This window comes from Osmerus eperlanus, chromosome 7 (genome assembly GCF_963692335.1).
Source record: "Osmerus eperlanus chromosome 7, fOsmEpe2.1, whole genome shotgun sequence".
NCBI lineage: Eukaryota > Metazoa > Chordata > Actinopteri > Osmeriformes > Osmeridae > Osmerus > Osmerus eperlanus.
In genome coordinates, this window is record NC_085024.1 from 3277815 (window position 1) to 3349348 (window position 71534).

Consider the following 71534-nt stretch of genomic DNA (forward strand, 5'->3'; position numbering starts at 1 on the left):
ACCACTGTAGTATGTGTTTCCCGGGCAACACAGGCTAATGTCATGATGCTAATACTTCAGTGAAATAGTAGACTACTGTTTCCGAAAGTAGATGTACTTCCTTAATAATATCAGCTTATACTGTACATTACACATCACAATTGTGTGTCATATCACAAAGTAAAATGAGTAAATAGTTATCACCCTGGCCTCTTTGCTTGTGGCGTTTCTGCAGCTGCCTTGCAGTAAAGCTATAGTTAGCCTAGCTATCCCCCAAGTTAACAGATGCAAAACGAATGTTCTGCCAAAGGTAGTCACGCGTGTTTTCGTGACGTTAGTGACGTAGTGATGTTAGTAACGTCAGTGACTGTGGCTAGCAAATTATCCACCGTTAGCTTCACTTTTCGCCACAAAAACTTAACTTAAGCCCAAACCATGCAACGGAACGTAAATTCCAATACAAGCAACTCAATCGCTACCAAGACAAAACTTTTGACACCTACGTTGTCTATGTAGGCCAAATATTGACTGAGTTTTAGGGGGGCAAAAAAAAAAATAAAAAAAAAATATAATATATATGTGAGAGAACAAAGGTTGTGCTCTCGCCGAAGGCTTGAGCACACCCAAATATAATCATCGGACGCAACCGCCATCACATATGTTGACGTGAAAGAAAGGTTCTGCGAGGTGAAATCCTTTGGTGTGATTAATAGCGCAGCCCGGATCAGAAGAGAACACCCTCACCTCACACACACATTCTGGAACACCCTCACCTCACACACATTCTGGAACACTCTCACCTCACACACACATTCTGGAACACCCTCACCGCACACACATTCTGGAACACCCTCACCTCACACACATTCTGGAACACCCTCACCTCACACACACATTCTGGAACACCCTCACCTCACACACACATTCTGGAACACCCTCACCTCACACACACATTCTGGAACACCCTCACCTCACACACATTCTGGAACACCCTCACCTCACACACATTCTGGAACACACATTCTGGAACACCCTCACCTCACACACATTCTGGAACACCCTCACCTCACACACATTCTGGAACACCATCACCTCACACACACATTCTCTAGGTTGGAGAGGGCTGGCCTGTTGTTACTAAAACTGTGAATGATGAAGAAAACTGGCTGGCTGGGTGACAGGCATTGGAAGTCAAAAAACTGAAACGCTGAAATATTTTAGGAAAAGAGAATTGTTTTTATAGAGACTGATTCAGTTAAATTACTTTAATTATATTATAGTGACTCACCAGCTACACCGATAGCGAGTGGCGGACTCAGGATACCTGAGGGGCAGGGGCTTAACCTTTGTGCTGCCTTCGGGTCACATGACCCAAAGGTTCATAACGAACCACCGTTGTGTTTACCCAATTTTACCCAATACAAAAACAAATAAAAATAATTTTATTTTAACCTTCGCAATGTGGGGGGTCTGAGACAGCCCAACGGTTAAAAGAAAATGCTTCACTTTGTTTTTGTATGCGGTAAAGTTGTCGCAATATGACGGTGGGTCACAATGACTGATGGGTCAGAATGACCCGAAGATAACACAAGGGATAAAATAAAAAGGGCACCAGCTGCATATGGGGGGGCACAGGGGCATTGCACCATCTGCATATGGGGGGGCACAGGGGCGTTGCACCAGCTGCATATGGGGGGGGCACAGGGGCGTTGCACCAGCTGCATATGGGGGGGCACAGGGGCATTGCACCATCTGCATATGGGGGGGCACAGGGGCGTTGCACCATCTGCATATGGGGGGGGCACAGGGGCGTTGCACCAGCTGCATATGGGGGGGCACAGGGGCGTTGTTTGACATGAAGCTCTACTGGGGCACAGGCCCCTCATTAGAGCTACTCATCACCTTTCTTTGTCTTCCAAGCTTGCTGCGTACAAGAAGTGTGCAACACAAGGCATTATACAAACTTCCCTTTCTTAACCCAATATACAGTATGTAAAGTTCAAGGAAGTGGGTTTGATATCAATTTAGGCAGGGACATCAATAGTAAATGCGAGATCAACATTTTCGCTATAATTTGCACACAAAAAAAATCTTAATAAGTAATAGAATACGTTGGACTCATGTTATTATGTTTGAGTCCAAATAAGAAGCATGTTTTCTCCGCTGATCGGGCCTGTGGAGAGAACACTCTAGAAGGGACTGTGGAGAGAACACTCTAGAAGGGACTGTGGAGAGAACACTCTAAAAGGGACTGTGTGGAGAGAACACTCTAGAAGGGACTGTGTAGAGAGAACACTCTAGAAGGGACTGTGGAGAGAACACTCTAGAAGGGACTGTGGAGAGAACACTCTAGAAGGGACTGTGTAGAGAGAACACTAGAAGGGACTGTGGAGAGAACACTCTAGAAGGGACTGTGTGGAGAGAACAATCTAGAAGGGACTGTGGAGAGAACAATCTAGAAGGGACTGTGGAGAGAACACTCTAGAAGGGACTGTGTCACGTTGTCTTGCAAACTGGGACTGTAAAGGACCTTTTATCTGCCCTTTATGTTTAATCTACCATAGGGGCATCCAAGAGGGCACTTTGGCTAGCGTGTCCACCCTAGCCCAGTTTTAGGTCACAAGCAAGCCTGACCTTTGATAATAAAGATGTTGAATGATGACTTCATTCATTGTGATTCTAGCAACATTGAACAGCGAAGAATGCACGCACGCTCCACTGTAAATCGTGTTCGCTCTCATCTCAGGGGCTGTTGCTAAGGGACTGGTATCTGTGGGGCGCTAATCTCGTTATAAAAAACATTATAAATGATTATCCTTGACCTTGGGTGTTGTAAGTGCTGTAAAACAATGGTACAATAATTCAGTAATAGGTTCCGTGCAAATTATAGCTTTTTCAAACGTCTTTCACAACTGACTTAACCCTTTGATACACAAGCTATGCTTACCCCCTTTAATGCACAACATGGGTCTAAAATGACCCGCATTCATTTCCTATGACATTTCATGTATGGCTGAGTGTTTCTTTGCTATATCTTTTAAAATCAATTCATTTCATTATTTAATAATCCAATTATTCCTTTATCTTGTTTTTGAGTACCACAAATTGTATAGACATGGGTCTAAAATGACCCATATGGATTCACTATGGAATTTGATAGAAACTTTGGATATTTGCAATTTGGAAAATATTTACTGTGAATAACTATTCACCTGCCACACATTGGAGAAGCATCAAACAGGAATTCATGGCCTCTATCAGTTTGACCCTCCTTGCAGGGGAGGACAAGAGCCTAGATGTGGCCTTGCGAGAGAGTTTTTGGATCCAATTGCAAAATCCAATGTATAAAGCCACCATGGGGCTAAAGATATTTGAGGATATCCTCAGCTTCATAAAGTTTGATGATAAGAGCTCTTTTTGTGGCTGGGTGGTAGTTGCATTTAGTTTTTACTCCACATCTTTCCATCACCTCTTTAATATACTTTTGGAGCTGTGACTTGGCCTTCATGCGCCTCTTATGTGGCATGACAAGGTCCTTGTCTAGCTCCTTGATGAACTGCTGCTTGGTCACACCACCCATGTAATCATGGTGTTGTTGTAGAAGTTAGTGTAGGCATTGAGGGTGGCAACATCCAGCACATTGTGCCAGACAACTCTGTGTTCTCCACTTACATGAGTAGGTGCAAACTATCTGATCCATTGTGTCCACTCCTGCTTTTATTTTGTTACAGTACTGGATCACAACATGGTTGTCATCCACTGCTTTGCCATCATGCATGGTGCTCAGAAGGACAACAGCCTTTCCCTTCTTCAGCACATAGCTCACCATAGTCATGTTGCCATTGAATCCAAAATAACCCTTGTGCTGCCTTCGGGTCACATGACCCAAAGGTTCATCACCTGTCAGCACCTGCCTGGTCGTCGGTCGGCCAACGCTGGACCTGGTCGCGAGTCTCCCGGTCCTGTCCTACATCTATAAAGTTGAACAATGGATTTTGGTGTTTCAAAACCCATTGACACTGTATGACTATGTTTAGCCTGTGTTCTGCTCCTCTCTCTCACCAACCGTCTCTGGAGGAGGGGATCCCTCTCTGAATTGCTCCTCCCAAGGTTTCTTCAATTTTTTCTCCTGTTGGGAGTTTTTCTGGGAGTTTTTCCTTGTCTTCCTTGAGGGTTTAGGTTGGTTGAGGGGCAGTTCTATGGGCGTATGTGAAGCCCTCTGTGACATGCTTGCGTGTAAAAAGGGCTATACAAATACATTTGATTTGATTCATAACAAACCATCGTTGTGTTTACCCAATTTTACCCAATACAAAATCAAATAAAAATCATTTTATTTTAACCTTTGCAATGTGGGGGGTCTGTGACAGCCCAACGGTTAAAAGAAAATGCTTCACTTTGTTTTTGTATGCGGTAAAGTTGTCGCAATACAACGGTGGGTCACAATGACTGATGGGTCTGAATGACCCGAAGATAACACAAGGGTTAAATGGCAACATGACCATGAAAAAATTTGGAACTTGGCATCTCCCTTCATTTGGATGTCTTTGTGACTCGTATGTTCGGCTTGTTCCCACAATGTTCAGGTCTACCACATATGGGACCCTCCCATCGCACATCCAGAATATTTTAATTCCACATTTTGCAGGCTTGCTGGCCGGGCATGTATGGCACACACTGCTCATCTCTGGTGACAAAGTTACTGGGAATGAACTGTCTTCTGCAATTAGCCAGGAGACAGTCACACACATACCTGAATGCTGCTATGAGATGTTTTTCTTGTTACAAAGCCCTGTTCCTCTTGTCATCAAAAGTCAAGCTGGTGATATCATATCTCTTTAGCCCCATGGTGGCTTTATACATTGAATTTTGCAATTGGATCCAAAAAAGCCACATCTAGGCTCTTGTCCTCCCCTGCAAGGAGGGTCAAACTGATAGAGGCCATGAGTTCCTGTTTGATACTTCTCCACTCTTTCCCTTTTGCTGTTGCAGCTCTTCATCTCAAAGTTGTTGCATTTCAGGACCTCATCAATGATGTCACTTGTGAACATCTCCCAGCCTAAAAGCAGCTGTGTTGAGTTGTGAAATGTGTGACAGGTGAATAGTTATCCACAGTAAATATGTTCCAAGTTGCAAAAATTAACTAATATCAAAAATTCCTATAAAACTCCATAGGAATACATATGGGTCATTTTTGACCCATGTCTGTAAACTGAAGGTAGTAACACAAAAACAATGGTTGTTTATAAATTAAGAAAAGAAAGAAGAAAAATAAGTATTTGTGGCAATAAAATACTAGATATTTAATGTATACTTGGAATATTAAATTATGAAATTAGATTATTTCTAAAGACATGGCAAAGACACACTCAGCCATACATGAAATATCATAGGAAATGAATGCGGGTCATTTTAGACCCATGTTGTGCATTAGAGGGGTAGTGTTACAAACAATATTTTTATTCCAAAAGTAAGAAAGAAAAAATTAAAATAAGGACTTGTGATGACCAAAAAGAAGTTAATTGAGGAATACCTGGAATACTGAATGATTAAAACATTTCACTGTAACTTTACAGTAAATTACTGGCTACTAGTTGCATTACTTTCACAGTAATTTTACAGTAATGTATTATAAATATTTCACAGTAATGTACTGCACATGTTTCACAATAATTAACTGTAAACATTTCACAGTAAAATGCAAGACAACTACAGCAGTATATTGTAACTTCACAGTTGTCCTGTCATTGAATTACTGTGATATAGCAGTATGTAGCTGTTTTTTACTGCCAGTAATTTACTGTAAATTTATAATTTTTAATTATACATTTAAATATTGTTTATTTACACTTTTACTGTAAAAGTAATGCAACTAGTAGCCAGTAATTTACTGTACATTTACAATTTTATTAACACTGCAAAATACTGCAAATTTGACTTGTTAACTGTGATTTTACCACACTAACGTGCTTTGGATTTGCTAAATTAAAAGTCAAAGCAAGAACTAAGACAACAAAGACGATACTCATTTTAACTTTTTAATAATGAAAAAAGTATTAAATTCACTATTCAATTATACAATTTACTATACGGCTGTCCCCTTAACATACATTTTCATTAAATTCACTTTTCAATTATACAAGTTACTATAGGGCTGTCCCTTAACTTAAATTTTCATAAAATTCACTATTCAATTATACAATTTACTATAGGGCTGTCCCTTAACATACATTTTCATTAAATTCACTATTCAATGATACAATTTACTATAGGGCTGTCCCTTGACAACTATTTCATATTTACAAAGACCACTCAAAGTCAACAAGCTTTCTTTGGAGTGTGCTCACATTTCGGCTTATGCCTCCACGCCTCTTGGATTTTGAGCCTTGCTCTGGGTTAATGCCCAAGAAGCACCTGTAAAAGATAAGCAAAGACAACTTTCAGTTTTACAGATTTAATATTGCATTGTTTATCCAAGGCACATGCAGTGGTGCCCCTTCCCCTTTAACCAAATCGTACATGAAATAATTTAGTATCTTGTGGACATTTCCTAAAACTCATCATTCATTCATCATTCATCAAAATCAGTCTAGGTAATAAAGCATTGGAGGCAGGAAAAAATGCCAAATTAACAACCATAAATGCTATCCAAGCAAAATAAAAAGCAATACAGTCCAGTGTTATTTTAAGTGTTACAATACCTTTGGATAAACTCCAAAGTGCAGGAGCCATCCTCAGGATATTGCAGGTTCAAATTGTAGTAGCTTGCAAAAACCGCAGGTATCCCGTTGATAAAGCGATCATGTGGTCCCATCACCACCTGTCCTTCAATGGATAACATCCAGGTGCTAGGCTTCATCAGGTCGCCTGAAGGGAACAGAGATACCCATCTATCACTACTGTAAAGAAGTGGAATGCTGCACAAGAGAGGAATGCTCTCTTGAATTTCATTCATTTAAAATGTTCAACATTGAATGCTTTTGAAAACTGTGGCCCACTCACTGACCATTGTTATTGGTCTAATTGACTGTCTCTTGCACACCTGACACCAGAGAACATTAAGCCTATTTAAAATAACCACATACAGCTCAAAATATCAATATCAAATCCAGATGTCAACAATACCTTGGACAATCAAGCAGGGGGTGCTTGGTAACGTCACTGTCCTCTGCACATCAGCAGCTGTAGCACACAGCTGTAAAATAAGAAACAACACACATCAATAGTTGCATATGTTCAACATGGTGCATAAGAGAATGAAATGAAATCACGATCACTTTTTTAAAAATAAATCTTTTAAACAACTTACATCATTCTCAAGCATGATGGAATTCTTGGGCTCTTTGAAATATGCCATCAGGAGCATAAGGACACATGCAGCCTTGTCTGAAGTCTCTGGCTCGTAAGTGTTCAGGACATCCTCGATCCCAGGACGACGGCTGTGTTCCTGGAAGAAACGAATGGCTGTACTGCCTTTTCCGTTCATGGCCTCTTGCAACTTATTGAGGATGGAGACATCTGTCAGCAGACCAAAGTGGGAGTAAAGGCCTCTTTGCGAGAATAGAAAAGGCCATTCCTCCTTTATTTCTGCAATGGCTGGTGCAGGCACACTGTTCAGGTACCGGCGCTGAATGATGTAGGTCTTCTCCATCAGAGGGCCAGCTCTCTCTGCCCCGCCCATCCCTTCCTCTGAGTAGATGTTGCACAGTTGCCTTTTCATTTCATCCAAGGTTGCCTCGGTCTCTCCAGCAGGAAGTTTTTCAGGACACCACCTCACACATCCGTACTGATCCACAGGGCCTCTTGCCATTTATCTGGCCCCCTCTGCCACTCCAATGTGGGGCCTTCTCTCTCTGCGTCGCCGTGCAAGAGTGTTTTTTCTATTTTTATATTCTACTCTCGTTTTAATTTGCTGAAGAAGAGAGTGACAGCCATCTCCAATAATGTCTCCTTTTCCCCCAACATCGGCAAAAGTATTCGGATAGTCCCTTACAATGCTCCGGGCAATGCTTTGACACATTCCTCTGGTGGGGTTGGGATCATTTTCCAACATTTGGTCCACCACTACCTTCACCATATCTCTTCTGTCCCCTGGTGATGCTCTTGTTTGATCTGCCACTGCTTTTTGAACTGCTGCTGGCGTCTGGTACCATCTGACCCGGAAGTTTGTATACCATTGCTGGCCAGGAATTGTGGGTGACGACAAAGATGATGAGGGAACTTGAGTACTTGGTGAGGTACATAGTGAGGTACATGGAGTATTTGAGCGGAAAGAAGAGCATGTGCTTTCAGAACTTGATGATGAGGGACATGAAGATACTTGAGCCAAGTGGAGAGGCAATACCAAAGTCTATGTCAAGCACTGGAAATCCTAGAAGTGACAGAATAAGAAAAGATTATTAGATATACAGAAGGAAAAAGTTTGATCGAGTATTCTTGCTGAAAAAAGTTTCTGTTTGTACAAGTAAACTTAAATGGTGCAATTTGTACCATTCGGCTGTTAAAGACCAAATGTTCATCAGCACCCCTAATGCTCAGAAGAAGATAAAAATTATACTAAAACTTTGTGTTTATTTGAAGTTGATGTCACGTGTTTGTCCAATGTTCACATTACACTGTCAAAATATGGATTTACCTTCATTCTGAATGCCACTCAGCAGTTTTCGACACTGGATTGGTCTGAGGTATTTCTCCAGATCCTTTTCTTGTACCAAAGCAAGGTCTGCCCTGGTCTCCACTCCAAGCTCTTCAAACCCTTCCACCAAGGAAGTCAGGGTTTCAACAGGAAGGCCTGGTAGAAAAGATAAGACTGCTTCCTTGATCTCTAGATGATTCATTATCTGAAAGATCAGAATGTGTTAAACATGAATTAGTTTCCATTGTGCACAAATGGTCTGTTTGTGATTAATTTAATAGTTGATTAGTCATCGATTGATTCGTGATGAACGCACTCTTTCGGCTACTAAACAAAATTATAGATTACGAGTGTAAGAAATAAACCCAACCGTCATTCTCTATGTTTCTAACTGATTCTTAACTAATACATTTACTAAGACGGTTTCTTATTGGCTGATACCCGCCAGCCTTTCTTACAGTCCCGTTTCTTTTCTCACCTGGCTGCTTAAACTGAAAAAGAATGGTGAAGGGCATGTAGCACAGTCCACAGACAAAGCACGGTACCATCACACCTTCTCCTACCCCCGACAAGGAAAGGGTCTTCCCCCTTTGTCCTTCTCCCAGAGGAGAAGCTTCAAAGCTTCTGGCCCAGCATGGGGTCAGATACAGAGGCCACACGGCCCACAGTATCAGACAAAGGATTTACAAGGAAGAACTTTCTTATGTGGATTTACAAACATATTCTCAAGGACTACATGGCTCATGGACACTATTTCAATGACAGTAGTTGATGTGTTATAATGTGTGTTTTTCCCATTTACTTAGAACGTTGTTTAATTGAGGTTTGATTATAACTTCCCTTCAAGTATAGTTAAGTCAGCCAATCTTGATATCAAAATGATTGTACCATACTAACAAAACCATTTACGAATGTTGTATTGTTATATTCTGAAGTTTGAGCATTCCATGGACAGTTGAAATAACGGAACTCAAAAGGTACAGCTACTTCACACCTAGGCAGATCTCAGGACGACGCCCAGGTGGGGGGAAACTGACCAATGAAAGAGGTCACCTTCACGGGGACCCCCCCTTGTTCTTTGGAGTATAAAACCCCCAAACGTACAATCACCCTCGCTTGTTAGTAGGAATTAAACTGAAGTGAACGCGTCATTTCTAAACTATTCCTCTCAACCTGCAAATTCACTGAGCGCCCGGAACTTTGGCCAAAGATTCCGTTGTTCTATTTTCGTTGGACGATAACGAAACCATTGACTCTACCCTTCTTCAAACCGACAAAAGTAACTACGATTTGCAATATTTCTTACCTGTGACATATTGGCATGTTGTGATTAAATTGTTGATGTTTGATTGTAATTTACAAATGAGTTAGCTTAACCCTTGCTAAGTCAGTTGCCCTTGCTCGTCCATTGTTACCACAAAGGCCTACCTGTCCCTCTCTACCCCTCTCTCTCCCTTCCCCCTTTACACGCGCTCTACACAGCCATTGTGTTGCTCGCCCTCATTTGCATCCAGCCACTGTACTACTCTGACTAACCCATAACTTATCTGGTATTTGTTCATTATAATTACATTCTCCTAAATAAATCATTGTGTATAACATTCGCGTATCACTCACGTTATCTGATCTGCTCTACTTTCATAGAATTCACGACTTAAGATTAGACTGATTATTACGAAGGCTATTATTTAAATATTATTCAATAAGGTTTCCTCTATCCCTTTAACAATAAGAGGTGGTGCCCCCCCCCCCCCAAGAACTACATACTTTATTATAAATTAAGTATTGCTAATCTTAAACGAGCAAACCCCGCTACAGGCAATTAGTGACAGGTCATGCACTTTGTAAGCTGGAAGAGGATGGTAGTCAAGCAAATCCTTGTGCTTGATGCAAACATAATCCTCTTGGGCTGCTCCTAATTCACAGTAGATGCCCATGTCTATCAGCTTTAAAAAAGTATGTTTCTCTGTCACAAAGTGCACAGAATCTTGGTGAACAATGACCAGGTTAATTTTCCCAACATAAAGTTCTTCATCTTTGTTCTCAAGCAAAACAAACATCCCTTTTTTGTACACAGTGCCCTTCACTGTTACACTATTACAAGCCACTGCAGATTGTGACTCAAACTCATAACTAGCTACAGATGCTCTGATCCTGTCATTGTAATCGTTCACATAAAACTCTGTACCCTTTTCTACTTGTATAGGTGGAGGGAACAGGTTTCCTGCACTCAAGTAGGCTTGCAGTAGTTGGTGTCTCTCTGCCAGAGTTTTGCAAAGACTTTTGAAGTTGTGTAATTTTCTGGCACACTGTTTGAAAAACGTGTGTTTGCTTTCAAATCTTAGCGTCCACAGGCGGATTAGTGGCCCAAAATGTATGATCAGCTCTGGATAATGGCCCAAATAATGATGCTTTGGCTTTAGGGGATGGTCAGGGAACAGCTTTTTCCTGTAGTATATGTACTCTTCAATGATGACTTTTAGATACGCTACCTGGCCTGCTGTAATGGCTGGTGCACAGACATGTTCCACTATTTCTCTTAGCTGCAAAATGAGCTGCCATACCTCATTGTCACAAGGATTCTTTATCCTGTCACCTACCAAGAGAGGTAGCAATCTAAGAAAGCACCAGTTTTGAACTGCATGCCCACTTAATCTCTCACAGCCAGGAGAGAGATCTGCCGGTTTGTCGTTGCCATCATTTCCTTGGTATTTGAATTGGTTCTTACACCGATTTAATTGAAGGTAAGTAAAATGCTTCTCCTTGACTAAAGTGTCAATAAACAGAGAAAGGTCATAAGAGACGATACCCTCAAACAAGTCATGGCCAAGGCCTGGTGAAAGGCCAGGCTGGCAAACATGGAAATGAGCAAGCTGATTAAAAGGAGAGTCAGACTTAATGCCGCATATGGAGTTGGTGTCACTAGTTTTTAGATCATCCAAGTGACTTTTGTACAGTTCTGCTGTTCTAACGGTACCACACTCGTTCACAAATATGCCCCTATCTATCTCACAGTACCGACAGAAATAATCAGCCCGACTGAAATTTTCCAAAAAGCCACCAATACAGTGGGAGCCCAAGTTATCTCCCGAAATGGCAACCAAAGTACCTTTAACTGCACTGCCATCATGCATCACAAAACCTCTCTCCTCCAAGACTTTGAGGTCCTTGATCAGAGTTTCAAACACTTTGTTCGTACCAAAGTACTTAAAATCACGCTCCTTACAGAGGAGGACAAGTTGCATTTGATTGATGGTCGACCTATAGTGTTGGAAAATGTCTGTCAGGGTTGAGTAAACTGCTAACACTTTATGTTTTTTTTTCCCTGAACCAAGTGGGTTGACCACCTCAAATGCATCTTGGTATAGTATTATACCAATTGAGGAAGGCTCAGATTTCAGTAAAAGATTGTTTTGAAATCCCTCTCCATCCCTAACATCCTGATAGACATCAGGAGCAGAGGGTTCCAACCGGGTGGCGGCATACTGGTCTTGAACAGACTGACTTTTAAATAGTGCAGTCAATGTCTCCAGCACAGGTATGTATTGTGCAAAGCACTCTTTGCCGTTTTCATCAGTTCCTAAGAACTGTGGCACAGGATCAACTTAGTTGAAACTCTTTTTAAATGCACCCTTCCTCTTTATGTTTATGTGCTCAGAACTCCTCTATTATAGAGCTTGAGTAGATCCCCTGCATTCAATTCATCAATAATGTTGCTTATAGTGGCTTCAGGAATTCCAAGTACCTTCAACTTCTCACTCAAAATGCTAAAGAAATGTGACAGGCCAAGCTCATGGGCATTTTGAAAGTCCCCAATGATCGTTTGTATGGTACTTGCCGGTAACAATAGCTTAGCTTGTAATTTTAAGTAGAGAAGTGTAAGGTTTCATCCACAGCAAATGGCATTTCTGATTCATGTTGTTCATCAGAAATATCAAAACATGACTGACTAGACTCAGGCTGATTCAAAGGCTCTGTGGGAACAGACTTATCTAGAACCAACTCATCCAGATCCTCTACACGTCTACTTGCGTGTTTCCTGGAAACATGTGATGCAAAACTGGATGCAACTATAAAGCTGTGGTTGCAACCTCTGAATGGGCATTTAGTTTCCAATCCGTCTTTTGCGTGTGACTTCAAATGCTTTACAAGCAAGGTCACAGTGTCACATTTAAAAGCACAAGACAGAGCCACACACTTTAAGGGTGTATCAAGTGGCTTGCAATGCTGCAAAGATCCTGGTCCTTTGTGGTCTCTATACATATGAGTCTTCAGAACAGTGGCTTTCCGGTACATCCGAGGACAGTCAGGTACACCACATTGATATTGATAATAGGGAGTGTTACTGTGCAGCTTTGTATGCTGAGTAAATTGAACAACAGTCTCAGACACATGCTCACACGGGTTAAATTTACAGTGGAACATTGTTTACCAAAAGGCTGACAAAATCAAGAAAATGAACTGGCTAGCATGGGCATGAAATAGGCATGATATTACCTTGTCAACCATGGATCAGCAATACGTTAATTGAGGAAGGCAATGGAATGGGCAGAGATCTCGAAGTGGGCTGAAATGAAAGAAAAAATTATGAAAATTAATGAAACATATATTTGCATCCAATTATTGTCAGCTAAATTATTTAGAAACTATACCTTTATTGATGCACTGCATGCTGACAATAATAATACTGAGAACAAAAGAACAAAATGTTTGCTCAACTCCTATAACTTTCAGACTTCCCATGTATTGTTTTATATTTTTTACCATCAACCTGTAATTGGCTTAACAACGACATGTGGAGACCATTAACTTTAAATGGAAACACACAATTTGAGTTTTCAATGTAGTGGGAAGATCAAGATTTTAACAATGTAGTACTGTCTTTGTATATCTGGTGAAGGGGTGTAGCATGGGCCAACATAATTCTGACCATAATTCGTCATTAGGCTTCTTAAAAACTTTTAAAGGAGTGAGTTCTATTACCGACGCTTCCACCAGAGTGAGTTACTTTTCTAAAACGGAAGCTAGCTAGCTTTAGTTAGCTTCCGTTACCTAGCAACCTAGCATAATACTTGTAACAATGCTACTACCTGCTAGTGTTACTTGTTAGCCTCCTAATTGTAAATTTTGAAGCCATACTATAGCGTTTGTCATCTAGTTTTGTCTATCGGAAAATAGTCGTTGGAATGTTCAGAATCACTCATGTGTGACGGTACTCTGTGGGGCACGCTTTCGAATGATCACGTATGCGTGACGCTACTCCTGGTGGTCGTTAAAACCGCGGGTTTTAACGACCACTGCAAAGGAGCTGCAATTCCTGTGCAGACAGGAGAACCTAGCAGAACAACCATCTCTCCAGCTTTCCATCACAGCCAAAGCCCACCTGAGAGGCCACGACAGCTAGCCAGACTCGTTAGATCAGAGAGGTATATTAACATCGCATCGTTTGAGTATCGTAAAAGTCGAGACTTCAGGGCCCCGGGTTCTGGACTGGATGGAGTGCTACAGAGATGGCGTTCTGCTAGGTTCTCCTGTCTGCACAGGAACTGCAGCTCGTTTGCAGTGATTGTCTCCCATGTATGCACAGGAACACTGAAGCTATGTAAGTGTGTCTCTTTGGTACAGCTTTACTGTGCAACACTAGTTCACTCCAATGTGAATACTTAGCTATAAAAATAGCATTGGCGCTGACCCACAGCAGTTAGCTAGCGTTAATCGTTCATCCTAAATTTGGAGCCGGAAAAAACCTACACATTTGTAGGGTTATGTATAGTTTGAACAGTACTTGCAACAATCACGATCCAAGCAGGCAGCTCAGGTGAAATGGTCGAAAAGACAAACGGTTGGGAAAGCGCGAAATCTGACGTCATTTCCACCTCAAAACGATTTCACTTCCTGAAAATTGCATGTAAACCCATAGATATATATATGTGTAAACCAATCTCATACGTTTTAAATAATTGAATCTTGCTTGTTTCACAGCTAGCCATATTTAAAACATTATAGTATATTTTAATTGATAATGTTTAATATATTTAGGAATTAATAGACTTATGCTCATTCTAAGGATTTTAATTAATACATTTTGAGAAAATAATAAAATCAAATAGATGTAAATACTTAATTATAAAATATGCCATGATTCATTTCTGTGAGTGTACCCTCGAACTCTTCTATCGTGCTGTATCCACCGTGGATCCACCTGTCTCTTCTTGATCCCACAATGCAGTGCAGTTCAAGTGCAATTCAAGTTTTACAGTAATGTATTGGGTTATCTCAAAGGATGATTTGAATTGAGTATTTTACTGTGAAATAACCCAACAAAATGCTGTGAAATCCCGGTATCGATTTGTTCACAGTAACTTACTGTGTATACATTGATTTCACAGTAAATTCTACATTACAACATGATATCGTTATTATTACAGTTAAAGCCTGTAAAGTTATAATACAATGATTTATTGTGAAATATTGCAGTTAAATATTGTAAAATCCTGGTAACATTTTACAGTGAAGATATGGAAAATGTTAACTCTCCCGGGTCACTTTAGACCCATGTTGTGTATCAAAGGGTTAATAGCCATGCATCACAATTCTAAACCCTTTCATCTTGTTCTACTCTATCATTGTCCACGGGCCAAAGCTTGACACTTTCAAGGGGATTTTAATGAACATGGGTTTACGTTTCCTTCAAAGAGGCCATTCCTATTTCAATTCCAAACAAAATAGTTAATTTGTTAATTCACTGAGCTGTCTGTAGTTAAAATACGGTCGCCTATCCTTAGAACAGGGGGATGTATTTCCTTTCAGGAAATAGGAGGATCAATAATAAAATAAATGGATAATTATAAAAATGAATAAAACCAATTGAAACTGTTTTAGGCCTATTTAACATTTGCAATGAAAGTCATTACATTTCAACCCTGCTGTCAAAAAGGTGGGCAGCATACAGAGTCGGGATCGATATGTAGGCTATCCCAATCACAACATACCCATGTCTCTTGAAAGCACTGACAAATGTCCGTGTTTTTGTTTGATCGATTGTTTGCAGAAGGACGATGCATCTAAGGTTCGGTGTCAATGACCGCGCGCGCGTTTGTGTGCATATTTACATTTATTCATTTAGCAGACTCATATGAGAGAGAGAGAGAGAGAGAGAGAGAGAGAGAGAGAGAGAGAGAGAGAGAGAGAGAGAGAGAGAGAGAGAGAGAGAGAGACACAGATAGAGAGAGAGAGAGACACAGATAGAGAGAGAGAGAGACACAGATAGAGAGAGAGAGAGACACAGATAGAGAGAGAGAGAGACACAGAGGGGGAGAGAGACAGATAGAGAGGCAAACTATTTTCCTTCGTGCCTTCGCCCTCATCTCACTTGCGCATTTCGCTGGCTACCTGCAAACCGAATGCAGATAGAAACACTGTTGTGTATTAACACTCAACTTTATTTACTGTTAAGTTTATTTTTAAAACAATCAATTAGGCCTAAGCTAAATCATGCAACCCAGGAAATCGTTCGATCAACCTAGAAAGACTTTACTTGCGGTTAATAATTTCTTCGACTTGGGGATTTCATCGACTTGTTTCGCACAAAATGCTACTAACTGAAATTAAATAAAAGATCTTAGTGTAAGTTAAGCAAGACCCGTTTTAGTACGTCATCTTCAGAAAGCGTTTTTCTTTTCCTTGTCAGCATTTCTGTGGACGTTTTGAGATGTCCGGATTTCATTCAAATACCTCTGTAGCACCGGACCCGGTGTACGAATGGAGATATGAATATTACGACGACGAAGAACCGGTGTCTTTCGAGGGACTCAAAGCGCACAGGTGTAAGTATCAAAATAACGAAACTTGTGTCCGCACTGTTGATTTATAGGATAGCTGAATCTTCTGAAATTAGAAAATGTATTACTGAACAAACTGATACAGCGCACAAGCAATGCTGTTCTGCTAGAAAAGGGGAACAGAATGAACGAGGGAGCGAGAGAAAGAGAGATAACAAGAAGGACCGAGGAAGAAAAAGCGAGATTGAAAGGAGAAAGCGAGACGTTTGCCCAGATTATTTCACAGTCATGTTGAGGTTATTTCTCATAGATTTGTTTGTATTCTCTCGGCTCCAGACCCTAACAGATGAACTTTTATTTCTTATGTTCTATATATTCTTATGTTTCTTATATACTAAATGACTTCAATCCAACCTATGTTCTTCCGTAGACTCCATAGTGATCGGATTCTGGGTGGGCCTGGCCGTGTTCGTGATCTTCATGTTTTTCGTGTTGACGCTGTTGACCAAGACCGGAGCTCCGCATCCAGAGTGAGTGTTCCGCACACCGTCCAGCCGTCGCGCCCCTCCGTACACGCACGCAGTTTCCACACGGGTTCTGATCAGTACTTACATAATATCATACGAGATAGCTTTAGGAAGACGTTACCAATTGGAGATGGTGTTCAGTCAGTCAGCAGGCATGCTGTCAGTTTACTATCACCCCTACTACTACCCTCCTACCCATGCGGGTACTACCATGTAGCACTGCTTAAGTCATTTTGGGAATAGGGTGCATGCATGCGTTTTACTTGACTAGAACACTGGTTTGAGTGGTGGTATTCGATCTGGTTCAGGACCATGGACAGCACAGATGTAACTTTGAGTTCACATCTGCCTGTAAAATACTGGTGGGATATGTTTTCTCTATCCCTCCCTCTCTCTATCCCTCCCTCTCTCTATCCCTCCCTCCCTCCCTCAATCCCTCCTGCCATTCCAACTTCTCACTTGTTCTCTCTCCCTCCCTATACCGTTTGTTTTCCCCTCCCCCCTGCATCTCCCTCTCTCTCTCCTTGCATGTTTCTGAATGAAGTTTCTCTAGGAACACTCTCTCCATTTGGCACGTTTCTCTCATCTCAGATGTCACACACAGTCTCTCTGAGGCCCCCCCCACCCTTTCTTGAGGAGATGTGTCAGTAGCCGTCTGAGCATAGCCTGCTTTTCCGGCTTAGAGTGTGTGTGTGTGTTAGAGTGTGTGTGGATTACTAACTGCCAGCAAGCTCCTTAGCTCTGGGAGTCTTCCAGTCTTCTGATGTAAACAAACTAACAGCTGTGGGGGAATAGTGCAGCATTAGCATACTGCGCTAATAAGATAGTCCCATTGTTTATCCTTTCTCCTCAGCAAGTACTCTTATCTACTCTGGTGGTTTATTGATGAGTTTAACTACTTGAAATGCATGAACACCTTGTGTGTGTGTGTGTGTGTGGGCGCATGCCGTTGTTTAACAAATAAATATTTGAAGAAGCAATTCTATGTCTTTCCTAGCCATTGTATGTTTGTGTGGTGTGTGTGTGTATGCTATGTGTGTGTTTGCTGTAAATGCATGTGGTATATGTTGTGAAGGTGTGTATGATGCATGTATGTGTGTGTGTTGTGTGAACGTGTGTAAGATGTATGTGTGTGTTGTGTGAAGGTGTGTAAAATGTATGTGTGTGTGTGTTTATGATGTATTAGTAAATAAGACTAGTGCTGCTTCAGGGTGAATAGCTATCTGTTCTGTCCAGGGAAGTGTTCCAGTACTGATCACTGGCAGAATCAGAATCAGAATTCGGTTTATTCGCCATGTATGTTATACAAACACAGAATTTACTGTGGCAGGGAGGTGCAAAACACATTTACTGTGGCAGGCAGGCTGGCTGGCAGGCAGACAGGCAGGCAGGCAGGCAGGCAGACAGGCAGGCAGGCAGGCAGGCAGGCTGGCAGGCAGGCAGGCAGGCTGGCAGGCAGGCAGGCAGGCAGACAGACAGGCAGGCAGGCAGGCAGACAGGCTGGCAGGCAGGCAGGCAGGCAGGCAGGCAGGCAGGCAGGCTGGCAGACAGACAGGCAGGCAGGCAGACAGGCTGGCAGGCAGACAGGCAGGCAGGCAGACAGGCAGACAGGCAGGCAGGCAGGCAGACAGGCAGGCAGGCAGGCAGACAGGCTGGCTGGCTGGCTGGCTGGCCCACAGCCACAGGCCTCTGTTGTGGATACTGCAGAGATCCAGCCAGTGCTGTATAACCATGACTCATCTGATTGTTGAGCTTGGCTATGCTCCTTCTGGCGACACATCAGTCACCAGATACCTGCTGGGAGGGGATGTGGTGGGGAGCCAATATCTAGTCAATATATTCAGGCTGTGAAAACACACACACACACACACACACACACACACACACACACACACACACACACACACACACACACACACACACACACACACACACACACACACACACACACACAGTCCTTCACACACCCCATGTGGTCATTCACACATCTACATAACATGCATGCAGGCTTTCACAGCTTGATTGCACACAAACACACACACAACACTTTGAATCACACAAACATTCTCAATAACACACTTACACACTTAAAAACTGTAAGGGGGAAATAAGTCCATAGCGACAGAAAGCGAGGCCTTAGTAACCAAAAGTCTCGATTGAAAAGTTAACTTCTCGCTACAGTAGCCATGACCGAACTTGTCTAACTTAATCGACTTACTGGACAACATTTTCAAGGGCTTAGGTTTGATTTAAGCTTTGGTATGGATATCAACAGTTGATGCTAGTGCGGCAGGAACATTTATTTTTGCTTCATTTGAGTGCAATAAGTTTCACAGTTTTTGGTCGGGACATTTCATGTTTCCGTGGCTTTGGTGGGAACTTGTCTCCAGCGCTACTACTAAATGTCTACGCCCTTGAACATTAAAGTTGGCAGTCCAAAATACATTTCAGATTATTTACATTTTTAGGCATGCTTTCACTTACCATTTTACGTCTTATCATACGGCCAAATGAGCAGTGTTGAGTTATAATGCTGACACAGTACTTGAATCAGCTCGTTTCAAAGGGTTTTCTGTATGGAGGCAAGACAATACAAAGTGGGTACTTTAGTTTCCGTAGAGATGCCGTTAATTTTATCTACACTTTCATGAGTTAACGTGCTTCCATTCAGTCTCTTGACTGACATGACAAATGACGCTGTCCAGGGTGTCACAACAGCGCCGTGTTTCAGAACTAGTATGTTTGAATGCTGTTTCAAAGCTAGTATGTTTGAATGCTGTTTCAGAACTAGTTTGAATGCCGTTTCAAAGCTAGTAGCCTATGTTTTAAAGCTGTTTCAGAACTAGTATGTTTGAATGCCGTTTCAGAGCTAGTATGTTTCAATGCCATTTCAGAACGTTTTAATACGGTTTCATTGCTGTTTCAGAACTAGTATGTTTTCATTATTGTGCAGTGGGTTAAGAGCTGGGGCGTCGTGACCCAGTATACATCTGCTCTGCTGTGTAAAATCAAAAGTTTGTCAGTGCATTCATTTAGCCTAGATTCATAATCCCAGAAAATATAAACGCAGTATCCCAATCAACGCTTGTAAAATCAAAGCAGTTTAACCGAAAACACAAACCGATGCTGTCGTGGAAGTTTTTGAGAGAATCAATTTTGAAACTGCAATTCCTTCGCTCGCACATACCCGCCACCGTCGCTGCTGATTCTGTCTGTAAACTGTGACAAATGCCGTTGCCATTCTTCCTGTCTTTCAGGACACTCACGAAACCACAGCCTTGATCTTTCCGATCCAAGCGCTGTCTTTCTGGCAATTTTTGCAGACATTATTAAACAGACGGCGGACTAGCACATTCGGAAGAAAAAATTATGTGTATTTTTATGGATTAGTTCTTTTCTTATCTTATACTCCTCGTTGTTTCAAACAAACATTTAACACAAAAGACAAACTTTTACAATTTCCTCACTTTTTCTTTAACTTCTCTTTCCTCACATAAAAGAGAAGTCAGGATTCAAATTCTACATGGAAAACACCACATCAGATTTGCCGTTTACACATCCATCCAAATCCTGGTCGGCAATCTGCAACTCGCCCATTTGGTTAGGATTTATTAACAAATGTTTGCCATGCATTTGTCTACCACCAGACTTAGAATTAATCATAACACACACATCTCAGTAGCAATAAACTCATGCAGAACTCGTAACCCCTAATGGGACTCAAGATCCTTTGTACGACTTCAACGCAACAGGCCTCGAACCCTTTAACATGTATTAGTATACTTAGTAATTACATGACTTCAATAGATAGCTCATACAATTCCAAAATATCGCAATAACATGTATTTGTGAGAAAGAAAAAAAATCGGTAACTAGATATGACAATTTCAACCAATCCATTTACAGATCAGGATCCACTGTGAGTTTCGAGAACATTCCACATTACCCATACACTCATCCACACACCCATGGATGGACAACCATATGCACTATGCATATGACAACTGGCGCAGCAACAAATAAACTGGCCATCTGCATCTTTGAACTACACAAAGACTAAACACAGACCACAACTGCATCTTTGAACTACTCAAAGACTAAACACAGAGGATTTACAGTAGGAATGTAGCAATATCACAGATAGAATTGCACATCTATTTATCGGACTAAAATTGTACCATTCAAACAAAACCCCATCAAATTCAACAATAACTTTAACCTCACCATAACTTCGCTCAAAGTAATCGATCTCAGTAACTCACCACTTTCCCCTGTTCAAAATGCTGCATCGAATCACCTGACCCTGAGGAAGAATCCCGTTCTTGCCACTCACGAGTCCAGGTCGGATCTCAATGAACATCCTAGTGCCCCCTCCAAAACTGTCGTGGAAGTTTTTGAGAGAATCAATCGTTTAAGCTGAAGTCGGGTGAAGTACAGAGTTAATGTTTATTTGACGTAGATTTGAACATAATAACGTTATCAACATAACATCATCGACACACAAACATAAGACAATAACACAAAGACAATTCTATACAGCTCCATCTAGCATTCTAGAATGGAACCGGGAGAATCCAGCCCACCAGCACTACCCAGCTGATGGCCCTGAACCCCCCAGAACATTCTTCAACAGACCATTTTATAGATACGACAGTTCTCAAAAGCCATTGGTCCATCCTACAGACATGCAGCTATACCAAATCTCTTCTGTCATTGGTTAAATCCTTAGAACAATACAGTTGAATCCACATTGTCTTCAGACCAACTGTCTCTTCCCCCCAGGTGACAAGAACTCTCTCAGGTCACCCAGACTTCCCGTCTCTTAGACTTCACGTCTCCTAGTTAGGTGTCATAAAACTGCAAATGGCATCTCTACCAAATGGAGTTGAATCAACATTCATTGTATCAAGCTACTTAACCAACTGTAAACTTATCCTAAAACACATTCATTGTACATAGGCCCAAAATTTCTTTCACAATGCCCGCAGAATTCCATGTCAGCGCGCCCTTCTGAGCTTGCCAAATAGCCACTGCAGCACGCACACAGGTGTCACCTGTGTGCGTCCAGGTGTCACTTGGACTCAGAGGGTGACTCAGCACACAAGTCAGAATAGAGTATAGGCTAAGAAAATTACAAAACTAATGAAAGTTTCTAAATGATAGACGTACCGATCATCTTATTTTGACTAAAACATAAAAACAATATTACATGAAGCTCAAAAAACAGATTTTGCCCTAAAATGAATGCGAAAAAAAATGTGCGCACTCGCATTAACTATTGATGTCCCTGCCAAAGCTGATATCAAACTTGCGTCCCTGAACTGTTGTATAGTGGGTAAAGCAAGGGGAGTTTCTATAGCCGAGTAGTGTTTTGTGCTCAGCAAGCTTGGAAGAAAAAGGGGATATGAATAGGGGCCTGTGCCCCACTTAAGGTCGAACAACGCCCCTGGTTAAGAGACTGGATCAGGTAGCTTACCAGCTTCGACTATGTTATGAGGGAATATGATATGTTTAGCTATAGGTATAGCTACGTAAAACTTACAGTTTTTTTTATTCGCTTTGGTACTATTCTCACAAGTATGTGGTAAACCTCACAACTGTTAGTACAAAACTCAAAGCAGATCATCAAAAAGTCTGTTTTTTCAAACATGTAATCACATGTTCAATTGACAAAGTACAATGCACAAAATTACACAATCACTTTTTCACCACACCTAATCAGTGTGTCATCAAAGAAATATCTTTCATATGAAGAAATTGTCTTTCACAATGCAATGCTCACAATACTGTTGATATGCTTCTCATCTAATTTGCGTAAATACATTTGACCAACACTTAATCCAACTGATCTTAATGGTTAATCACTGAACCGTTTGGTAAACCTATATATTTTCATTTCAGCAATAAACAGTATATTGACTTTGAGAACTACAGAAATAAAATGTGTTTTTGTACGAACATATAAATTAACCACACATGATGAATACTCGTTATTGCTACTTGATTTCAGATTGGGATAACCACAATTGGTCATTAGATATACGTAAAAGTGGGGGCGTAAACACTGGCAATTTCTTTCAACATAGCAGGATAGACAGCAAGGAATAGGAAGAGCTCGTGGACAAGGGATCCGTCAGAGAGGTGGGCATGAGAGAGGTCAACAGAGAGGTCAGAGGGGTGGGCATGAGAGAGGTCAACAGAGAGGTCAGAGGGGTGGGCATGGGCACCAACAGAGAGGTCAGAGAGGTGGGCATGGGCACCAACAGAGAGGTCAAAGAGGTGGGCATGGGCACCAACAGAGAGGTCAGAGAGGTGGGCATGGGCACCAACATAGAGGTCAAAGAGGTGGGCATGGGCACCAACAGAGAGGTCAGAGAGGTGGGCATGGGGCCTCTAAATGTTATGTTTTGTTCTCATTTTGTTACATACAGTAATAGAAAGTATACCTATGTTACAATTATATCTGAAAATAGTAAAAAGTACGTAATTTGCCCAAATGATTGTAGACGATGTCTTCATTGATCCTTCAGTTGATTACACATAGGATGGATATTTTGGAAATTATTATTTATTATGTAAATGTGAGTAATGTAAGTGTATTGCCTACTGTGAAACTATGTAATCTGTCTTTTACATAGTACTGGAACATATTAATTTCAGCACTTCTAAGGCCGATTTGAAACATGTATCTTGCATTGTTTGCTGTTGGATGAACTGATTGTTAAAAGTACTAAACTGAAAGAAGATCATACTGTTGTGTTTCGGTGATTAAACCAAATGTTCCCATTACATATTACAATAATCTTGTGTTTGAAACAATGATTATGTGGACTGGAAACATGTGCAACTGACAAAGCATTCAATCAGGTTTTGAAAGAATGACTAGCTGCGTTACAAGTGTGATCAGTTTGGATTTTTGTACTAAGAGTTTTGAAAATGTACACCTTACTTGTGAAAATAGTACCAAAGCGAATAAAAAAAACTGTAAACTGGGGGGTAGAACATAAAACTGAGGGGGAAAAGTGCCACTGAGTGGGCACACACTCAATCACACACACACACCCATGCACAGCACACTCTCAAAACACTCACACACACGTACACACAAACACTCTCAATCACACACTCACAGAACCCCCAGTCTCACGTGTTTGTGTGTCCCCTGTCCTGCAGAGGAGCTGACAGCTGTGAGAAGCGTGTCGGTGCCACCAGCTGCATGGAGGAGCTGGCTCCTCCGGCCTCCAACACCGACCACAGGGCCTGCTTCTCTCGCCCTCTGCTGGACACCTCCCGCTCCTTCCTCCACTGCTACATCAACGAGGAGCAGCAGGGCCCAGGCCAGAGGCCCGGGCCTGGAGTTGGTGGAGCGCCCCAGGCAGGGCATGCCCCTGGCAGGCTCGGCAGCCCAGAGGAGGCGGGGGGTCTGGGGCTGGAGGGGGTGGCGGTGATGGGGAACCGTGCTGAGAGAGAGTCCGAACTCCTGGCCCACTTCAACATCCCCAACTTCGTGAACAGCTCCAGTCTGGGGGAGGATTACCTGCTGCTGGGGGGCCCGCCAATCATCCTGGAGGGGGACTGTTCGCCCAATAGGAACCGTGATGTGGTTGACTGAGGTCCCGCCCCCCTCACACCCCCTCCCTCCTGTGAGGACGTGGTTGGTGCACGCTGCTGACCTCCTGCATATCCCGGCTTCTTCACCAGTCATTCCAGTATGGTGAGGTGTGTGAGGACATGACACCCTCTGGCCACCCAGAACATACCAGGATACAGGAAACAGGACAGGAAACAGGAAATAGGACTCATCAGTAGCAACTCTTGTTAGAAGTATGTTCCCCAATGTACAGTGTACAGTTCTAAGGTAATATGTATTCATTTAATAATATTGTATTTATTTAACAGACACTTATCCTAAACGATGTCCAGGGGGATTTGAACCTGCCGCTTCTTGGTCTGCAGTCACCGAGCTCTTCACAATCCAACCCACAACCGCTGTTCATCTGGGTTCCCACCGTCGTCATGGCGACATTCTAGCTTTTCTGACATGGTTGAGGGTGAGCTAGGTCGCTAACGAGCCACCTCGTTAGAGCTCCACGGACCCACCAAGGCCAGCTGTTACAGCTGGACCTGGAAGAGGAGAGCCCAGTCTCCGGAAGCGAGACGGGCACCGGAGCTGGAGCATTTGTCTGGAACTAAACAACCGTCAGAAAGAGGTCAAATGCGTTCTGACATCGTTAAGGAGAGTGTTGTGATCTGCCACCAGTGATTTGTCTATGGGTATAGTGTGGCATTAAATGCAAATATATGCTAATGTGATGTTGTGAGATGCTAATGAGATGCTAATGAGATGCTAAGGAGCCGGGTGAGAGACAGAGGAAGATGTGAAGACAGTGATTGGCCGTGTTTAAGAGGTTTGGGGGAAAGTAAAAGAATAAATAAAAAAGTATTGAAACGTTATTTATTTTGACCACATATGGAATACATTACATACATAACCACAAATAAAACAGGGCTCTCTCTATACACACAAAACAATCTACAAAAATAAAGCCTTTACGTATTGCTTCAGCGAGCAGACTCATGGCATGAATAATTATGAGCTACGGTAGCGGACCCTTTGTACAACAAAGAGGTGTGTGTAACGTGTGAGAGAGACAGGTGTGTAATGTGTGTGAGAGAGAGACAGGTGTGTAATGTGTGTGTGAGAGAGACAGGTGTGTAATGTGTGTGTGTGAGAGACAGGTATGTAATGTGTGTGTGTGAGAGACAGGTATGTAATGTGTGTGTGAGAGAGAGACAGGTGTGTAATGTGTGTGTGTGAGAGACAGGTGTGTAATGTGTGTGTGTGTGAGAGACAGGTGTGTAATGTGTGTGTGTGAGAGACAGGTGTGTAATGTGTGTGTGTGAGAGACAGGTGTGTAATGTGTGTGTGTGAGAGACAGGTGTGTAATGTGTGTGTGTGAGAGACAGGTGTGTAATGTGTGTGTGTGAGAGACAGGTGTGTAATGTGTGTGTGTGAGAGACAGGTGTGTAATGTGTGTGTGTGAGAGAACGAGAAGAGTGTGTTTGTGTCCATGTGGGAAAAAGACCATGAAAGAGATGAGCACAGATTGTGTGTTTGTGGGAAGGTGTGTGTGAGAACATGTGAGCACAGGTGTGTGAGTGCGTGTGCGAGAGCGAGCACCTGAGGATGCACGCAGGCTTGTGTGTGTGAGCGAGCGTGTGTGTGTGTGAGTGTGGGTGTCAGGTGGTCCAGGCTCCGCCCAGGTGGGCGGGGCTAGGGATGACCACTCCCTGCTGCTGCAGCGCTCTCAGGATGTCCAGGATGGAGTCCAGCTCCAGGCGGAACACCTCCAGCTCCCGGCTCCTCTCCTGGGCCAGCCTCCGCCAGGCCTGCGCCTCCCCTGCCTCTCCCTGCTGCTGCCCCGGCAGACTCCGGCCCACCACCTGGGGCAGGGGAGGGGGGGGAGGAGAGGAGGGGGAGGTAGGTGGAGGAGGGGTAATGGGTTGTTGGTTACCTGGGCCGTATTTGACATGAGACGGGCATACTAAACAAATGTTTGTCATTTCTGTTGTGTGCTCCTTTTGTGTGTATGTGTGTGTGTGTATGTATCAGTAATCACCTGCTGGAGCAGGTCTCCTCCCTCCAGGGCTGTGTGTGTGTGTATGTGTTCAGTCGGAGCGAGTGTGTTCAGTCTGAGTGTGTGTGTTCAGTCTGAACGTGTGTGCGTGTGTGTGTGTTCAGTCTGAAAGTGTGTGTGTTCGTGTGTGTGTGTTCAGTCTGAGTGTGTGTGTTCGTGTGTGTGTGTTCAGTCTGAGCGTGTGTGTTCGTGTGTGTGTTCAGTCTGAGCGTGTGTGTTCGTGTGTGTGTTCAGTCTGAGCGTGTGTGTTCGTGTGTGTGTTCAGTCTGAGTGTGTGTGTGTTCAGTCTGAGTGTGTGTGTGTGTGTGTTCAGTCTGAGTGTGTGTGTGTGTGTTCAGTCTGAGCGTGTGTGTGTGTGTTCAGTCTGAGCGTGTGTGTGTGTGTTCAGTCTGAGCGTGTGTGTGTTCAGTCTGAGCGTGTGTGTGTGTGTTCAGTCTGAGCGTGTGTGTGTTCAGTCTGAGTGTGTGTGTGTTCAGTCTGAGTGTGTGTGTGTGTTCAGTCTGAGTGTGTGTGTGTATTCAGTCTGAGTGTGTGTGTGTGTGTTCAGTCTGAGTGTGTGTGTGTGTGTTCAGTCTGAGTGTGTGTGTGTGTTCAGTCTGAGTGTGTGTGTGTGTGTTCAGTCTGAGTGTGTGTGTGTGTTCAGTCTGTGTGTGTTCAGTCTGAGTGTGTGTGTGTGTGTTCAGTCTGAGTGTGTGTGTGTGTGTTCAGTCTGAGTGTGTGTGTGTGTGTGTTCAGTCTGAGTGTGTGTGTGTGTGTTCAGTCTGAGTGTGTGTGTGTGTTCAGTCTGAGTGTGTGTGTGTGTGTGTGTTCAGTCTGTGTGTGTGTGTGTGTGTTCAGTCTGAGTGTGTGTGTGTGTGTGTTCAGTCTGAGTGTGTGTGTGTGTTCAGTCTGAGTGTGTGTGTGTGTTCAGTCTGTGTGTGTGTGTGTTCAGTCTGAGTGTGTGTGTGTGTTCAGTCTGAGTGTGTGTGTGTGTTCAGTCTGAGTGTGTGTGTGTTCAGTCTGAGTGTGTGTGTGTGTGTTCAGTCTGAGTGTGTGTGTGTGTTCAGTCTGAGTGTGTGTGTGTGTTCAGTCTGAGTGTGTGTGTGTTCAGTCTGAGTGTGTGTGTGTGTTCAGTCTGAGTGTGTGTGTGTGTGTTCAGTCTGAGTGTGTGTGTGTGTTCAGTCTGTGTGTGTGTGTGTGTTCAGTCTGAGTGTGTGTGTGTGTTCAGTCTGAGTGTGTGTGTGTGTGTGTTCAGTCTGAGTGTGTGTGTGTGTGTGTTCAGTCTGAGTGTGTGTGTGTGTTCAGTCTGAGTGTGTGTGTGTGTTCAGTCTGAGTGTGTGTGTGTGTGTGTTCAGTCTGAGTGTGTGTGTGTGTGTGTTCAGTCTGAGTGTGTGTGTGTGTTCAGTCTGTGTGTGTGTGTGTGTTCAGTCTGAGTGTGTGTGTGTGTTCAGTCTGAGTGTGTGTGTGTGTGTGTTCAGTCTGAGTGTGTGTGTGTGTTCAGTCTGTGTGTGTGTGTGTGTGTTCAGTCTGAGTGTGTGTGTGTGTTCAGTCTGAGTGTGTGTGTGTGTGTGTTCAGTCTGAGTGTGTGTGTGTGTTCAGTCTGAGTGTGTGTGTGTGTGTGTTCAGTCTGAGTGTGTGTGTGTGTTCAGTCTGAGTGTGTGTGTGTGTGTGTTCAGTCTGAGTGTGTGTGTGTGTTCAGTCTGAGTGTGTGTGTGTGTGCTGACCTGCTGCAGCTCCCTCTCCCTCTGAGCATGTCTGACCTCCATGCTGTGGATCTTCCTGTCCAGGCTGAGGAAGTGTCTCAGCTGGGGGCTGTGAGCCTCCGTCGCCTGCTTTAGGTCCTCCAACAGCCTGGCCAGCTACAAACACACACCACGGTCAGCTACACACACACACCACGGTCAGCTACACACACACACCACGGTTAGCTACACACACACACCACGGTCAGCTACAAACACACCACGGTCAGCTACACACACACACCACGGTCAGCTACACACACACACCACGGTCAGCTACAAACACACACCACGGTCAGCTACACAAACACACACCACGGTCAGCTACACACACACACACCACGGTCAGCTACACAAACACACACCACGGTCAGCTACACAAACACACACCACGGTCAGCTACAAACACACACCACGGTCAGCTACACAAACACACACCACGGTCAGCTACACACACACACACCACGGTCAGCTAAAAACACACACCACGGTCAGCTACACACACACACACCACAGTCAGCTACACACACACACACCACGGTCAGCTACAAACACACACCACGGTCAGCTACACAAACACACACCACGGTCAGCTACAAACACACACCACGGTCAGCTACACAAACACACACCACGGTCAGCTACAAACACACACAACGGTCAGCTACACACGCACATCACGGTCAGCTACACACACACACACCACGGTCAGCTACACAAACACACACCACGGTCAGCTACACAAACACACCACGGTCAGCTACACAAACACACCACGGTCAGCTACACAAACACACACCACGGTCAGCTACACAAACACACACCACGGTCAGCTACACAAACACACCACGGTCAGCTACACAAACACACACCACGGTCAGCTACACAAACGCACACCACGGTCAGCTACACAAACACACACCACGGTCAGCTACAAACACACACCACGGTCAGCTACACACGCACACACCACGGTCAGCTACACATGCACACCACGGTCAGCTACACAAACACACACCACGGTCAGCTACACAAACACACACCACGGTCAGCTACACAAACACACCACGGTCAGCTACACAAACACACACCACGGTCAGGTACACACGCACACCACGTCAGCTACACAAACACACACCACGGTCAGCTACACAAACACACACCACTGTCAGCTACAAACACACACCACGGTCAGCTACACAAACACACACCACGGTCAGCTACAAACACACACAACGGTCAGCTACACATGCACACACCACGGTCAGCTACACACGCACATCACGGTCAGCTACACACACACACACCACGGTCAGCTACACAAACACACACCACGGTCAGCTACACAAACACACCACGGTCAGCTACACAAACACACCACGGTCAGCTACACAAACACACACCACGGTCAGCTACACAAACACACCACGGTCAGCTACACAAACACACACCACGGTCAGCTACACAAACGCACACCACGGTCAGCTACACAAACACACACCACGGTCAGCTACAAACACACACCACGGTCAGCTACACACGCACACACCACGGTCAGCTACACATGCACACCACGGTCAGCTACACAAACACACACCACGGTCAGCTACACAAACACACACCACGGTCAGCTACACAAACACACCACGGTCAGCTACACAAACACACACCACGGTCAGGTACACACGCACACCACGTCAGCTACACAAACACACACCACGGTCAGCTACACAAACACACACCACGGTCAGCTACACAAACACACACCACGGTCAGCTACACAAACACACACCACGGTCAGCCTTCCCTCCCTCCCTCCCCCCCTCCAACCATCCCTCTCTTCTCATTTCCCAGTGTGGCCCTTTGTGAAATTGACTTTGACACCCCTGAATTACATCCATATATCACTCTATCTTTCCATCCATCACTTCTGAAGAAGATAAATAAGGACATGAATGTGCTTTGCTGTACTGAATTAATGATGGATAGACAAGTATTAAAGGAGTAAACCTAGCATGTAGAGAACAGTGGTCCAGCCACGTGGAGGAGGGGGAGGATGAAAGGAGGGAGAGAGGTTTTACAAGACAGAGAGAAGGAGAATGGCAAGGCAAGGCCAGAGACAACAGCATGCTGAGAGAGGGAGTGTGGGAGTGCGTTCAGGATTAGAAAGGCTGACAGCAACGTTGTTTGTGGTTGTGAACGTTGCCTGGAATGAACAGCGTCCTGATAGCACTGTAGAAACGCATTAAGAAACAGTTTGGGTGTGTTCAACATTAGTCACCCAGTCGAACCTCGAGGACCCTTGATATAGACATGTTTATAAGCAGTTCCTCTCTCCATCCATCCCTTCTGGTTCTGGGGTCTCATTTATAAACGTTGCGTATGCACAAAACGGGGCTGAAAATGTGCGTACGCCACTTCCCACGCAATGGTTGTGATTTCTAAAAAACTAACTTGAGGGGAGAATGTGCGGTCCTCCACGCAAACTGTGACCCACCCGTAGGCCTACGCACATTTTGGAGACATTGGGAATTGGCGACGCAGATGACCGTACTGTAGTCAGACTGCAGAGAGTAACTGTGGGAAGAACGATTACTCGTAATATTTATATATTTTGTTTTCCTCATACTTTTTTCACTCGATTTCATCATTATCATGAAGATTAGATTAAATCCAGCAGTGTTATTTGCGCTTGTACTGAGTGATAATTGTTTCACAAACACCTTGTACAATCCAACTCAAATTTTAAATCAAAATTCAGCGCTGTCTCACCATCAGATTGTCCACTACGGGAGTGCAGGAAGGGGAGATGCCCTGACTGCATGGAATACAGGATAACATCACATATCCAACCTTTACATAACTGCAGAACACAGTGTATAACTAAATATATTTCTTTAATACTGTGCATATATCATCATGAGTCAAAAACTGGAAACACAGCCGTTAAGCTCCCGTGCGATTGCTACACCACGTCCTCGTTATCAGTCCAAACTGTAACACTGTTCATAACAAACCCGACATGAAGAAACGTGTGTTTACGGATACGCTTTTGTTTTCAAATTGTTACCTCGCATTGCTTTTTTATTTATTGATGATCCCGCTGCTGTCAGATTCACGTAGGCACACTTGTGGGTAGTCTGTGATTTATAAAGGGAACATTGCGTACAGGTGTGCGTACGCACGGTTTTATAAATCAGATTTTTTGGGGGGCGTACGACATTTTAGGCTTTTGGGCGTACGTACACTTTAAGTAAGAATCCTACGCACAGTTTAATAAATGAGCCCCCTGGAGAGTCAGTCTGGTTGTGGTTGTGGTTGTGGTTGCACCCACCTGGTCCTGGAGAGCGTCCTCTCTGAGCTTGGACACGGCCAGGGCGTCCTTGGTGCTCTGCAGATCCTTCACCTGCTCACGCAGGTGCTGCACCACGACCTGGACACACACACACACACACACACACACAAACACACCCGAACACACGCAAACACACGCACACACACACAATTCAGTTCCATAAAAAAAATCGCATTTTCCCCTAACCCCTAACCTTAACCCCGATTCGAACTTCAACCTTCCCCCTGACGTGAGCCCGAGCCCTTACCTCCTGCGTGGCGATGTGATTGGTCAGTTGGGCCAGCTTGGAGGAGGAGTGTTCCAGGGCGTGGCGTGCCAGCAGGCGCTCCAGCTCCCCCTGGTGGACGACCTGAACACACGACAGCTGCTCCGCCGAGCTCTCCTGGAGCCTGGGCACACACACACACACACACACACACACACACATACACACACGAATATGAGCATACACACACATACACAGGAACCACACACACACACATATACACACACACGAATACGAGCATACACACACATACACAGGAACCACACACACACACACACACACACACACACACACATGCACATACACACAAAAAAACACGGACATACACAAACACCCACACGGAAAGAGACACATCCAAACAGGCACACACACACACATCAAACACCAGCACAGGCACACATGTGCTCCTGTTCCTCCCCTCCTGTACTGTACAGCACTGTGCCAACTAGGTCTCCTGCTGGGCTGCTCCAGGTATGGATTATACATGCATAGCTGATGTGATTATTCCTCTGGCAGTAATTAGAGGTAGCTGGCTGCTAGTGGCAATGACAGCGTGGGGGCGGCAGATTGTCAGCTCGTCAAGATACAAAGCACCTGGAAGTATGTGTGTTAGCCGGTGTGTACTGTATGCAGAATGAGTGTTTATGCGCACACACACACACCCCACACACATATACATGTATGTGTGTACATCTCTGTGTGTGTGAGTCTATATCTGTGTGTGTGTGTGTATATATATAACTGTGTGTGTGAGTCTATATCTGTGTGTGTATATATATAACTGTGTCCGAGTCTATATCTGGGTGTGTAGGTGTGTGTGTGTGTGTGTGTGTACGCATATATCTGTGTGTGTGTGTGTGTGTTAAACAGTGGCGGCTGCTGGTCTTTCAAAGAGGGGAAGCTCATTTTCAGCCTACATCATAAAAACTGTGCATTTATTTGGCTAGTTCACTGGCTAGTTCACCCCTACGACACTAGCCTAGCCCACTGTATGAATGAATGAATGAACAAACAAACAATCTAACGAAACAATATTAAACTCGAAGGGGGAAATGTGGGAATTAGGTTAAACTGAAACAAGCAACGTGGTGTATAATTGTATTAAATGTATGATGCAAATTGGCTAGCAATTTCGGCAAGCAAATTCCAAGAAATAGGTTGCAGCAGTTTGTCTTTCAACTACACTTGCAAACTCTGCGATGGGACTGAGCTCGAATAGCTTCCGCGACTTTTTATAACACAAAATCGCTGTCAATCAAAAGGAGATGCAGTCTTTCGACAGACCCTCCAATCATCACGCAGAAGCTCAGCGTCCAGGCCAGCCCACTTCTCCATTCACCCCCAGAGACGCTGAGCGTCTGTGGGCGGGACATAATCGCAGCATTTATCCAATGACAGTATAGTTTCGAAGCAATTAACAAAACTGTTCAAAGCAGCCCCATTGAAGTCCATGGAAGCTGAGCTTCAACAGGGACATGCACTGTACACTGTGTGCGCGTGTTCTAACGCATTTCAAATGTTAACACAATCGTAAATATTTGACCATACATTTTTGGACATTTTAGGGGAAGCTGAGCTTCCCTTGCAGGAACAACCACTGGTGTTAAAGCCCACCTGCATAGCTCCTCCCGGGCCAGCGCTGCGTCCTCCAGCCTCTCCAGCCTCTCCTGTCCCCTCTCCACCTCCAGCCTCTCCAGCCTCTCCCGCAGCGCTTCCTTCTCCTGCAGCACCTCGGAGATGTGGCTCCCCGCGAACGCCGTGGGCTGGTAGGCCTTCTCGTCCAGGGTGGGGGGGAACGCCGCCTCCCCTCGCTCCCCCGGGTCGGCCGGGGGAGCGGGGGGAGGCGCCGGCCTCCGGGGGTCCCCGGCGCGGGCCTCGGGCCTGGGGCCGGGGGCCGGGCCGCCCAGCATGGTCCTCCTCTCTCTCTGGAGCCGGTCCACGGTGCGGGTCAGCTCCTGCACGCTGCGGGTTTTGGCTGCGAGCTCCTGGGTGAGACGCTCGATTCGGGCGCCCTGCGCGGCTTCTGTCTGGCGCTGGTGGCGAGAGGGGCTTCGCAGGCCTCGACCTGAGCCTGGTTCTGGTCCTGGTTCTAGGCTTGGTCTTGTTCCTGGCCCTGGTTCTGGTCCTGTTCCTGGTTCTAGGCTTGGTGTTGTTCCTGGGCCTGGTCGTGTTCCTGGGCCTGGTCCAGCCTGGGCCCGCTGGGAGAGCTGGCCCTGGAGGAGGTGGACCTGGTCCTGGAGGGCTTGCTCCCGGGCCTGCTGGGTCTCCTGCAGCCGGCCCAGCTCCTCCTGCAGGAGTCGAACCCGGGTCTCCCAGGACTCGGACGGGCCGGTCCCAGCAGCCACCTGGCGCTCCAGCTCTGAGATCTGCTGCTCATACTGGAGCTGACACACACACACACACAGACACAGTCAGACACACACACACAGACAGACAGACAGACACACCGACAATATGAACAATATCCTTCCCATCCACAGTCCAAGCTTTCACTCAAGCCTGTAATCCAGACTGCTCTACAGTGTAGCAACACTCAGTAGAATCTCAGTTTCCTGTCCGTGAGTCCTTCTGCACTGACACTGTTCATAACTCTCCTGGCTCTCCTCCTACACCTCCAGCATTTGAACAAACCATGAACTGAGGCGTGACTCATGCATATGGGTGAATGGAGGCCCTGCCTGAGTGCGTCTGTGAGGAGGATATAGATCAGCTCTGTGTGAGTGTGTGTGTGAGGAGGATATAGATCAGCTGTGTGTGAGGTTGGCTGAGAAAACAAGGTGAATCTGCCAGCGTCAGAGAGACGAGAGGAAAGAGGCTTTGTGAGTGCGGGCTGGCCTTGTGCAGTCGTCACCACAACAGTACTTAGGTTTCAGAAACTGGTGAAAGGGCTTTGAATACTCAAAGCACTGTGGCACTCAGGAGGAACAAATACTTCTCGACAATACTTTGAAAGGGTCACAGAAAGAGTATTACAGATCCAGTATTGTGCCCAGATATACAAAGTGTACCTTGTTAGGATCCAGTTTTGTACCCAGCTGTGGTGAGCGCTCCTTGTAAAGAGCCAGTATTGTACCTTGATGCGTTGGAACTGTTGCTCCATGGTCCGCAGGCTCCTCTTGGCGTCCTCGTCTTTGCTCTCCAGCTCCGCCTCCAGCCTGTGGACGCGGCGCTCCAATAGGGCGGCTGTCTGGGTGGGAGGCTCCCCTCCCTGGTCGTGGGCCCCGTTCGCGCCAGCCGCGGCGTAGAGGAGAGCTGGGAGGGAGTTGGGGTTCCTGCGTCTCAGGATCGCCTCCAGCTCCTTCACCTGGAGACCCAGAGGTACACGTGTTACACTGCAGCCAGGAGAACACAGGGAGACCCAGAGGTACACGTGTTACACTGCAGCCAGGAGAACCATCAAGAACAAATGTAAGTAGCAGTAACCAAGTAGCAGGTTAACAGCACACACACACACACACACACACGCACGCACACACACACACATCCCAGCGTACTTGGCGTTCCAGGTTCTGAGTCCTCCTGGCGTCAGCTGCTCTCTCCTGGGCTCTGCTCTGTCGCTGGACAGCTCGACTCCTCCCCACCTCCGCCTTCAGCTTCTCCACCTGGGACCAGCACACACACCCAGCACACACACACCCAGCACACACACACCCAGCACACACACACCCAGCACACACACACCCAGCACACACACCCAGCACACACACTAGCAGTGAGCACACACACTAGCAGTGAGTGCACACACACAGATCAGACATCCTCACACACACCCCCCCCCCCCCATGAAGTGTTTGTGTGACTTGCCCGTGTGTCATCACCCTTCATGTCAAAACAACCAATTCCTGTTATGATTCAATTATTTACTAGAGCACAAACTTGTTTACAAAGCAAAAACGTCAACTATTTTAACTTTATTGTGCTCTCCAAAGTGCACCTGAATAATGTATTTACACAACACACAATCTCTCACTCGCGCTGTGTCTCAAAAACACACACACACACACCCACACACCTGCTGGGTGAGCTTGCTGATCTCTGCCGTGGCGTCCTTCAGCCTGGCGGTGTCTCGGTCCAGCAGGTCCTGGTTGTCAGCGTACCACTGCAGCCTCCTGGTCAGAGCACACACCTCCTCACGGTGCCTCTCCTCCTGCTCCCAGCCCGCCTGGCCTGGGGGGGGGGGGGCATCAGCGGGGGTCAGTGGGGGGCATTAGGTGTGTGTGTGTGTGTGTGTGGGGGGGGTGGCACGGATGGTGTGGTTCCAAGGGGTGTATGTGTCACTATAAACTGTGATTTAAGGGAAAAATCGACCGTTATTGTTGCACTGTGGTGTAGGTGGTGTTATTGTTGCACTGTGGTGCAGGTGGTGTTATTGTTGCACTGTGGTGCAGGTTGTGTTATTGTTGCACTGTGGTGCAGGTGGTGTTATTGTTGCACTGTGGTGCAGGTGGTGTTATTGTTGCACTGTGGTGCAGGTGGTGTTATTGTTGCACTGTGGTGCAGGTGGTGTTATTGTTGCACTGTGGTGCAGGTTGTGTTATTGTTGCACTGTGGTGCAGGTGGTGTTATTGTTGCACTGTGGTGCAGGTTGTGTTATTGTTGCACTGTGGTGCAGGTGGTGTTATTGTTGCACTGTGGTGCAGGTTGTGTTATTGTTGCACTGTGGTGCAGGTGGTGTTATTGTTGCACTGTGGTGCAGGTGGTGTTATTGTTGCACTGTGGTGCAGGTTGTGTTATTGTTGCACTGTGGTGCAGGTGGTGTTATTGTTGCACTGTGGTGCAGGTTGTGTTATTGTTGCACTGTGGTGCAGGTGGTGTTATTGTTGCACTGTGGTGCAGGTGGTGTTATTGTTGCACTGTGGTGCAGGTGGTGTTATTGTTGCACTGTGGTGCAGGTGGTGTTATTGTTGCACTGTGGTGCAGGTGGTGTTATTGTTGCACTGTGGTGCAGGTGGTGTTATTGTTGCACTGTGGTGCAGGTTGTGTTATTGTTGCACTGTGGTGCAGGTGGTGTTATTGTTGCACTGTGGTGCAGGTTGTGTTATTGTTGCACTGTGGTGCAGGTGGTGTTATTGTTGCACTGTGGTGCAGGTTGTGTTATTGTTGCACTGTGGTGCAGGTGGTGTTATTGTTGCACTGTGGTGCAGGGGGGTATTCGTCGTAGCTCGCTAAGCGGTTTAGCGAGCTAATTTTCAGGCTAAGATAAAAAACGCCCCTCTTTTTGGTTCGTGGAAGCAACTTTCGATAAATCACCATAGTAACATATCAATTAGCACTAACCTGCTCCAGAGCAGGCTAACGTAAGTGTAGCTGGATAAGCTTGCCACACCCCCGGAAAATAACATGGCAGCTCCCTTTTTGAGAGACCCAGTTGACCAAGGAGCTATATTTTAGTTCGATTAGCTTTCCATACCAATAGAGTTCTTCGCGATGGCCAAGATCCTTTATTTCACACGGATGAGTTCTTGTTTGAGCGATATCGATTCAGCGGACAAGGACTCATTTATTTGCAAGACCTTCTCGGGCCGTACATTGCAAATTTCACACGACGCAGCAAGCTTTATGCTTTATTATGAGCTTATGCTGCTGTATGTGAATATGTAACGCTATGTTTTACGAAATGTCTTGTCTTATATGGCTTTTTATATGTTTCACTGTGGGAGAGTGGGAAACGTCATATCGATTCCTTTTTATGTCTTGACAGAAATCGACAATAAAGCTACTTGAAACTTTAACTGTGCTTCAGACTGCATAGCCTTGAGTTTTTTTGCGTCAGGTAGGCTATAGGCTACATTTTTATACAGTATAGGCGATGCAGAAAACATTGGCAAAGCCGCAGCATGCGTTGCTGTAAGAAAAGTGTACTTGGCGCTTAACCAGCTGATGAATCAATTCATCATATTCCCTGGCCATGTCCCAGTCAATGAAATCAAAGAGGGATTTACACATATGCCTACATGCATATACACATATATAGTACATGATATAAGCGCAGTAGCCTACATATATCCTCATAATTGTCTATGAATTCGTATCAATTAGATACTCTTTGGCCTTGTTTTTATCTAACCTACTTATTCTGAAAGAGTTGAGATCATTATTTTCGCTAGCAAGATCTCATTCGATTATTAATTTCCATTAAGCCTACTGCCAGCAGGCACATTTAAAGAAATGTGATCTGATTGATTGGGGTAATGAGGCACTTAAAATGAGCCTATACATTTCCCCAAAACTTTCGCATTTAGCTTATCGGCAATGTTTTGCCAAGCTGCTTGTCTTGCTCTGGCAGCGGTGGCGGTGTTTGACTTAGCCATGATAATATATGCTTATTGTCTTCGTAGAGACTCATTATAATAGTTTGCTCGGATGGCGAGAATAGCCTATCACCGCTCTCTCTTTCGTCTTTTCCGCCATCATACCGTTAGAAAATCACGGTTTTGGTGATCGACCTTTCCTGCCTTTTGAAGTAGGACGTGCACGTGCAATTTCCCTGATAAGTTTAGCCTGATTGAAATTAACCACATGATTTGGATGCGGATCAGCCGTTGACGAACCGATATTTGCTGTTCTCACTCATCTCGCTAATGTTAACGGGCTAAAGGGACAATTGATTAACTTAGCTTCAACCCTTACGACAAACGGGGCCCAGGTGGTGTTATTGTTGCACTGTGGTGCAGGTGGTGTTATTGTTGCACTGTGGTGTAGGTGGTGTTATTGTTGCACTGTGGTGCAGGTGGTGTTATTGTTGCACTGTGGTGCAGGTGGTGTTATTGTTGCACTGTGCCTGGAAAAAGACCTGAGCCTGAGCACCGAGGACTGTTAGAACTACTCACCTTCTGCTGTCAAAGGCAGCTGCCTCAAACGCTGTTTCCTGTTTCTTTAAAGCATACTGTTTCTTTTGTGCGCACAGATTGAAAGACTGTTGGTAGGAAAACTAAGCCTTTTCTACATGAATATGGTATAAATGTATTTCCTCTATACAGAAACATGACCTGTGGCCACGCCCCTAGACAGTCTCTCTTGTGGCCACGCCCCTAGACAGTCTCTCTTGTGGCCACGCCCCTAGACAGTCTCTCTTGTGGCCATGCCCCTAGACAGTCTCTCTTGTGGCCATGCCCCTAGACAGCCTCACCTGTGGCCATGCCCCTAGACAGTCTCTTGTGGCCAAGCCCCTAGACAGTCTCACCTGTGGCCATGCCCCTAGACAGTCTCTTGTGGCCAAGCCCCTAGACAGTCTCTTGTGGCCAAGCCCCTAGACAGTCTCTCTTGTGGCCACGCCCCTAGACAGTCTCTCTTGTGGCCATGCCCCTAGACAGTCTCTCTTGTGGCCACGCCCCTAGACAGTCTCTCTTGTGGCCACACCCCTAGACAGCCTCACCTGGGGAGGTCAGAGTGTGAGCCTGGTCTCTCTCTCTCCTCATCACCTGCAGGTCCACCTCCAGACCCTGCTTCTCCTGCTTCAGTCTGGCGGTCTCCTCCACCAGCCTGGCCTCCACCCTCTACACACACACACACGCACATAAACACACACACACATGCCCCCCCCACACACACACACACACACGCACATGTACACATAAACGCACAATCACACACATATACTCACACACACACACGTACACACAAACACACGCACACGTAAACATACACACTCACACACCCACATCCACACAAATGCATGCATCAACACGTATACACATCCACACAAACACACACAAACACGAACACACACAACCTGTGAGATCCCAGTTATCTATAGGGCCTTGCTGTGAGATCCCAGTTATCTATAGGGCCTTGCTGTGAGGTCCCAGTTATCTATAGGGCCTTGCTGTGAGATCCCAGTTATCTATAGGGCCTTGCTGTGAGGTCCCATTTATCTATAGGGCCTTGCTGTGAGATCCAAGTTATCTATAGGGCCTTGCTGTGAGGTCCCAGTTATCTATAGGGCCTTGCAGTGAGGTCCCAGTTATCTATAGAGCCTTGCTGTGAGGTCCCAGTTATCTATAGGGCCTTGCTGTGAGGTCCCAGTTATCTATAGGGCCTTGCTGTGAGGTCCCAGTTATCTATAGGGCCTTGCTGTGAGGTCCCAGTTATCTATAGGGCCTTGCTGTGAGGTCCCAGTTATCTATAGGGCCTTGCTGTGAGGTCCCAGTTATCTATAGAGCCTTGCTGTGAGGTCCCAGTTATCTATAGGGCCTTGCTGTGAGGTCCCATTTATCTATAGGGCCTTGCTGTGAGGTCCCAGTTATCTATAGGGCCTTGCTGTGAGGTCCCATTTATCTATAGGGCCTTGCTGTGAGGTCCCAGTTATCTATAGAGCCTTGCTGTGAGGTCCCATTTATCTATAGGGCCTTGCTGTGAGGTCCCAGTTATCTATAGAGCCTTGCTGTGAGATCCCAGTTATCTATAGGGCCTTACTGTGAGGTCCCATTTATCTATAGGGCCTTGCTGTGAGATCCCAGTTACATTTACATTTAGTCATTTAGCAGACGCTCTTATCCAGAGCGACTTACAGTAAGTACAGGGACATTCCCCCGAGGCAAGTAGGGTGAAGTGCCTTGCCCAAGGACACAACGTCAGTTGGCATGACCGGGAATTGAACTGGCAACCTTCGGATTACTAGCCCGATTCCCTCACCGCTCAGCCATCTGACTCCAGTTATCTATAGGGCCTTGCTGTGAGGTCCCAGTTATCTATAGAGCCTTGCTGTGAGGTCCCAGTTATCTATAGGGCCTTGCTGTGAGGTCCCATTTATCTATAGGGCCTTGCTGTGAGGTCCCAGTTATCTATAGGGCCTTGCTGTGAGGTCCCAGTTATCTATAGGGCCTTGCTGTGAGGTCCCAGTTATCTATAGGGCCTTGCTGTGAGGTCCCATTTATCTATAGGGCCTTACTGTGAGGTCCCAGTTATCTATAGGGCCTTGTGCTGTTAACTGAGTCCAGACTGTAGGTGAGGCGTGCTCACCTGTGCAGCCTGGATCTGACCAAGAAGCTCTGTGATTCGCTGACTCTGGTCCACAACGCCTACATTTCCCACAGTCCTCTGCATGTTGCTCTTGTTCATCTGCTCCCTGTTCACACGAGACATGTTTTTTTATATTGATCTTTTTCTCACTGGCAGTGTAATATTTACTAGGTGTTTGTGTGTGTGGAAGCAAGCGAGAGCTAGTATGTGTGTAAGTAGGAGAGAGAATGTGTGTGTATGTGTGTGTGTGTGTGTGAAAGAGTGTTTGTGCATGTGAGAGCATGAGAGAGATAATGAGCGTGTGTGTAAAGTCACCTGGTGAGGGCCAGCTCACTGAGCAGCCTCTGGTTCTCCAGGAACATGGCCTCCTCGTCCACTTTCCTCTGGGCCTGCAGGGACTTCATCTGCTGGTACAGTTTCTCATTCTCCTGCAAGCCACACAGACATCAACACACACACACACACAGGCAGAAAGACACAGAGAAAAACAGGGAGAGAGACAGAGAGAGAGACAGGCAGAGAGAAAGAAACAGGCAGAAAGAGAGACAGACCTGGTGGTAACAGAAAGACAGACAGACAGACACACAGACCTGGTGGTAACAGACAGACAGGCAGGCAGAGAGACAGACAGACAGAGAGAGAGACAGACAGACCTGGTGGTAACAGAGAGACAGACAGGCAGAGAGACAGACAGACAGACCTGGTGGGAACACACAGACAGGCAGAAAGAGACAGACAGACCTGGTGGTTACAGACAGGCAGAGAGACAGACATGCAGAGAGACAGACAGGCAGAGAGAGAGACAGACCTGTTGGTAACAGAGAGACAGACAGGCAGACAGACACACAGACCTGGTGGTAACAGACAGACAGGCAGAGAGACAGACAGGCAGAGAGAGAGACAGACCTGTTGGTAACAGAGAGACAGACAAGCAGAGAGACAGACAGGCAGAGACAGACAGACCTGGTGGTAACAGACAGACAGACAGACAGACAGGCAGAGAGACAGACAGACCTGGTGGTAACAGACAGACAGACAGGCAGAGAGACAGACAGACCTGGTGGTAACAGACAGACAGGCAGAGAGACAGACAGACCTGGTGGTAACAGACAGACAGACAGGCAGAGAGACAGACAGACCTGGTGGTAACAGACAGACAGACAGAGAGACAGACAGACCTGGTGGTAACAGACAGACAGACAGACCTGGTGGTAACAGACAGACAGGCAGAGAGACAGACAGACCTGGTGGTAACAGACAGACAGACAGGCAGAGAGACAGACAGACCTGGTGGTAACAGACAGACAGACAGAGAGACAGACAGACCTGGTGGTAACAGACAGACAGACCTGGTGGTAACAGACAGACAGACAAACAGGCAGAGAGACTGACAGGCAGAGACAGACAGACCTGGTGGTAACAGACAGACAGGCAGAGAGACAGACAGACCTGGTGGTAACAGACAGGCAGAGAGACAGACAGACCTGGTGGTAACAGACAGACAGACAGGCAGAGAAACAGACAGACCTGGTGGTAACAGACAGACAGACAGAGAGACAGACAGACCTGGTGGTAACAGACAGACAGACAGACCTGGTGGTAACACACATACAGGCAGAGAGACAGACAGACCTGGTGGTAACAGACAGACAGACAGAGAGACAGACAGACCTGGTGGTAACAGACAGACAGACAGACCTGGTGGTAACAGACAGACAGACAGGCAGAGAGACAGACAAACCTGGTGGTAACAGACAGACAGACAGACAGAGAGACAGACAGACCTGGTGGTAACAGACAGACAGACAGAGAGACAGACAGACCTGGTGGTAACAGACAGACAGACAGACCTGGTGGTAACAGACAGACAGGCAGAGAGACAGACAGACCTGGTGGTAACAGACAGACAGACAGGCAGAGAGACAGACAGACCTGGTGGTAACAGACAGACAGAGAGACAGACAGACCTGGTGGTAACAGACAGACAGACCTGGTGGTAACAGACAGACAGACAGGCAGAGAGACAGACAGACCTGGTGGTAACAGACAGAAAGACCTGGTGGTAACAGACAGACAGACAAACAGGCAGAGAGACTGACAGGCAGAGACAGACAGACCTGGTGGTAACAGACAGACAGGCAGAGAGACAGACAGACCTGGTGGTAACAGACAGACAGACAGGCAGAGAGACAGACAGACCTGGTGGTAACAGACAGGCAGAGAGACAGACAGACCTGGTGGTAACAGACAGACAGACAGGCAGAGAGACAGACAGACCTGGTGGTAACAGACAGACCGACAGAGAGACAGACAGACCTGGTGGTAACAGACAGACAGACAGACAGACCTGGTGGTAACAGACATACAGGCAGAGAGACAGACAGACCTGGTGGTAACAGACAGACAGACAGAGAGACAGACAGACCTGGTGGTAACAGACAGACAGACAGACAGACCTGGTGGTAAAAGACAGACAGACAGGCAGAGAGACAGACAGACCTGGTGGTAACAGACAGACAGACAGAGAGACAGACAGACCTGGTGGTAACAGACAGACAGACAGACCTGGTGGTAACAGACAGACAGGCAGAGAGACAGACAGACCTGGTGGTAACAGACAGACAGACAGGCAGAGAGACAGACAGACCTGGTGGTAACAGACAGACAGAGAGACAGACAGACCTGGTGGTAACAGACAGACAGACCTGGTGGTAACAGACAGACAGACAGGCAGAGAGACAGACAGACCTGGTGGTAACAGACAGACAGACAGAGAGACAGACAGACAGACCTGGTGGTAACAGACAGACAGACAGACCTGGTGGTAACAGACAGACAGGCAGAGAGACAGACAGACCTGGTGGTAACAGACAGACAGGCAGAGAGACAGACAGACCTGGTGGTAACAGACAGACAGACAGAGAGACAGACAGACCTGGTGGTAACAGACAGACAGACCTGGTGGTAACAGACAGACAGACAGGCAGAGAGACAGACAGACCTGGTGGTAACAGACAGACAGACAGAGAGACAGACAGACCTGGTGGTAACAGACAGACAGACAGACCTGGTGGTAACAGACAGACAGGCAGAGAGACAGACAGACCTGGTGGTAACAGACAGACAGGCAGAGAGACAGACAGACCTGGTTGTAACAGACAGACAGACCTGGTGGTAACAGACAGACAGGCAGAGAGACAGACAGATCTGGTGGTAACAGACAGACAGGCAGAGAGACAGACAGACTTGGTGGTAACAGACAGGCAGACAGACCTGGTGGTAACCGACAGACAGACCTGGTGGTAACAGACAGACAGGCAGAGAGACAGACAGACCTGGTGGTAACCGACAGACAGACCTGGTGGTAACCGACAGACAGACCTGGTGGTAACAGACAGACAGGCAGAGAGACAGACAGACCTGGTGGTATCCCTGGATGAGAATCTCCTGGTTGTTCATCTCCTTCTCCATCAGCTGGATCTTGTCAGAGAGAGGATCTGAGGGATCCACACACCACCTCCCCCTCCTGCTGGTCTCCTCCACGCTGCGCAGCTGGGGAACACACACACACACGCACCTTAATACACACTCATTAGTACATGAATAAACACACACACACACAAACACACACACAGACATACGGTATACACAAACACGTGGAGGAGAGAGTGTGAGGGCTGAGAGAAGAGAACAGGATTCTATGATGTCTGCTGTTTGGCTGAGGACAAACAGCAGCATGTATCCTTACATTTACATTTAGGCATTTAGCAGACGTTCTTATCCAGAGCGACTTACAGTAAGTACAGGGACATTCCCCCGAGGCAAGTAGGGTGAAGTGCCTTGCCCAAGGACACAACGTCATTTGGTTGGCATAGCCGGGAATCGAACAATAGCAACCTTCTGATTACTAGCCCGATTCCCTAACCACTCAACCATCTGACTCCATCCTGAGGGCTTGTTGCTGCGTGACCCTCAGGACAAACAGCAGCATGTATCCTGAGGGATTGTTGCTGTGTGACCTTCAGCAGAACACAGGGAGACCTCCAGAAGAGCGCCTGACATGCTGAATACACACCCAGAACAACAACACGTGGTCACAAAACAGCTAAAAGCCCATGTGAAAGGCACTCATGAAAAGATATTATGGGAAGTAGCACCCCGCCCGCCCGCCTCCCTGTCCCGCTCTCCACCTTTGACAAGCGCGCGAAAAGCAGCTACATAAATGAGCTGATTTAGTGCCATGGCAACATGAACAGTGACATAACCGTGTTTGTGTTCCTGGAATAATGAGCCTTACTTACATGTTTGTTTTTTTTCCTTTTCATTTACTTAATATATTTACGTAATATTTCATTAGCTGTGCAACACACCTGTTTACCTATTCACAACCTTGATGATCTATATATTTTAGTGCTGTCAAACGATTAAAATATTTAATCGCGATTAATCGCACATTTTTATCTATTCTAAATGTCCCTTGATTTCTTTTTGTCCCATAATTTTTTCTCATTTTAATGCTCTTATCAACATGGAAAAATGGATCGGATTGCTTAGTCTTAGTGCAAATGTTTTCTTTTTATTGGAAACAACATTGCAATCGCCTGGCTTTGACGAGGGGGCGGAGAATTCGCATCAGCTGTGTGCTTGGCCATCAAGCGGTATTTCAGACTGAACGTGCTGCGATGATAGCTCACTAGCTCATGATAGCCTACTACTCTTTAGCCGGCTCGCAAGCCCAAACAAGTGTGTGCGGCGTGCCTGTTGTTTTGTTTCCGGTATAGCTAGATCCGGTGTGGTGTTGTAGTTTTTCTAACGTCGAAAAAACGACAAAGTTTGCTAGGCCAAAAAGAACGTTGACGCCGTTAAAATGGGTTTGCATTAACGCCGTTAATAACACGTTTAACTGACAGCACTAATATATTTGTACGTTTTTGTTGCAAGTCATGGTTTTTGAACTTTTGAAAGACCAGCAGGTGCTATGGTGGCAAATAATAATAATGAATGGGAAAAAAATATGTGTATATATGTATATCTAATATACTTTAATAAATTAAGTGTGTGTGTACCTTGCTCTGAAGGAGGAAGTTCTCCTGTCTCAGAGAGCTGAGCTCTTGCTGGGTCAGCTGGTCTCTGGCAGTCCCCTCCTCTCTGTCCTGGTCAGGCTGCAGTCTCACCCTGTCCACCAGGGGCCGCTCTTCAGCCCTGCTCTCCTCCCTCCACCCAGGCTGCCACACGGCACAGGAGAAGAAGACAGCGTGACGCGTGTGGAATTTCCCTTCCCCAAAACATCCCAGCAGCATCACCTGTGAGGTCAGCTCATTCTCACCTCTCTCCTTCCGCCCTCGGGGCGTTCCCTGGTTTCCCGGGAGACGTCGGCGGTGTTTTGGCGCCCACCGGTGTCGATCTGGTGCTGGAGGAAGGCGGCGAAGGACTGGACGGACGCCACGAGCTCGCCGCTCACTCTGAGAGCCTGCGGAGCTGCAGAACACACGCTGGAGGGACGTGTCTGCTAGCTGCAAGTACGTCTACGTGTGCCTATCTGTACGGCGCTTTGGATCAATGCGTCTGTCGAACTATTCAAATGTCGAATTGAAGTGGTGTGGAAATATGAGGTAACATGAAGCGACACGTAAAGGATCGACCTAATCCGAAGCATGGAGGGTGACTTTCAGAGTCACTTGTCTAGACGAGGTGTGTGTCTGGTACCTTGTGTCTGCACAGAGAGAGCAGGACTGGAACTGATGGCTCTCGTCTGGTCCAGGGTTGATGGAGGTTTGGCCCCAGCCCCGGGCCTCACCCCAGCGTTAGCCCCGGTCTTAGCTCCAGCCCTCACCCCGGCCCCAGCCTTAGCCCTCACCCCGGCCCCAGCCCCAGGTCTGCCTGGCCCGGGGCTCCGGGGGGCCACAGTGGGAGGCTTCCTCCCCCCTCCTCTCCCTCTCCTCTGGGGGGCGCTGGGCGGACCAGAGGCGGCAGACCAGCTAGGTACCTGAGGAGACACACAGCCTCGTTGGTGGGACTGATAACTAGCGGGAGGGAAACACAACGTTGCGCTGAGGTATCTGTGCTAGTGCCAATCCCCCGAGAAAATAAAAACAGCAAAAATAACTGGCCAGTGAAAGGTGTATTTCCTCTTCCCTTCCAACAGCCTTCTAGTTACTCACAACAATCATGTCATGTAGTCGTATGGTGAATGTTGGATTCACCAACCGGCCCTTTAAGTTAGTCATTGTTGTTGTTAGGTGAATGTTGGATTCACCAACTGGCCCTTTAAGAGCTGCGTGTTGGCTAACCTGGCGCTGCTGGTGTGTACCGGGCAGGGAGAGCAGGTCCGGGGGCCAGAGCCCCCCCTCCTGCATCAGCCTGGACACCTCCTCTCTGATGCTGGGGGTCCGGGGGGCCGGGGAGGGGGCGTCAGGGGAGGGGGCGGAGGAGGCCCAGCGTCGGGGGCTGGTCTGCGGGGAGCACCTCTCCCCAGACCTGCCTGGGCTGGAAGGGTGGAGCTCAGCCCCGCTGTGGAGAGGACACACAGGAGGCCACATGCAGGTTCATATGACACTGAGGTAGGGTTTGTGTGCGTGTGTGTGTCTCCAGAGCTTGTTTGTGTGTCTGTGATGAGACAGGCAAGCCAATCTCTCATCTGGGAGCTCCCTTCTCTCTGTGTATTCAGTGTGTGTGTGTGTGCGTTTGGTCTGTGTGTGTTGTGTGTGTGTGTGTGCGTGTACCTGACAGGCTGCAGTGTGAATCCTCTGCTGTCGTCAGTGTCAGGCATGATGCGTCTCAACAGCTCCTCTGCTGTCGGCAGATCTGACACACACACACACACACACTATTAATAACACAGACCTGAAACACACCACTTTTAACTAACACAGATCTGACACATACACATACACACCTCTCTCACACACACACCTCTCTCTCTCTCTCACTGCTTTTAATAACACATCAGACACACAAACACACACAGCTGTGTGGAAAATTCAGCTAATTCAACCTCACAAGCATGTAAAGCTATGAGGGGGCCTGCAGACCCTCCCACCTGATCCGGAGGTAGAGGCAGCCCTGAGAGACCCACTGGGGGCCCCTGGTCCAGGGGGGGAGGTGGTGGTGGGGGCAGGGGGGGACCCAGGGCTGCTGGTCCTGTCCCTGCCCCCCGGGGGAGCAGGCAGCTGGGGAGCAGGGAGCTGGGGCGAGGGGGCCCCGGAGCCCTCCGCAGGCAGGCTGATCTGCCGGTAGGCCTCATGGAGGGCCTCCATGTCACTGCCTCCACTCTGGCCGTAGGACCGGGCTGGGGGAGGAGCACAGACCACATTCAGAACCGCCGTCAGGAGACATTGTTACGGTCTCTGGTTGAGACTTGAAACTCAGATCGTTTCTAGGCGATAACTACCGTGGTAACCATTCATGCTCGACACTAACAGTAATTAAGTTATCTTGCAGTAATTAGTACATGCACTGTTCTGTTGGTCGATTTTGGTTATAACCATCTGCTGAATAAATTGAAATAAAATTTGCAAATATGTCATATATAAACAACCTACCACCACACTGGTACACAAACACATCCACACACACACACTGGTCCATAGCGACTGACTGTGCCGTTGTGATTTCATGTGCTGCCTAACATCATTTTTCCCTCTGTGTGCGATACTAAAATCGGCGTGACACACTTTGCAGAAGGCGTGGCAATTGTCGATGCGGCTTGCTGATAAGACAGTAAATTCCTCCGTCCATGTACTGTTAAATTTGCAGCTATATTTCGTTTTTTTTTGCCGTAGCACCACCTGAGACTTTTGCCATTTCTACAAGTGATTCTGTATTAAAATTCAACCGTGTATTATTCAAATTCTCCCGCCTACCTGCGCAGATATCAACAGCGCAACTGGGTTGTAGGTTGCGGCAGAGAATGTCTAATATAGACGGGCTCTGGTTGCGGTCACAAATGGGTTGAAAATTGTACGATATGTATTATGTGAGTAGGATGCGTTTCATACAAGATCTGGCAACTGGACAACATTGAAATAATATATTGATGTGAATATTTATATGACGAAGTTTGGCCATACAAATGACGGGAGTTTCACGGGAGAAATAACAAAACAGGAGGGGGGCGGGAGATGGGTGTGAAATACGGGAGACTCCCGGAGAAAACGGGAGTGTTGACAGGTATGGTCCACACACACATAGATTCACAGACACACACACACACACAGGTCCACACACACTGCTCCACACACACAGGCACACACAGGTCCACACACACATACACACACACTTGCTCCCCCACACATACACACAGGTCCATAAACACTGGCTCCCCCACACACACACACACACACAGGTCCATACACACACACACACACAGGTCCATACACACTGGCTCCCCACACACACACACACACACACACACACACACACACAGGTCCATACACACTGGCTCCCCCACACACACACACACACACCCACACAGGTCCACACACACACACACACACACACACAGGTCCATACACACTGGCTCCCCCACACACACACACACACACACACAGGTCCACACACACACACACACACACACAGGTCCACACACACACACACAGGTCCATACACACACACACACACACACACTGGTCCACACACTGGCTCCCCCACACACACACACAGACACACACACACACACAGGTCCATACACACACACACACCCACACACACACACACAGGTCCACACACTGGCTCCCCCACACACACACACACACACACACACACACAGGTCCATACACACACACACACACACACACACAGGTCCACACACTGGCTCCCCCACACACACACACACACACACACACTCACACACACACACACACAGGTCCACACACTGGCTCCCCCCCCCCCACACACACACACACACACACACACACACACACACAGGTCCATACACACACACACACACACACAGGTCCACACACTGGCTCCCCCACACACACACACACACACACACACACACACACAGGTCCATACACACACACACACACACACACACAGGTCCACACACTGGCTCCCCCACACACACACACACACACACATACACACACACACACACACACACACAGGTCCATACACACTGGCTCCCCCCCCCCCACACACACAGGTCCCCCCCTCCCCCTCTGTCCTCCATGTCTGGTGAGGAGGTGGTGTGGGAGCTACCTGGTAGAGCTGTCTCTGTCTCCAGAGAGTCTGCTGTGTCCCTGGCCTCTCTCCTCCTCTCCTGCTCCTCCTCTTCAGACCCTCCTCTCTCGCCTGTGGGCAGGACTTCACAGGTGGAATCCAGCGAATCGTGGAGGGAGACTGAGAGAGAGCTGTAGTCAGAGCAGCAACCACAGCCAATGCCAGTCCAAACCATGACCACATCAGGGGCTGTGTCATTGCATGTAATATTCTACCGAGCTAGTCTGGAGAGTTAGCCATAACTGTGTTCACTTAACCCTGTGCTGCCTTCGGGTCACATGACCCAAAGGTTCACAACGAACCATCGTTGTGTTTACCCAATTTTACCCAATACAAAAACAAATAAATAGCATTTTCTTTTAACCTTCGCAATGTGGGGGGTCTGAGACAGCCCAACGGTTAAAAGAAAATTCCCAACTTTGTTTTGTATGCGGTAAAGTTGTCGCAATACAACGGTGTGTCACAATGACTGATGGGTCTGAATGACCCGAAGATAACACAAGGGTTAAATCTTTATATATATATGTGTATGCATATATGCATATTTGCAGTGTACACACACACTGGTGGAATTGTGGGCTGGTTCTCCAGATAGCAAGAACCCAAGTCAATTTGGTGGAAAAGGGGTACGAAAGCAGAGAACCAGGACTGAGATGATTTAGTTTCTACCTCTGGCGAGCATGGCTGGTCTCAGCGGCTTCTGGAAGAAAAACGGAGAAAGAAACAGATTGAGATTGCCAAGCTCCCAGGGGCCTTACCCCTCTCTCAGCCAATCACAATCAATGAGGAAGTGCTGCCCCACGCTGTGAGGCTGATTGAAGCCTCGTGTCTTTCTCCACGGAAGCTTGGAGAAGCAGAGGGTTTAGCTTCAGCTGGGAGTGAGGTGGGAGTCAGGTGGCTGAGCGGTTAGGGAATTGGGCTAGTAATCAGAAGGTTGTTTGTTCGATTCCCGGCCGTGCCAAATGAAGTTGTGTCCTTGGGCAAGGCACTTCACCCTACTTGCCTCGGGGGGGAATGTCCCTGTACTTACTGTAAGTCGCTCTGGATAAGAGCGTCTGCTAAATGACTAAATGTAAATGTAAATATAAATGAGTGTCAACATGCACCAGATTCACATCAATCACTATCACACAATCAGAGGTTTGTAAAATGAGTGCCTTCTAACTTTCTCTAAAATATTGTGAGGCAGTGCTTTGACAGAGGACAAGAATCAAATCAAATCATGTTTGTAAAGCCTCTTTTAACAAGCAATGTCATAGAGTTCTTCACAGATCAGCACCTATAGCCAACCCTATAGTAAACCCTCACAGAAGACAAGGAGAACATGTACACAGAACATCCAGGACTGGCTGTATGTAAACGGAACATCCATGACTCTGTCTGCATGTCCACAGAACATCCATGACTGTCTGCATGGACACAGAACATCCCTGACTCTGGCTGCATGGACACAGAACATCCATCACCCTGTCTGCATGTCCACAGAACATCCCTGACTCTGGCTGCATGGACACAGAACATCCATCACCCTGTCTGCATGTCCACAGAACATCCATGACTCTGTCTGCATGGACACAGGACATCCATGACTGTCTGCATGGACACAGAACATCCATGACTCTGTCTGCATGGACACAGAACATCCATGACTCTGTCTGCATGGACACTGAACATCCATGACTCTGTCTGCATGTCCACAGAACATCCATGACTCTGTCTGCATGTCCACAGAACATCCATGACTCTGTCTGCATGTCCACAGAACATCCATGACTCTGTCTGCATGGACACAGAACATCCATGACTCTGTCTGCATGTCCACAGAACATCCATGACTCTGTCTGCATGGACACAGAACATCCATGACTCTGTTTGCATGTGCACATCACCTGCTCCTCATCCTCGCGGGCGCTGCCTTCATCTTCGAAGTCCTCGCTGTAGTGAGGGGAGGCTGCTGACAGACACAGCGTCCAATCAGAGAGACTCTGGTGAGCTCCACGCATGAATATGTATGTACTGTATATTGTGTTTATGTGTGAGTGTGTGTGTGTGAGAGAGAGAGAGAGAGAGAGAGAGAGAGAGAGGGAGTGTATGTGAGAGAAAGAGAGAGAGAGAGAAAGGGAGAGAGAGAAAGGGAGAGAGAGAGAGAGAGAGAGAGAGAGAGTGTAAGTGAGAGAGTATAAGTAAGAAAGAGAGTGACTGAGTGAGTGACTGAGTGAGAGAGTGAGAAAAAGAGAAAGAGAGAGGGAGTGTAATTGAGAGAAAGAGAGAGAGACATAACTAATGCAGTGAGCTCATTTCCTGTCTTACCTGGCGACTCCACCTCCTCATCCTGTTCTCTATCCTCCAGCCCAACCACTCGCTCAGCATTCCTGCAGAAATAAAACCACAGTATATGTTCTTACAGACTGACCACAGTAGAGACTCTTACAGACTGTGGACAGTAGAGACTCTTACAGACTGACCACAGTAGAGACTCTTACAGACTGTGGACAGTAGAGACTCTTACAGACTGACCACAGTAGAGACTCTTACAGACTGACCACAGTAGAGACTCTTACAGACTGTGGACAGTAGAGACTCTTACAGACTGACCACAGTAGACTCTTACAGACTGACCACAGTAGATGCTCTTACAGACTGTGGACAGTAGAGACTCTTACAGACTGACCACAGTAGAGACTCTTACAGACTGACCACAGTAGATGCTCTTACAGACTGTGGACAGTAGAGTACCTGAGTGTGGTGGTGGAGCTGCTAGTGCTACCTGAGTGTGGTGGTGGAGCTGCTAGTGCTACCTGAGTGTGGTGGTGGAGCTGGTAGTGCTACCTGAGTGTGGTGGTGGAGCTGGTAGTGCTACCTGAGTGTGGTGGTGGAGCTGGTAGTGCTACCTGAGTGTGGTGGTGGAGCTGCTAGTGCTACCTGAGTGTGGTGGTGGAGCTGGTAGTGCTACCTGAGTGTGGTGGTGGAGCTGGTAGTGCTACCTGAGTGTGGTGGTGGAGCTGCTAGTGCTACCTGAGTGTGGTGGTGGAGCTGGTAGTGCTACCTGAGTGTGGTGGTGGAGCTGCTAGTGCTACCTGAGTGTGGTGGTGGAGCTGGTAGTGCTACCTGAGTGTGGTGGCGGTGGTGGAGCTGGTGGACTCCAGCTCCCTGTTGAGTCTGCTGTAGTCCACAGCTGAGGGCCCTCCCTCCAGGCGGGCGAAGAAGCGAGCCTTCTCCTCCTCCTCCTCCAGGGTGTCCAGGCCCCCGCCCGCCAGGCCCCCGCCCGCCAGGCCCCTGCTCCGCCCTGACGCCAGCAACGGATCTGTACACACACAGCACACACATAAATGTGTGGGGAAGAGGGGGAGGGGAGAGAGATGGAGTGTGAGAGAGAGGGAGGGGGGGAAGAAAGAGAGGGAGGGGGAGAGGGGGGAGGAGGGGAGAGAGAGGGAGTGTGAGAGAGGGAGGGGGGAAGAAAGAGAGGGAGGGGGAGAGGGGGGAGGAGGGGAGAGAGAGGGAGTGTGAGAGAGAGGGAGTGGGGGAAGAAAGAGAGGGAGGGGGAGGAGGGGAGAGACGCTACTTCCGATAATGTCTTTTCATTAGTGCATTTCACATGGTCTTTTAGCTGTTTTGTGACCATGTTATTGTTCTGGGTGTGTATTACAGTTTTTGCTAAAACACTAAACCCAATTCTCTGAATCAAATGTTCAGAGACCTAAACCCATTTGTCGAATCAGACACTCTTATAGCAAAACAGTAAACACATTCTCATTCACTAAAAACATTTTGCACTGTGATACACTTGGGCTGCAAAATGGTAAACACAGGTGGCAAACAGGAAACACTTATACAACTACAACACAGTTGCCATCTGTAAAAACACAATGAACACAATTGTTCACACTTGTTTCTAATGGTGGTTTGGGACAATGTCAGCTTTCACCGTGGTGCCCGTATACGAGAATAGTTGCCTTCCACCATACAGCCCTATTCTCAACCCAATTGAAGAGTTTTTCTCTGCATGGCAGTGGAAAGTCTCAAATCAAATATACTGTATTTGTATAGCCCTTTTTACAAGCAATGTCACAGAGGGCTTCCCATACGCCCATAGAACTGCCCCTCAACCAACCTAAACCCTCAAGGAAAAACTAAGTTGTGATGGTTACTGTAATATTTTCTTTATTGCTAAATGCATTTACAGTGTATACATAAACAGATTTGTCTTTACATGTAACTACATGCCCTGGATGCTGTGTTATCCATTGTTTTGTGCTGTGTCTAATGATTACTCCATAGTGTTTTTATATTGATTGGTCGTGTTTATGATCTGAAAGTATTGTTTGATGTTGAGCACAGGTTAAATGATTTAGGGGCGAATGTTTGATTTTGCCAGAAGAGTCAGAGGTTTTGGGAATTGAGTTTGAAGATTTGTTTACAGTTTTGAGAAAATGGGTGACTGTTTCAAGAAATGGGTTTTAGCAATTGTAAAAAACTGTAATTACACACAAGTACACACACATGCAGTACACCTACACACACATGAATACATTACACACACATACAGTACACACAGAAGAGACACACATGTGCAGTACACACACACAGAGAGCACACATAGTACACACACCCCTGCTCCTCTCGACAGTTCTCCATCAGTCTAGCCTCCGTCCTGAGGTGGTTGTGTCTAACATCTCGCCAGCTGCCCTACCTACCCTCCTGCTCCTGGCTGTATCTGCTGAAGGAGACCACTGGCCCCAGCTCCTCCTCCCCCGGCCGCCCCTCCTCCTCCTCCTGGATGGGCTGCGACCTCCTCAGGGACTTCCGGAAGGTTCTCCCAGACACCAGCAGTCCTGAGGACAAACCCGCCTCTGGTGAGGACAGACTTTCTGCTGCTGTCCTTGCTGTGTGTGTGTGGGGAGGGGTGTGTGTGTGTGTGTGTGTGTGTGTGTGTAGGGGTGTGTGTGTGGGTGTATGTGGCTGCTGCGAGTTTGTGGGAGTGTTTGTATGTGTGTGTATGTGTGTGTGTGTGTGTGTGTGTGTGTGTGTGTGTGTGTGTGTGCAGTGGCTGGGAATGAGACAGCTTCACAAAGGAGCTCACAGTGTTCTCAGAGCCAGTCAGCTCATTAGTACTGCTGTGACTCAGCACCCAGGCAGTGTTTGCGTTTGGTCAGGGTTTTCAACTGCTCAATAGACTCCCTTCTAACCCAATGTAATCCACAGAAAACACACACACGCAGAGAAGATCCGATGTAAGCAGAGCTTCACAAACCCTGGCTGCTGGACAGAAATGGAGGCTGTGACCAGCATCACATCCTTGAAAAATAAGTGGCTCGGTAAAAGGAAGTCAATAAAATTACTTTTCAATTTTTCCTCCCCTTAAAATGAGCATTAGTTCCAGAGGGTTAAACATGTAAACTAAGAGCTTCCCTAGATGAAAGCATTGAAAGGAAGGGGAGGGGGGGGAGGATAAAATAGGGAAAATGTACATAAAAAGCTCTTACAGCAGAGAGATCATTCATCAAGTTTCAACTGCCACAGAGCAGCTGGTTACCATGGCAACTACCCAGCAAGTCACTGCATTTGGTGTCACACTCGTCGATGATGAAAGCTCTCGTGTGTCTATCTACCTAGTCTAGATGGGTGCGAAGGATCAACTAACAGGAGGAGTTGGGTGTTTGGTCCAGTCATTTTACCGTCTCCACTGCTCTGGGAATCACTATCACTGCTGGCCCTTGCTGACCCCTCAGGGAGGCTCTCGTCAGGACTCCTGACTCCTGGTGCATTGTGGGAGCTTTCATTTGTGGGGCTCCTCTGTATTTCACTGTGGGAGTCCACCTCTGGCCAAGGAACCTCCTGATTGGCTGTGTGAATCTTGTCCAGCTGGCTCAGCCTATCCAGAGGCTTGCTGCGAGGTTTAGGCGTGGGCTTAAAGCGGGGCTCCGCCCTCACAGCTGAGGGGAACGCATGCAGAAACACGAGGAAAAACAAGGTGAAGAAAAGACGAGAAAATACATTTAAAAATAAGAAGGAAAATAAGACAAAGAGGTGAGGCAGGGCTGGGTGAGGCAGGATTGGGTGAGGCAAGGCCTGGGGAGGCAGGATCAGGTGAGGCAGGATCAGGTGAGGCACGGCTTGGGTGAAGCTAGGTTTGGTGAGGCAGGATCAGGTGAGGTTAGGAGGTAACGAGGAGGGGTGGAGCTGGGCTCGTACTTATAGCGGTTCATGTTGTTTAATTGTAACTTGTTTAAACTACATGTTCTTATGGTTCTTCCCTTTGGCACTTATTTTGGTTGTTCACAATGTGTGCTTCATGTTTTGGCTACTCGCAATGTTTTTGTGGCTATCTTGTTGTTTATGATCAGTGACCTATGCACTTTGTAAAGCTCTCTCTTGGAAGTCGCTTTAGATAAAAGCGTCTGCTAAATGAATACATGTAAATGTACCCTGAGGAGGGAGGAGGGATGGAGCTGGGCTCGTACCCTCAGAAGGGAGGAGGGGTGGAGCTGAGCTCGTACCCTCAGGAGGGAGGAGGGGTGGAGCTGAGCTCGTACCCTCAGAAGGGAGGAGGGGTGGAGCTGAGCTCGTACCCTCAGGAGGGAGGAGGGATGGAGCTGAGCTCGTACCCTCAGGAGGGAGGAGGGGTGGAGCTGAGCTCGTACCCTGAGGAGGGAGGAGGGATGGAGCTGAGCTCGTACCCTCAGGAGGGAGGAGGGATGGAGCTGAGCTCGTACCCTCAGGAGGGAGGAGGGATGGAGCTGGGCTCGTACCCTCAGGAGGGAGGAGGGGTGGAGCTGAGCTCGTACCCTCAGGAGGGAGGAGGGATGGAGCTGGGCTCGTACCCTCAGGAGGGCCCTTTCCAGGCAGGATGGCATCCTGCTGAGTGTCCTCAGCCTGGGCCTTTCTCACTTTGGTGAATCTGCGCTTCACAGAACTCTCTTCTGGGACCAGGAGGAGGACACAGAGAAGGGACAGATGATGACAAGAAAGAGAGAGAGAGAGAGAGAGAGAGAGAGAGAGAGACAGAGAGAGAGAGAGAGAGAGAGAGAGAGAGAGAGAGAGAGAGAGAGAGAGAGAGAGAGAGAGAGAGAGAGAGAGAGAGAGAGAGAGAGAGAGAGAAAAAAGAAGACGAGAAGACACAGAGAGAAAAAGAGAGATAAGGTAAAAAGGAGAGAAATAGAGAGCGAGAGAGAAAGAGAAAATACCGTGGGCAGCAATAGCAGGCAGCCTTCATATTAGCATGACATGAAATGCAGGACCAGATTCATTCTGTTACGTGTTGAAAGCAGTAGAGTGACCTTCACATTTTCTCTTTCCTCTATTAATACACAGGCCTTTGTGATTCCGTCTTTGATTACTCTAAACTGTTATGGTACTATGTTGTGAGCAGAAATACTCTTATGGATGTCCCTATGTGAACACTACGCCCACTACCGACGCACAATCAGATGGTTATATAGCCCCACCTGCTGGTTGAAATTCTAGAAAAAATATGGCTTTCATTCATAAACAATTATTTTAATATCTCACTCAGAGAATTTGGTGCTTTCGTTGAATTGCAACGTTGGCACAGCTGTTTGAATCTTTGAGGGCTTTTCTTTATTAATGAAATACTGGCTAACTAGTAGAAACACAATATGAAGTGGATACTTTATTATCAGTAACGATGCAATAAATTGTTTCAACATGTTCCTTGAATTAACGCGTTTACTGATAATAAATGTGAATGTGCAGTAATATCTTTAACCGAACTATAATGGTTTATATAAATGAAACGTAAATACATCGTCATGATACAACAGCTGTCAACCAATCGTTTGATACGTTTTTGCGAATTGCTATGTAGCAGTGCCCAGTACAATCCAGCAAAAAAAAACGTATCTTAAATGCAACATCAACTAGCCATGGGTGTAAACTCTTGCCAGACAGTTTAATAGCAGGATCTCCAACACAAAATGCAGCGAAGGGACAACTTTTAAGTTAACAAAATGTAATGTCTTATGCCAGGCAGTCAGTGCTGTACCTCTTCCAGGTCCTCCCTCGCTGTCATCCTCATCTTGCCACCAAGGCACCGAGACAGCAGACTTCTTCTGGGGTTTCGGAGCGGGTCTGGCTTTGCCTAAACTGTCCAGAACACTGGAGCGATGGGTACTGCCAGTTCCACCCAAGTCCACAGACTCATCCGAAACAGACTGGAAGCAGCAGGTTGTGATTTAGAGCACATGCACCACAGCAACATAGCTACATTGGATGCTAGCTGTCTACATAAGCAACAACGGGAATGGGCTGGTTAGATATGATGAACTTCCACAATAGTAATAGACTGTTATTATGAACAGACTGCTAGCTAGCTAATGAAACGCGCCTGTGTAAACTCACCTCTTTCAAGAACTGCTCGAACTGTTCATCAAGCTCTTCCTTAGTTAGTCGTGACATGATTCGAACTCGACTCCAAAAAGCAGAGGCTGTGAAATGCAACCCACTTAACTGCAATTAAAACTAAACTTCGATGGCTTCTGAATTGTTGTTAAACAAGTCCTATATGACTAGGTCTACAGCAATAACGTCAGTTTTCGTCAGATCTAACCAATCGTATCGGGCTAGAGCTAGTTTAATGCATTCCCTGTTTCACCGTTTTGACAGTTGCTACGACTTGGCCATAACTAAGCGGATTATCAACAAGTGTGTGTTGGCAAGGCAGCATCTCTAGCCTCTTTGAAGATGTTTAGATGCTAGCTTGGTGCTAGCTATATAGCTAGGCTACATAGCTAGCGTAAACGTTACTTGCCCCATGGAATTACATATTTCACTAAGATACTGAAGTAAAGGAATATTCCACCACAATATCTTTACAGGGGGACGTTAGGCCGTTCACTTGACAAGGCTAACATGAGAGTTGAACTAAGCAAGCTGGGTTGGATGCTAAGCTAGCTCAGAGCCTGCTACTAGTGTTTGTTTGCACTGAAGTTCCCGCGACAGCAGCCCGGGTGGGAGGTCTGCCCGAGTGGTTGTCCAAGTTCACCAATCACGTTAGCAGTGTTGCCCAAAAAATCTCACCAGAAGTCGTTATTGGCTCTCTGAAATGTCGTTCAAAGTCTCTAGATTAGCTGATGACGTTTTTATTTATTTATTACGTGATGACGTAAATCCAAACCAAATCGGGGCCCTAACACTACGTCAGCGTTTACTCCCCCAAAATAATAATAAGTCTATACGTGCCCTATTTCAAAAGAATGTTGTTTCTATACCATACGTTCATACCTACTGGAATATGTTTTTTTATAACTTGTGTTGGCGGAAGGTTTGGCTCTTACCTCATAAATACCTATTAGTTAACAAGATCAGAGAGGTGTCCTACAAACTGATCCACAAATTTGACCCTGCAAGTCATTATTTGAAGAAATATAAAAAGGACATTGATTCCAACTCAGCTTCTGTGGTGAGCATCCAGAAACAGACTCACATTTGTTTTGGTACTGCTCAAGTGTAAATACATTTTGGCAAGATACTTGCAGATTTGTGGTGGACCATATTCTTGCTGATTTTGTATTGTTATGGGAGAATGTACTGTTTGGTTTTCATGGTTGTGATAAAAATAAGGAAAAACAATTTTATCTTATTAATTTGTTATTGATGGCCAAAGAATTGTTTCTGAAGCCAAATGCGGGCAATGCAAAATTATTCGTTGTCAGAATGATATCATGATTTAAACATAGGTTATGGTATCTTATTGAGATTTGTTGTCAGAAATTCATGGTGTTGTCCTCAAAGACTGGACAAGAACGAAGATGATGTTGAGAAGGTTTGAGATGCGTGTGGTCCATCTGAGGGCAGTGTTGAGCTTCCTGCGGAGCAACGGAGAGGCTGTGGGCTGTCTGTCACCACAAGAGATCAGTGGAAATCTAATAAACTCTGTCCTCCCTGCTTCTCTTTCTCTCTCTGAGGTCAGGACAGATCCATTTAAACTCTGTTTTCACCTTCCTCCCTCACTGTGCCCCCAGACACACACACACACACACACACACACACACACACACACTCACACTCACACACACACACACTTACACACACTCACACACACCAGGCAGGACGTATAAGCAATGATACACATGCAAAAGGATTCTCACTGCGCCAAAGAGTATTTCATAGAAAAGAGAAGCAGAGCTCAATTCGAGATGATTATATCGCTTACAGATGAGGCTACATAACGTTTAATTAAAATGGCGAAGTGCGCTAGGGCCTTTTGAATGGCAAGGATAGGGGATGGGGAAGCCAGTGTCTGCATGTAAATGAACCTACACCTGGAAAGACAGGAGTACCTTTTTTATTTCATGTACATGCTTTTTTTGATGGACTAAAGAAATAGGTTTGCTAGAATCACAGGATATCAAGTGTTAGATCTCAGACTACAAGCTATATGGTTGTTTAAGGACATAGGCTAAGAGTTTGGGGTTCTGGAATTTGACATTTGCTATGTTTGAGTTCGTTTCTGAGACGCTGATCTAAAACGACCTACAACAAGTATGGTGACATCATCCCAGGAACCCGTCCATGACGTCACGTCGTCTGTTGATGAGTGGAAACAGCTCCGGTCAGAGTGTGTGTGTCTCAGTGGGACCAGAGACGATGTTATGGTAACCACACGGTAACGCACGACCCTGGAGGCAATCATCACGTACATCATGGCGTGTTCCCTCCCCCCTCCCCTCACCCGTGTCATCTCTGCTGCATTAGAGGCCTGATGGATGATGCCCAGAGGATGAGGATATCACAGGCTGAAATTAGGGAAAGCGTAACGGGGGAGGGGAGGGGGGGGGGGGGGTGGTGGAGGGAAGGGTGATGTCTGCAATGCTCATCACTCTCTCTGGTCTGCTAAATGAATGCTTAATGCATTCTAATCGTGCATTCCAAGGCCCATCAGTGTTCTATCCGACCCTGTCGGACTACGATAACTGGGTGAGTGATTGGGATAGGACTGCTGGTAGCAGCTTCTGCCTACTCTGGTGGCTTTCTGATGTAAATGTGCCCCTTCGCCACCTTAATGAGGACTCTGTCCTCTCCTGTCACGATGACATTGGGATCCCCGTCTCCTCTCAACGCTATCCGGACAGCCCGCTTCGCAAGTCACGCCCACGAGCCCCCGCCTTCGATTCATATTCGTGTTCCAGTCGGTACGTTGCTTAGACTGGGGTCTGCGAGGAACCTCTTCCATCACAGTTAATTGGACTGACCTTCAGTGAGGTTTTAAGAGCGCTTGTTGCAACAACGAGAGCCGTTTTAGTTTGACTTGGGATATTCAAATCCACAGTGAATGTATTATGTTTCACCGAGCAGTGCAGTTTGGGAGATTACCGTGCGCCGCTTCCGATACCCTTGGTCACAGCGCGTTGGATTAATTTGATGGCTGTGGGTCAGCCCCCCTGTGTGGGCAGGTGGGAGGGTGATGCAAGCTTGCGGGGGAGGCGGGGGAGACGAGGGAGGCGAGACCGTCTCTACAGCGGTTAGCCCTGAGCCTCTAGCCTTTTCAATCTGCTGAAACAGTGAAAGAGGAATGGTGATTGAATCTCCCATAGTCCTCCACCAAAGCACATGTGCAAGGACATCTTTCTCAAGCATTTGGAAACGACTGCAATAACAGACACTGACCAATGTGACATCCTTGTTCACTCAGTTGCAGGAGACAGCGGTCGACAACAAACCTACCGGTAATCTTGGTTTATTGAAAAGTCTGCCAAACTGTGAGGTAAAAGGGAAGCAATACTTGTGATAAAGTGATAAACTTGGTCCAATCCGGAAGGAGAAACGTCTTTCCAAACCTTGTGTACTTTATCCTCATTCTGCTGTGCATTGATTGATTAGCTGTGTCTTATCGTCTGCTTTGACAGAGACACTGACGCCTGGAGGGCCCTCTCCATCATTATGTCTTGGGATAAATAAACCGTTCGAGATACAAAGGGATTTCCTTTATGATGAGATTTATGGCTTGGGGTCAAATGTTAAGGAAGGCAGAACAAGTTGTTGTAAAATCACAAAGTAGTACATTCATAGTGTACTAAAATGACGTTTTACAGTAAATACTGTATCCGTCTGCATCTCCATGTTAGGGTATCCTCACAACACTGATTTAATGCTTCAACAAACCGCATTCACAAGAATTGTATAAATCCTCCAATGTATATTCAAATAAATCCTGATCAATCTGTACTGTTAATCAAGAATCCCCTTTATTTGTGTTTACGAATGAAACTGTTTGGATTATATCTTCAAAGGATTCTGAAAGCCTGTCTTGGCATTGCCACAAGAAATCTCGACGCTAAAATACCTTATCGTGGTATTAGGTAGAGACGTCAAGCTTTGTTTAAGTAAAGGGCCTCTAAGCTTATAGATTCTATGTAAAACACGTGTGTGTGTGTGAGTGAGTGTGTGTGTGTATTCCCACCTGTGTGTGTGTCTGTTCTTCATACACTTGGGTGTTCCTACAAACATACTTGGCGAGTCTGCATGTATGTTTGAGAGCAGTATACTCCACTTAGCACTGTATTTATATTAAATATTAAATCCAATTTAAATACAAAATTGCCACATGAAATATTAACCACAGTGTAAATATTTAATGTGAGCCCTTTACCATAGGCTGGTATTCATTACCAAGCAGTGTTGGATTTTAATAGGCTATTTCCTGAGAGACGATGGGTGGGATCACACCCCACACAGATACATGCCAAACCTATCCAGCAGGGGGCGATAGTGGTCTGTTTGGACAGTGAGAGAGCGAGAGACACAGAGAGACACAGAGAGACACGGAGAGAGACAATGAGACACACACAGAGAGAGAGAGAGCTAAAGTTCCTAAGCAGGTAAATGCTCTTTACACAACTCAGAATATTATCTTAATTCAATTGACTGCAGTCTCATTTCCTCCTGTAGCGGACCAGGGTCACATGATTACAGAATGTCAATCCAAACCTCCCCCAGCTCACATGAAGAAAAGCTGTGTAGGTACATAACCAGGTACCCTCTGGTAAAGCGCATGCATGCAAAGACCGCACAAAAAGATAGAACTGCAAGAGATATGGAATATGAACTGAGAGAAAGAGGGAGAGAGAGAGTATGAGAGAGAGAGAGAGAGAGAGAGAGAGAGAGAGAGAGAGAGAGAGAGAAAGAGAGTATGAGATAGAGAGAGAGATGATAAAAAAAGGGGTTGAGTCAGGGAATTTTGCTTGGAAAGCCACTGTGAGGAGGAGGAGGAGAGAGAGACATGGAGGGGGAGAGAGAGACATGGAGGGGGGGAGAGAGACATGGAGGAGGAGAGAGAGACATGGAGGGGGAGAGAGAGACATGGAGGGAGAGAGAGACATGGAGGGGGAGAGAGAGACACATGGAGGGGGAGAGAGAGACATGGAGGGGGGGAGAGAGAGACATGGAGGGGGAGAGAGACATGGAGGGAGAGAGAGAGACATGGAGGGGGAGAGAGACATGGAGGGGGAGAGAGAGACATGGAGGGGGAGAGAGAGACATGGAGGGGGAGAGAGAGACATGGAGGGAGAGAGAGAGACATGGAGGGGGGGAGAGAGACATGGAGGGGGAGAGAGAGACATGGAGGGGGAGAGAGAGACATGGAGGGAGAGAGAGAGACATGGAGGGAGAGAGAGAGACATGGAGGGGGAGAGAGACATGGAGGGGGGGAGAAAGACATGGAGGGGGAGAGAGAGACATGGAGGAAGAGAGAGAGACATGGAGGGAGAGAGAGAGACATGGAGGGGGAGAGAGACATGGAGGGGGGGAGAAAGACATGGAGGGGGAGAGAGAGACATGGAGGAAGAGAGAGAGACATGGAGGGGGAGAGAGAGACATGGAGGGGGAGAGAGAGACATGGAGGGAGAGAGAGAGACATGGAGGGGGGGAGAGAGACATGGAGGGGGAGAGAGAGACATGGAGGGGGAGAGAGAGACATGGAGGGAGAGAGAGAGACATGGAGGGAGAGAGAGAGACATGGAGGGGGAGAGAGACATGGAGGGGGGGAGAAAGACATGGAGGGGGAGAGAGAGACATGGAGGAAGAGAGAGAGACATGGAGGGGGAGAGAGAGACACATGGAGGGGGAGAGAGAGACATGGAGGGGGGGAGAGAGACATGGAGGGGGAGAGAGAGAGACATGGAGGGGGAGAGAGAGACATGGAGGGGGAGAGAGAGAGACATGGAGGGGGAGAGAGACATGGAGGGGGGGAGAGAGACATGGAGGAGGAGAGAGACATGGAGGGGGAGAGAGAGACATGGAGGGGGGGAGAGAGACATGGAGGGGGAGAGAGAGACATGGAGGGGGAGAGAGAGACATGGAGGGAGAGAGAGACATGGAGGGGGAGAGAGACACATGGAGGGGGAGAGAGAGACATGGAGGGGGAGAGAGAGAGACATGGAGGGGGAGAGAGAGACATGGAGGGGGAGAGAGAGAGACATGGAGGGGGAGAGAGAGACATGGAGGGGGGGAGAGAGACATGGAGGGGGGGAGAGAGACATGGAGGGGGAGAGAGAGAGACATGGAGGGGGAGAGAGAGACATGGAGGGAGAGAGAGACACATGGAGGGGGAGAGAGAGACATGGAGGGGGAGAGAGAGAGACATGGAGGGGGAGAGAGAGACATGGAGGGGGAGAGAGAGAGACATGGAGGGGGAGAGAGAGACATGGAGGGGAGAGAGAGACATGGAGGGGGAGAGAGAGAGACATGGAGGGGGAGAGAGAGACATGGAGGGGGAGAGAGAGACATGGAGGGAGAGAGAGAGACATGGAGGGAGAGAGAGAGAGACATGGAGGGGGAGAGAGAGAGACATGGAGGAGGAGAGAGAGACATGGAGGGGGAGAGAGACATGGAGGCGGAGAGAGAGAGACATGGAGGGGGAGAGAGAGACATGGAGGGGGAGAGAGAGACATGGAGGGGGAGAGAGAGACATGGAGGGGGAGAGAGAGAGACATGGAGGGGGAGAGAGAGACACATGGAGGGGGAGAGAGAGACATGGAGGGGGAGAGAGTCAAAGAAGAAAGAGTAGAAGCAGAAGAGGAGGAGAGGAGGAAGAGAGAGAGAAGGAGGAACAGAGAGAGAGAGAGAGAGAGAGAGAGAGGAGGAAGAGAGAGAGGAGGAAGAGAGAGAGGAGGAAGAGAGAGAGGAGGAAGAGAGAGAGAGAGAGAGAGAAGGAGCAAGAGAGAGAGAGAGAGAGAGAGAGAGAGAGAGAGAGAGAGAGAGAGAGAGAGAGAGAGAGAGAGAGAAGAAGGAAGAGAGAGAGCTATACACAGGCTCTGGGCTCTCAGAGCTGAGGAGGAGAGGCACATTAATCACTGTGAGACATCTGTTCATTCTGCCGCTTTAGAATTCTGTCAAAGAGCTAGGACTACCCCCCCCCCCCCACCCCGACACACACACACACACACACACACACACACACACACACACACACACACACACACACACACACACACACACACATCCACCCAGAGAGAACCTGTCCTCTGTTAAGCATGGACAGACATCCTGAAACAACATAGACAGGCTCTCCAACCACTGCCTTTAATTGGATTTCATTTTGTTCTCATCTTCAGAGCCAAAAAACGAGGGAGAGACAGAGGAGCAGAGAACATGAGAGGAGGGAGACTGGGGGTGGAACTGCTCCGGCACGCATGTCTGTCTGCTGTGTGCTGATGGTGTGTGTTGCTGGTGTGAGTGCTGATGGTGTGTGTTGCTGGTGTGTGTAGATGGTGTGAGTGCTGATGGTGTGTGTTGCTGGTGTGTGTTGCTAGTGAGTGCTGATGGTGTGTGTTGATGGTGAGTGTTGATGGTGAGTGTTGATGGTGTGAGTGCTGATGGTGTGTGTTGATGGTGTGTGTTGATGGTGTGTGTGTTGATGGTGTGTGTTGCTGGTGTGTGCTGATGGTGTGTGTGTTGCTGGTGTGTGTAGATGGTGTGTGTAGATGGTGTGTGTTGCTGGTGTGTGTTGCTGGTGTGTGTAGATGGTGTGTGTTGCTGGTGTGTGCTGATGGTGTGTGTGTTGCTGGTGTGTGTAGATGGTGTGTGTAGATGGTGTGTGTTGATGGTGTGTGTTGATGGTGTGTGTTGCTGGTGAGTGCTGATGGTGTGTGTTGCTGGTGAGTGCTGATGGTGTGTGTTGCCGGTGTGTGTTGATGGTGTGTGTTGCTGGTGTGTGTTGATGGTGTGTGTAGATGGTGTGTGTTGCTGGTGAGTGCTGATGGTGTGTGTTGCTGGTGTGTGTAGATGGTGTGTGTTGATGGTGTGTTCTACCCAGACGCTCCCATGTTACCCCGCTCCTCATCTCTCTCCACTGGCTACCTATCATGGCCCGTATCAGATTCAAGACCCTGGTATTGACCTTCCGAGCAGTGAACGGGACTGCACCCGTCTACATCAAGTCTCTCCTGCAGCCCTACACCCCCACCCGTCACCTACGGTCTTCTTCAGACAACCGCCTGGTGGTCCCACCGCTCAAGACCGCCCGGTCCCAACACAAGCTCTTCTCCTGTCTGGCCCCCCAGTGGTGGAATCAACTCCCCACTTCCATCAGAGACACTGACTGTCTCTCCACCTTCAAGAAAAGGCTCAAGACGCACTTGTTCCGGGAGTACAACGGTACTTAGGAATGGTTCGCTTGACCCGATGTTAGTTTCCTCAAGGATCACAATGACTCTTGCTTAGAGACTTGTTGCTCTTGTGGTTAGTGGTAACTGACTTAAATTTTTGTACTCGCTGTGATATATTGTTTTATTATTGTTGCTTGCTTTTTTTTTCACAGGTACACTTGCACTTATAGCAGCTCATGTTGTTTAATTGTAACTTGTTTAACTACATGCTCTTATGGTTCTTCCCTTTGGCACTTATTTTGGTTGTTCACAATGTGTGCTTCATGTTTTGGCTACTCGCAATGTTTTGTGGCTATCTCGTTGTTATGATCAGTGACCTATGCACTTTGTAAAGCTCTCTCTTGGAAGTCGCTTTGGATAAAAGCGTCTGCTAAATGAATAAATGTAAATGCTAAATGAATAAATGTGTCTAGATGGTGTGTGTAGATGGTGTGTGTAGATGGTGTGTGTTGATGGTGTGTGTAGATGGTGTGTGTTGCTGGTGTGTGTAGATGGTGTGTGTTGCTGGTGTGTGTAGATGGTGTGTGTAGATGGTGTGTGTAGATGGTGTGTGTAGATGGTGTGTGTTGCTGGTGTGTGTAGATGGTGTGTGTTGCTGGTGTGTGTAGATGGTGTGTGTTGCTGGTGTGTGTTGCTGGTGTGTGTTGTGGACAGTAGGTGTGTGCTGTTCTTTCTGCAGCACATTCATGCATTCTGTCCGTGGGCGCACGCATCTCACTGTGTACAGCATCCATGCTCAACAGGATCACAATGTGCAAATCCTTTTCTATTCATTATTCTCATCATTTCAGTGTAACTGAAAATTCCACACAAGCCTGTAAATAAAAGTACATGGGGAGAGAAGTACCAGCAGCTCCCAGACATGCAGGCTGGCATGGTGAGAGCACAGCCTCTCTGGAGGCCTCTCTGGAGGCCTCTCAACCTCCCCTCAGCCCCCTCCCCGGGGGCCGCAGAGGGGGCCAGAAGAGGAACCAGGACTTCGCTAGCGTTTTTAAGATCCACATGTTCGGGGGTGATTGGTCACCGTGGGGCTGAGTCGGAGGTGATTGGTCGCCGTGGGGCTGAGTCGGAGGTGATTGGTCACCGTGGGGCTGAGAAGAAACAGGGGGTTGTGGGAGAGGAAACCAGCTGGTCTTGGCTTCTCCTTTCACAGGTGTTTAGTGTTGAATGAACCGAGACACACATGGCTATGGACATCCTCCGTGTCTTCACGGAGATGTCTCCCTGCTCTCTCACCTTGATGGGACCATCAATGTGTTCATGTGACTAACACTGTATTTGATGGGATTTTCTGACTTTATGTGAAGGCACGTTTTAGGAAACTGTAAGGTAGTGTCCTCGGCCTGCTAAGAGTTTTGGTGATTAGCTCATTTTAGTGCTGTGTATGTATGAGGTTGAAGTTGAGGAACACTCACAAACAGACTCATTGATCTCAGATTAAGACCAGAAATAATATAAGAATCTTCTCTTCTCATTCATTTTAATATACAGACTTGTGTAGGTTTCAGAAGAATGTGGCAAATGGTAAATGGATTGCATTTATATAGCGCTTTTCTACCTTAGCGGCACTCAAAGTGCTTTACAATGTTTGCTTCTCATTCACCCATTCATACTCACACTCACACATACCGACGGCAGCGAGCTACCATGCAAGGCGCCGGCCTGCCCATCGGGATCAACTTGGGGTTCAGAGTCTTGCTCAAGGATACTTCGGCACATGACCTAGGAGGAGTCGGGGATCGAACCGCCAACCTTGCGATTAACAGACAACCCTCTCTACCCCCTGAGCCACAGCCGGAAATGCTGTGGCAAAACTGTTATTTAATAGTAATCTCCTTTAACAGTACCATTTGAAAGAACATTGTAATAGATTCCGGCAGTGTGCAGAGGCCGGTCTGCCAACGATAGCGTAAACATTGAAGGATTCTGGACGTTTATGAGTGTTGATCTGCATGCATCTGTGAAGCCCTCTGTGACATTGCGTGTAAAAGGGCTGTACAAATAACAGTTGATTTGATTCAGCTGTGTGAACAGGCATTCTCAACCCCGCTTCGTAGTGGTTTGCAGTGCTTTGTAGTGCTTCATAGTGCTTCATAGTGCTTCATAGTGCTTCATAGTGCTTCATAGTTCTGTGTGAAGCTTCATGAGTAAACTTGCGCATGTGATTACCTCATTATGTAAAAATACACTGCACTGTTCCGGGCCTTGTTTCACACAGCTGGTATTCAGAGGAAGTGATCATTATGCCAAGGAATTTCCATGCGTAGTGTTTCCATGCGTAGTGTTTTGGTTCACTAATAACAGAACAACCCTTCACCAGAAGACTCCAACAGCAGACTGGTGTTTTGGCAGAAACACACACATCTAAATTCAGCAGATGAGTACAAAATAAAGGACACACAGTATTTAGCAGAGTGGATGTTTAATAACTTCCAAACAAACCAAAACAAAGAGTCTTTGATTCTACAGTCAGCAGGGTGGCGCGTTACTAATTCAATCACAAACTGAGACCTTGTCTGTCATCATTGTCCAGCCTACAGTAGAATGATAGCAAGCTAGTTTCCTCCAGAGCATTCTTGCATTAGAGTTGAACATAAACACACTTTATCAATCGAGACCTGTTACATGGTTTAATTTGTGGAGAAGATCAAGAGGAAGCGATGGATGATGAATCATTTACAATCACACAGCATGTGTGCACTCCCTCGGTGTCTGCAGAACTCGCTGCATCTCTGTTGTTGTTGCACCGTCTCTTGTAAAACACAGTCCCCCCGGCACTAACCTGCGCATAACTCTCCAAACACTACGCTTCTGGTCCTTGATTATCTACTGCACTTACCATATGTACTTCCTCGCACGTTGCTTTAGGTAAAAGCTTCTGCTAGATGAATAAACGCCACTCCAGCCTCACAGGTAATCCAGCCAGCGTCGCCGGAGCGAGGAGAGAAGGTCAGGCCCGATGATGTAGGTGTATTTCCTGACATAGTGCGCCGATATGAAGATCTCCTCGATGCGGTTCAGGTTGCGGTTGAACTTCACCAGAACGCGATCCATGTTGCTGAGGGGGTCGCTTCTGTTGTAGTACTGCTTCACGTCGTCGGGCAGGTCTTCGGCGCCCGGGGAGTGCAGGTTCCCCACGGTGTAGTAGGACATCAGCTTCCTGCGGGGGAGAGATAGCACGTGAGGTGGGGGATAAGGGTCTGAATGAAAGGATGGAAAGGAAGGGAGGGAGGATGAAGTATTAGAGAGACTCACAAGAGACTCACGAGGAAATAATAATCATAGGTTACGTACATGAACCACTTTTCTCACACACACAGAATAATAGACACAAAGAATAATACAAATATAGATATCAAATAAAGAAACACATATATAAACAAACAGTCCACCACGTTGCCTAGTCATTTACACTGACACGATCACATATAGCACATCACTGACACGATCACATATAGCACATGACAAAAGGTTCAATCGGGGTTAACGCGAGCACACAGGATCTCCTGGCCACCTCCCACACCTGTCCTTCAGTCTGGGCAGCACGGGCGGGATGTTTTTGAAGTAGTGGAAGCCGTAGTCCCCTCGTGGCGGCTCACACAGAGCCTGCATGTTGTTGTCCACGCAGCTCCGGGCGTACCACTGCAGCAGCTTGAGACCGTGGCGAGGGGGGGGGCGGCCGAAGCCAGTATTCTGCAGCTCTTCCTCAGAGTCCAGGGTCCGCAGGGCGGAGGTCAGGAGCACAGCCGCAGCCAACAGCAGGTGGAGACGTACCAGGAAGCGCGACGCCTCGACGGGGGCCATGACTGGGACTGGAGAGATGTTCAGAGACTCACTGTCGGAATTCAGCAAGCAGTAATAAAGCTTTGACTTTACGAGATAGCCTTTTCAATAAACTGTGTTGCATACAGAAGATCCTGTTTTTCCCGTCTTTCTTTAGATTAGTGTTAGATTTGTGGACCTCCTGCCTCTCAGTTTGTGTGTTGTGTCTCGGTGTCCCTCTATTCCAACACTGTTGACTGGTTCTCTTCAGGTCTGTTCTCTGGAGTAGCTGTGAGGAGCTCTGGCAGATGTTGTCTGGTGTTGAGAGGCGTATGTGTTAGCATGTTTGTTCTTGTGGGAAGAAACGAAACATTGGTTACCATCCGGATATGATGCAAGGAGGGTTGTTGGCCCGAACACAGCTGGTGAAAGCCGGGGGTGTCTGTTTCCGAACAGATACACCAGCTTCTGTTTCCGAAGCTAAATATAAACTTGTTGAATCTACTGGGTTTCAGCAGGTACGAACAGTCTTTAACAGGATGTTGTGGTGGTGGTTGAAGTACTGAAGCTTCCTCTTTAACTGAGAGCTGATGAACATTGACCTCCTCCCTGTCTCTCCTCCCTGTCCCTCCTCCCTGTCTCTCCTCCCTGTCCCTCCTCCCTGTCTCTCCTCCCTGCCCTCTCCTCCCTGTCTCTCCTCCCTGTCTGTCCTCCCTGTCTCTCCTCCCTGTCACTCCTCCCTGTCCCTCCTCCCTGTCTCTCCTCCCTGTCTCTCCTCCCTGTCTCTCCTTCCTGTCTCTCCTCCCTGTCTCTCCTCCCTGTCCCTCCTCCCTGTCTCTCCTCCCTGTCTCTCCTCCCTGTCCCTCCTCCCTGTCTCTCCTCCCTGTCCCTCCTTCCTGTCTCTCCTCCCTGCCCTCTCCTCCCTGTCTCTCCTCCCTGTCTCTCCTCCCTGTCCCTCCTCCATGTCTCTCCTCCCTGTCTCTCCTCCCTGTCTCTACTCCCTGTCCCTCCTCCATGTCTCTCCTCCCTGTCTCTCCTCCCTGTCTCTCCTCCCTGTCTCTCCTCC

At 47.0% G+C, this 71534-nt stretch overlaps 4 protein-coding genes across 9 annotated transcripts; 1 reads left to right on the top strand and 3 right to left on the bottom strand.

The window, feature by feature from the left end:
* Window positions 1-6278: 6278 nt before the first annotated feature.
* Window positions 6279-8874, bottom strand: si:dkey-15h8.17 (uncharacterized protein LOC100034454 homolog). The gene is given in 5 exon segments (XM_062466532.1): window positions 6279-6393; window positions 6681-6846; window positions 7105-7174; window positions 7289-8298; window positions 8594-8874. Coding segments are annotated over 5 exon segments (1584 nt in total). The 5' UTR covers window positions 8817-8874.
* Window positions 8875-15906: 7032 nt separating this feature from the next.
* On the top strand, window positions 15907-25487 carry mrap2a (melanocortin 2 receptor accessory protein 2a). Its single transcript, XM_062466526.1, has 4 exons — window positions 15907-16440; window positions 16826-16925; window positions 24096-24641; window positions 24822-25487. Exons 1-3 carry the CDS (start codon window positions 16326-16328, stop codon window positions 24532-24534), a joined length of 654 nt encoding a protein of 217 aa, XP_062322510.1. The 5' UTR covers window positions 15907-16325; the 3' UTR covers window positions 24535-24641; window positions 24822-25487.
* Window positions 25364-59041, bottom strand: cep162 (centrosomal protein 162). Of its 6 annotated transcripts, none has more exons than XM_062466514.1 (29): window positions 58443-59041; window positions 58087-58255; window positions 56906-57001; window positions 55760-56017; window positions 54779-54916; window positions 53193-53388; window positions 52395-52456; window positions 51974-52038; window positions 50754-50784; window positions 50064-50204; window positions 47902-48150; window positions 47585-47666; window positions 47153-47372; window positions 46569-46848; window positions 46189-46340; window positions 45929-46087; window positions 44283-44414; window positions 41178-41290; window positions 40863-40968; window positions 39277-39397; window positions 35914-36068; window positions 35396-35503; window positions 34975-35205; window positions 33516-34285; window positions 31884-32025; window positions 31616-31714; window positions 28264-28398; window positions 26120-26366; window positions 25364-26053 (listed from the first exon to the last, which is right to left on the bottom strand). In XM_062466514.1, exons 1-28 carry the CDS (start codon window positions 58497-58499, stop codon window positions 26163-26165), a joined length of 4671 nt encoding a protein of 1556 aa, XP_062322498.1. In that variant the 5' UTR covers window positions 58500-59041; the 3' UTR covers window positions 25364-26053; window positions 26120-26162. The 6 variants fall into 6 exon arrangements, with proteins under 6 accessions (XP_062322498.1, XP_062322496.1, XP_062322497.1 ...); XM_062466512.1 differs by having other exon boundaries at window positions 56870-57001; XM_062466513.1 differs by having other exon boundaries at window positions 56906-57004.
* A 10091-nt stretch (window positions 59042-69132) lies between these two features.
* si:ch211-198c19.1 (uncharacterized protein LOC100151013 homolog) lies at window positions 69133-70829 on the bottom strand. Its single transcript, XM_062466530.1, has 2 exons — window positions 70230-70829; window positions 69133-69866 (listed from the first exon to the last, which is right to left on the bottom strand). The coding sequence occupies exons 1-2, from the start codon at window positions 70508-70510 to the stop codon at window positions 69614-69616; spliced, it is 534 nt and encodes a 177-aa protein (XP_062322514.1). The 5' UTR covers window positions 70511-70829; the 3' UTR covers window positions 69133-69613.
* Window positions 70830-71534: the final 705 nt, after the last annotated feature.

What these genes read in the sequence shown, in the direction of transcription:
- mrap2a (XM_062466526.1), top strand. Translation starts at nt 16,326, where the DNA reads ATGTCCGGATTTCATTCAAATACCTCTGTAGCACCGGACCCGGTGTAC. An exon ending in GGGACTCAAAGCGCACAGGT is followed by an intron (nt 16,441 to 16,825) that starts GTAAGTATCAAA and finishes GTTCTTCCGTAG; the next exon opens with ACTCCATAGTGATCGGATTC. An exon ending in ACCGGAGCTCCGCATCCAGA is followed by an intron (nt 16,926 to 24,095) that starts GTGAGTGTTCCG and finishes CCTGTCCTGCAG; the next exon opens with AGGAGCTGACAGCTGTGAGA.
- cep162 (XM_062466510.1), bottom strand. Translation starts at nt 58,499, where the DNA reads ATGTCACGACTAACTAAGGAAGAGCTTGATGAACAGTTCGAGCAGTTC. An exon ending in TCTCTCTGTGCAGACACAAG is followed by an intron (nt 46,341 to 46,568) that starts GTACCAGACACA and finishes TGTGTTCTGCAG; the next exon opens with CTCCGCAGGCTCTCAGAGTG. An exon ending in ACTTCCTCCTTCAGAGCAAG is followed by an intron (nt 44,415 to 45,928) that starts GTACACACACAC and finishes TGTGTTCCCCAG; the next exon opens with CTGCGCAGCGTGGAGGAGAC.
- si:ch211-198c19.1 (XM_062466530.1), bottom strand. Translation starts at nt 70,510, where the DNA reads ATGGCCCCCGTCGAGGCGTCGCGCTTCCTGGTACGTCTCCACCTGCTG. An exon ending in CTGCCCAGACTGAAGGACAG is followed by an intron (nt 69,867 to 70,229) that starts GTGTGGGAGGTG and finishes TCTCCCCCGCAG; the next exon opens with GAAGCTGATGTCCTACTACA.